The 72,089-nt window shown below is 42.5% G+C and overlaps 2 protein-coding genes across 4 annotated transcripts; one reads left to right on the top strand and one right to left on the bottom strand.

Moving 5' to 3' along the window:
• Nucleotides 1–1,300: 1,300 nt before the first annotated feature.
• Nucleotides 1,301–20,172, top strand: UBXN8 (UBX domain protein 8). 3 transcript variants are annotated; one of them, XM_075283740.1, is made up of 9 exons: nucleotides 1,355–1,417; nucleotides 3,274–3,397; nucleotides 6,506–6,628; nucleotides 8,519–8,589; nucleotides 9,839–9,961; nucleotides 11,803–11,943; nucleotides 14,241–14,282; nucleotides 16,450–16,524; nucleotides 19,633–20,172. In XM_075283740.1, exons 3-9 carry the CDS (start codon nucleotides 6,529–6,531, stop codon nucleotides 19,795–19,797), a joined length of 717 nt encoding a protein of 238 aa, XP_075139841.1. In that variant the 5' UTR covers nucleotides 1,355–1,417; nucleotides 3,274–3,397; nucleotides 6,506–6,528; the 3' UTR covers nucleotides 19,798–20,172. The 3 variants fall into 3 exon arrangements, with proteins under 3 accessions (XP_075139840.1, XP_075139839.1, XP_075139841.1); XM_075283739.1 differs by lacking the exon at nucleotides 3,274–3,397 and having other exon boundaries at nucleotides 1,301–1,417; nucleotides 11,806–11,943; XM_075283738.1 differs by lacking the exon at nucleotides 3,274–3,397 and having other exon boundaries at nucleotides 1,301–1,417.
• Nucleotides 20,173–35,379: 15,207 nt separating this feature from the next.
• Nucleotides 35,380–66,633, bottom strand: PPP2CB (protein phosphatase 2 catalytic subunit beta). The gene is made up of 7 exons (XM_075283737.1): nucleotides 66,218–66,633; nucleotides 45,315–45,524; nucleotides 44,295–44,468; nucleotides 38,756–38,845; nucleotides 38,184–38,345; nucleotides 36,506–36,624; nucleotides 35,380–36,096 (listed from the first exon to the last, which is right to left on the bottom strand). The coding sequence occupies exons 1-7, from the start codon at nucleotides 66,317–66,319 to the stop codon at nucleotides 36,024–36,026; spliced, it is 930 nt and encodes a 309-aa protein (XP_075139838.1). The 5' UTR covers nucleotides 66,320–66,633; the 3' UTR covers nucleotides 35,380–36,023.
• Nucleotides 66,634–72,089: the final 5,456 nt, after the last annotated feature.

Here is a 72,089-nt window from a genome sequence, read left to right as displayed (position 1 = left end):
AAGATTATATGTTGTGAGGAGAGAGAGGAGGAGAACGGGGGAGGCCACAGCCAGTGCCCGAGCCAAAGTGTCATGTCATGGGCTACTGTGTCATCAGCTGCATCGGGGGAGGAGGGGGTAAGAAGTCCAGCACCCTAGGGTACAGGCATACTGTTTTGTGGTTACGATGAGCCTGCTGCAGAATCTCATTTGCTGAATGCTATACAGTGTATAGCATTCTGCAAATGAACGCTGATTCTGCAGCAGGCTCGTCCTTGCTAGGAGCAGGCAAGAGTGCTGTTACCAGCTGCCTTTTTCTCATTGGAATGAATAGTCCGATCTTAGACTCCGCCTCCTCAGACGAGCCCCGGCAGAACCAGCGTTGACTGGCCAATCGCTGGTCTATTCATTCCAATGAGAAAAAGGCAGCTGGTAACAGCACGCTTGCCTGCTCCTAGCAAGGACGAGCCTGCTGCAGAATCAGTGTTCATTTGCCGAATGCTATACACTGTATAGCATTCAGCAAATGAGGTTCTGCAGCAGGCTCGTCGTAACCACGAAACGTCGTACCTCCTAGCTAATGTAAATGATGATCTTGACTGTGTCACCCGGGTCAGAACATGGGTTAATTCACTGAATTCACTTCGGAACCGGAAGTTTTCTTGCCGCCGTTCATTTGCGCATGCGTCACCGGATATTTGCAAAGGGACTCATGTATACTTTTAGCAGCATCATGTCTGTATTTTTTTTTAATTATGCTCACTTGGGCTTGTCTCAGCTATTTGCTTGTTATTGTTCAGTTAGACCTGGCACAATTACATACAAAGAAAGCCTTAGTTATAATGGATTGGAGAGTGGGGCAGACGGCTTCTTATCCCCCATACTCTGGAACTCCTTACCATGACACATAAGACTGACCCCCACAATCACAGGCTTCAAGAAGGCCCTGAAGACTCACCTATTCAGGAAGGCCTACAACCCCCAATAACACTATCACCACAGCTAAAAAACGAAACACTGGGCTCTCTCCTCTTCCATGTATAGACATTCTCAAGTGACTACTGCAGTAACTAGGTAATAAGACAAGTAATAACAGGTGTAGCCCCCACACTTGGTAATGAACGCTATATACACACACTAGGAGACTAGTTATGTCTGCCCTGATCTCCTAAAAGCCACTCTGCTCCCGCAGCAGGCCACTCAGTCACGGTGAGGCAGCCAAGACTAGGACGGGGTGTATTATGGAGCCCACACCTGTACGTACAGCGCCGTCTACACTGCAGTACACGCAGCGTGTTCCGGTCACGTGTGCGCTCCCAAAACACGGACACACAGGCAGACGCTTCCTGCTCCTGGAACATGGCAGCGAGGAGCCCGTTATTATGCCTGCTGCTCGTCTCCTTCTTCATCCTCCTGTGTTTGAGGAGTCACCCGCTAGGTATTCTGCTCGGCTCCTCTCAGGCTCCATCACTGCCGTGTGTCTGTTGCATGCTCTTATAGGTGGTCTGACCATGACTCCATAGGGATGGCTCACAGCTTTAACTCCATGTATGCCGTTGCTTTCCTTCTGTTCTGTTACTTGGCAGGTGAAATGCTACATTACAACTAATGATAGTGAATGTGGCCCTGCAGCTTGCTGTTAACCACTAGGGGCCCCTCAGCTCTCCTGACCCAGCAGGACAGTACTGCGTTATGGGTTTGGTCCTCCTGACCAGGGTGACTCTGCACTCTCACGACTCAGCCAGAAATAGAGATGAATACATTGTGACCAATAGAACCAGAGTTTGCAGACAGCTTAGTGGGATTGGTTTTTTCTTCCTTTTTATTTTTATTTTTTGTAGTATCAAATGGTGTGTGGGCCATAAGGGGGGCATTATATTGAGTGGGGGTCATTATACTGTGTGATGTGGCAATGAGGGACCATTAATGAGGCATCATCACTGTGTAGGAATGGGCATAGTTAGGGGCCTTGTCTGCCTTTGTGCCTGTTTACTTAATAAAAGCTCTGCAGTGGTCGTACAAATGTGTTAAAACGGTTCTGGTTGTGACACATTTGCGGTCAGTAAAAGTCTAAGCCATGTTCAGTATCATTGTTCGTGACTGGCACATGAGATATTTGCTTGTAATGTCGTGTAAACACAAGTCATATATCCCTATCACCTCTCGAGTGGCTCTAATATCTGTCCACAATCATTTCATGTGAGCCAATTGTCTCATTAAAAGTGGATGTCCCATTGGTAATACAGATGACGTATACACAGCTGGACCCCGCACAGATCAGCTGATTTGGCTATTGGAAGTCTATACAAGGTTTTTGGCCAGAAGCTGCTTTGCTCCTATGGTGAATGGGAGCAGGGCTACAGAGCTCTGTTGTCATTGCTGCAGCATACACAGCTGGAAGCTATATGCAGTGTACAGAGATGTATGCTATAGTCGTAGTGGTGCAGTACAGCTCTGCACCTATTCACTTCGATAGGAACATAGCTGCTTCCGACTGTATACAGCTACAAGCAGAATAATCAGTTGATCGGTGCAGGATCAAGGAGTGAGACTCTCACCAATCTGACGCTGATGATCATTACCCATGGGTCTTGGACTACCCCTTTAACACCTTAGCAACGCAGTATGTAATAGTATATCCTGCGTTGCATGGGAATGAATGGAAGGACCCTGTGCCAGCCCAGATTGCTGCTTTTAACCCATTTATAAGTGTCTAAAGTGCATGGGCACCACCATCTTTATTGAAGGCTCCAAGGCTTGTCATTACACTAGATCTATTAAACACTTCCATGGACAGCGTGTGTTAGAAGGCAAGGCATTTTGCTATTCACTGCAATACAGTAGTGAACACATTGCAGTTCTTCCTGCAGCACTTTCAACAGAAAGTTCACAGAGTTTTCCTCTGCAGGCTTTCTGTTATAATTATATCTATAGGAAAACCGCTGGTGTTTCCGTAGATATAATTGACATGCTGCAATTTTTCAAAACCGCTGCGATTTTTTTATTTTTTTTTTCTGCAAAGTGGGCATGGGATTCGCATGAATCCCATCCACTTTGCAAGTACTGTAAAACGGTGTGATTTTTACCGTGGCGTTTCCGACTAGTAGGGCCCCAGCTTAACTGAGTTTTCTTCGCACTTAGTGTTTTCCTGTTTTCAGACTAGCTTTGATCGGAACAAGTTGTCATTATTTTTTTTTCTCTCTTTCGTTTCTTCCCTCCAACCCCGTCCTTTCCCATCCCTGCTCCCTCTCCCTCATTGTCTTTGGGTGTGCGATTCGCTCATACTTTCATTAGTCTGTAGAGCATTGGCTCCTCCTACGGGTGACTGTGGCCGGTGTTGAGTTCCTGCTGGTGGTCGCTGCAGCCATTGACATGTTATTCTCCCATATGGCATAGGTTCTTTCTAGTGGAAATGGCGGTAAGTTCTAGGTCACTTTGCCTTCTGATGTTTGTTCCCTGTAGTGGGGACAGCAGCATATTACTGTATTCTATGGCGTGTGTCCTCTCTAGTGGTGAATGCGGCTGGCATCCAGTTAGGCTCACCCTGGCAGTCACTGTAGCTGGATACACGTTACTGTCTCTTATGGATTAAGCTCACCATACTCCTGACTGCGTCCAGTGGTATGTTTCTATATAACATGGCATAGGCTTCCTCTGGTGGTGACGGAGACATGTTGCTCTATATTATGGCTTAGGTTCCAACTTGGGGTGTTTGAGACTGATGGCCTGGTCCAAGGTGACATGGGAATGGTCCTCTGTGGCCCTGCTTCCACCCTACCTTTTGCTCTTATATTTGCCTCTCATTCTGTATTTGTCTCACACCTTGTCTATTTGTTTGCTATTGACCTTCCCCAGTATAATTTACCATATCCTGTATCTTTGGAGGCAGTTTTGTTTGGTTTTTGCTTCCTGTTTGTTTGTTTTTATTTGGAAATAAAGAATTTACAAAAACAAAACAAGAAATTCATCTGCAGACCTTTAGCATATCCAGCTAACCTTTGGTGAAATGAATGTGATGGTCACACACATAATATTAACAGCAGATGCTACAAAACCATCAATATTGTGAATTTGTGAATGCTAACAGAAGAAGGTACATGTATCCCTATGACGTAGGCCTCATGCACATAATAGGAATGCATACTTGCTGTTACACCGCAAAGTTACACAGCACTTTAGCACTCTAGCACATTGAGCCCAGGCTTTAGAAATTAAAGTGTATGAATTTTTTTTTTTTTTTTTTTTTTTTAAAGGGATTCTACCACTAAAACACTTTTTTTTCTAGTGACCACGTCGGAATAGCCTTTAAAAAGGCTATTCGTCTCTTACCTGTAGAAGTGCTCTCCGCCGCGCCGTTCGTTCAAAATACCGGTTTGTACCTGTATGCTAATGAGTTCTCTCGCAGTGATGGGGGCGTCCCCATCGCAGGAGCAGCGATGGGGGCGTCCCCATTGCAGCTCGAAAACTCACCGCAGCGCCGCCTCTCCGGTCTTCGGTGTCCTCCCCTTGCTTCTTCAGCGTACTGTCGGACGCCTGCGCAGTACGCTCTGTTCGACAAAGATTGCCGAACGTACTGCGCATGCGCGAAATTGCGATCCCAGCTATAGTGCGGGCACCGAACTTTCGCGCATGCGCAGTACGTTCAGCAATCTTCGCCGAACAGAGAGCATACTGCGCAGGCGTCCGACAGACGCTGAAGAGGCAAGGGGAGGACACCGAAGACCGGAGAGGCGGCGCTGCGGTGAGTTTTCGAGCTGCAATGGGGACGCCCCTATCGCTGCTCCTGCGATGGGGACGCCCCCATCGCTGCGAGAGAACTCATTAGCATACCGGTACAAACCGGTATTTTGAACGAACGGCGCGGCGGAGAGCACTTCTACAGGTAAGAGACGAATAGCCTTTTTAAAGGCTATTCCGACGTGGTCACTAGAAAAAAAAAGTGTTTTAGTGGTAGAATCCCTTTAATGAATTCCAACAGGAAAAAAACTTATGACAGGGTCCATTGGATATCATATGTTCAAGTATTCCCACTCTGAAGTCGTACAGGCAACAATGCAAATGGTTTTGTTGTGTTTCTGAAGCCTTACAGTTCTTTTACACCTGACATTGAAATTTGTTGTAAAAATGTAACAAATGTAATATTTTTTGCTGTATTGAATAGTGTCAGCCTACATAATTTCAAATAGAAACGTCTATTTTCTTGTCAGAAAGAGGGTAAACCTATGCTTTCTCATATGGGTGATTGACAAACCTTGGGTGTCTTCGTATGGGGCATCTACCTGCACTCTTTAAGACGTTTTATAGAATTGGTTTAGACAGTAAGTTCCCTTTGACATCTCTCCAGATTAGGGCTGTTGAAACTTTTGTTTAAAAATAAAATCTGTTTTAGGCTTTTTTTGTTGTAGATTTTTTCAGCAGTTTTTTTGAGCCAAAGACAAGAATGGCTACAAAAGGAATAGGACATGTATAGGAAGTTCTTATACTTCTACCTTCTGCTCAGTCCACTCCTGGCATTGGCTAAAAAAAAAGCAACAAAATTTGCAACCAAAAAAGCTGCGTTTCCGCAATGTGGGGCTTCAGCCTCATTCAATCTTATGGACGTTTCTCAATTTCAAGATCTTTATTTTCAAGAGGCAGCTATTTAAAGAGACTACAACAGTTCATTGAGCAGGCAAAGGGGAAAGGAGTCCGATATATTTGATGTGTGTGTGTGTGTGTGTGTGTATATATATATATATATATATATATATATATATATATTATAATTTCTCATTCTCCCTCTACCCCCAACTATTGCCAATAACTTGCAGCAGGCAGAGAAAGCCTGCACAGAAGATATGAGACTCTGGGGCAGGGCAAACATAGAATTCACGATTCTTTGAAGGGGTTAATTAAAAAAGACCTTTCAACAACTCCTACTCTTGACATCATTTGATAGGCTCCATTCAACTGATTCTGTTACAGTTGGAATGTTTCCATTGTCCCCACAGGTCCTGAGCTATTAATAGTGTTCTTTCAACGCCCAATATAGTAATTAGCCTCCCTAAGCCAGATCAAGACCACCCACCTAGCAGTAGGGAGTTCCATTAGCATATCGGGCACTGCTCACTTAGCTGGTGGAGATGGTCCTCCTCATTCCATTAGTTGCACATGCCTAGTCCAGGTCCGCAGAGAAGGATAGCAATAGCAGCAGAGCCACCTCTGTAGTCAGTAATGACAATTCATAAGTCCATACTGACCAGTTTTTTTGAAGTTTTAATACACTCTTTAGAGTTGAAAGTGATAACTGGCCACCATTAATAAATATTGCCGATCAAAGCAAAGACCAGAGATTAAGATCGGAAGTTTTCAGCAAATCCTACAGCAGTAATTACAGGTTTTCTCTAATACCGATTATAATGGTATTGATGGTTCTGTTCTACTTGATGCTAATCGATGAAGCCTGAGCTTCTGTGTTGTTAAAACACTTTGGTGAAAATAGGTTGAAACATTTGTCTTTTTTTTTTTTTTTTTTCTTTTATACCAGGTCTGAAAGAGATTGCTTTTTGGATGGGAAGATTTATCTTGATCCTCGCCCTTGTTACTTTCATTGTTTCTGTGGTGGCTCCTTATTTTAATACAGTTCATCTCTCTGGTAGCTCTCACTCTGGTAAGGACATACATTTTATTTATTATGCTTCTATAGCGCCATCATATTCCGCAGCGCTTTACAGATATTGTCAGTCACTGTCCCATATAGGGCTCACAATCTACATTTTGGTAAAGTACATCATGATATTTAGTAATCTCCACTAACTTTGTTGATTGTGTGTATAGAAACCTGTTTTATTCTAACTCCTTAGCCCCTTTCCGACATCTGCCGTAATACTACGGCGCATGTCGGGTGTGTAACTATGGCAACCCCCGGACCAATCGGAGGCATTAACCCCTCCGGCGCCACGGTCAAAGGCGCCGGAAGCGCCACTTTCTCGGCGGCACATGGGCGCTGCCATTTTGCCGGTGATCGCTGGCTCCTGGAGCATGCTCCAGGGCCGACGTCACGTTGGCATGACAGCCGGGAGCCTTTACAAGGCTCCCAGACTTGTCTGCAAGCTCTTTCTTTTGTAGGCTGGTCTATGCAGCCTGCAAAAGAAAGGATGATTTTTTGCAATGCATTAGCATTGCAATTCATTGCATTAGTGATCAGACCCCCTGGGGTTCAACACCCCTAGGGGGTCTAATAAATGCAAAAAAAAAAGAATTTTTTTTTAAAAAAAGTAAAAAAATATAAAAAGTATTAAAAATTCAAATCACCCCCCCTTTCCCTAGAACACATATAAAAGTAGTTAAAAACTGTGAAACATATACATGTTAGGTATCCCCGTGTCCGAAATCGCCCGCTCTACAAATCTATAAAAATATTTTTCCTGTTCGGTAAACACCGTAGCGGGAAAAATAGTCAAAAGTGCCAAACCGCCGTTTTTTCACTGTTTTGATTCTGATAAAAATTTGAATAAAAAGTGATCAAAGCAATAGCATTTCCCGAAAATGGTAGCACTAAAAAGTACACCCGGGCCCGCAAAAAAAGACGCCCTATACATCCCCGTACACTGAGGTATAAAAAAGTTACAGCTGTCGGAATATGGCGACTTTTAGAAAAAAATTTTTTAACAGTTTTGGATTTTTTTTAAGGGGTCAAAATGTAAATAAAACCATATAAATTTGGTATCCCTGGAACCGTACCGAAACACAGAATACAGGGGACGTGTCATTTTGGCTGCACAGTGAACGCCGTAAAACCAAAGCCCATAAGAAACTCGCAGAAATGCATTTTTTCTTCAAATCCACCCCATTCTGAATTTTTTTACAGCTTCCCAGTACATTATACAGAATAATTAATGGTGGCATCATGAAGAAAAATTTGTCCTGCAAAAATTAAGACCTCAAATGGCTCTGGGAGCGGAGAAATAAAAAAGTTATGGGGTTTAGAAGGAGGGGAGTCAAAAACGAAAATCAAAATATGCCATCAGCGGGAAGGGGTTAATGGTTAGGCTTGAATAAGCGATAAAGAGGTATTTCTATCTCTAGTATCACTCATATTTTTATACTCCCAGTGAAACAAGCGTAAAAGAAAATGCAGGATTTCACAGAAAGGAGACAACAATATTACAAAATTTATTAAAGACACAAATCCTGCCAGGAAATCAAAAGGTGTTAAAAAGTTTGGTTACACTTAGTTTCCTTTAACCCTCTGGACAACCTCTTTCAATATAAAAAGCTCCCAGTTTAAGATCTGTATCAATAAGCCACAGCAAGGAGAGGTTACAAAAATACAATGTGTTATAGAAAAAGTCCAATGATTTTAATAGGAACTGTTTAATGCTTCATGTTGTCGGAGGCAGCACTACCAGAAAAAAAAACACCTGCTGCCAAGTTCCACCAAAGATTACAGCAGGGCAATGTGTCATCAGATTATTTTATTTGCTAACAAAAAGACATTATCCAAAGAGAACAACACTTATTACAGATGTATTTTTTGTTTATTGCCTGCCTTTATTAGTGCCACAAAAAGAAAATGAGCATCATCTAGAGATGGTCAGAAAAGAACAGCAAGAACTTTTGAGCAAAAAGGTAAACTTTATATTCATAGAATAGCATCTTGTCTAGAACCGTAACACCCCTGTTACTATAAGTTCTGTTTCTTTGTTGGACAAGGCGCAGAAAATGTTTAAAGAGGACCTTTTATGTCCTCCTGCACATTTGGTTTTACATACCGGTTATGTGCCCTTGGGCTGGAGATATCAGTGCCTTTAGTTTTGGCTCTGCCCACCATCAGAAGGGCATTCCTGACAGTCTAGCTAGGCTGTTAGGAATACCCCTCCTTGACAGTACTTGGGCATAGCCCTGTACTGTCAGATGGGGCATTCCTTACTGCCCAGCGATGACGCTGAGTTGTGAGGAACGCCTCCACAGGAGGTGCAGGAGGAAATGAAAGGTTCTCTTTAATACAGTTAGAGGGGTTGTCCAGCCCCAAAATTGAATTTTCATACTGATGACCTATTCAGTGCACTATTGACTTCCTAGTGGTATATAAAACCACATATTCTTGAGAAAATGAAAGGTCCTTTTTAAGGTTCCTTGTACAGATGTAGCTGTACTTTTTCAGAAATTTGGATCAGAAGTGAGACCTTATGATTATATTACATGTTGCTTGCATAGAGCCAACAAACGTCACAGCTCTGTACAGAACTTATCACTCGTATCAGTTCCTGTTGCCAGTGTGACTCGCAGGTGGGGTTACCATTTAAAACAGTAATTCCTAAACCTTAATAAATTTCCCAAAATTGGTATAATGGTTTCATCTTTAGAAAGTGTAGGTAGATGATAATTTGCTAACTCCCAACTGAAAGTGAGAATGGGGAACTCATGATTTGCAAATTAATGGAAGCAGCTGATCACACAGGATCTGTACTAGGTTATCTTCAGCACTGTGATAGAGATCAATACTGTGGCAACATGACTGGCCAACCTGCCACTTTGCTTATTTGGAGAACAAACCACCACTAATCAAGTCGTCACTTATAATGTTGGTCAGACCCCTTTTAAAGATTGCTATGTATTCTAAAATATTTTCACAAAACTCCCAAAGTATTGTTGAAATGAGGGACCTGATGTAGAGCTTTTACTACAATTTTGATGTCATATCTTCTACTTCCTATAATCACCCCACTAATGTGGGGTAAAATGGACTTTTTTGGGTAGTGAAGGACACATTGCTTTAATAAAAAGGGGTGTGGATAAGCTTTTCTCTTCATATCTTATGTACTGTGTGTGGTCCCTTATCATAAGTTAATAATGAAGACATTTCTTTTTTTTAAAGGCATGTGAATACAATGAAAATATTTTAATACCTCGCCAAGAGGAAAAACTTAGAAAGCTAGAGGAACGCTTCTATAAGATGACAGGACAAACATGGAAATTATCTGAAGGATATACACTTGGCGTAAGTAGAGATCTTGTACTATTTAAAACAGTGTTATGTTCCTGATGCAGGTCACAAGATTGGGGATCTGTGATGTCAGAGCTGGTGCAGCAGCATGGTTGGTCCCCTCTCTGTACAGCTAATAATTGGGGCACCAGGGGAACATTAGTTATACAGTAAGCATCTTTACACAACACAGTGAATGCTCTGTAACCTCTGTAAGGACATTCACTATGCTCGAAAAAAACAATGAGCTTGATTTTAGTATGTGTCATTACAGACCCTGTTCTCAAACCTCGGTTTACATAATTTTTTTTCTAAAGGTAAAATGATTTGGGGGGGATTTTTTTTTTTTTTTTTTGTGTTTGAACATTTTTAATCGTATTTTTCAATACCAGTATGGGACTAGACTACGCAGTCTTTTAATACCTAAGATAATGCACTGCAATACAAATGCATAGTGATCACAATTTTCCTGTCAGGGGACAGTGATGGCAGACTCGGGGGCTGATGATGGCAATCCCATGGCTGGATGACATGACAAGGCAATAGTCCCCCTCATTTGCTCCTCCACACTGCAATGTTTGTTAGAAACCACTTGCATACTAAGGGGATTGGAATTGTCTCTGATCTTGGACACTGCATCAAAGTGTCAACTGGCACCATCACTATGCCGTACATTTACATTGTGGTGAGGTATTAAGTAAATGTGCAGCATGGTTCAGGAATGGGTTAAAATTTCCTTAACCCACATTGGTGCTGGAAAAATTAGCATACCGTATTTTACGGACTATAAGGCGCACTGGACTATAAACCGCATTGCCCATGAGCGCCTTATAGTCCGTCTCGGTTCATATATAAGGCGCACCGGACTATAAGCCGCAGTCTGGTGCGCATTATATGTTATTGAAAGCGGCGGCAGGCAGACTTTGCCAGCGGCCGCTTAACCCCCCGCGTGCCAGCCGCTTCTATTGGAAGTGCTCGGCAGGCGAGGAGAGGCTCTATCAGCAAAATCATGCTGATAGAGCCCAACCGTAATGTTGTGAAACTTACCGAGCGGTGCAGGGTGGGCGGGTATTCAGGCCTCCTCTTCCTCCGATGTTCCGTCCTCCTCCTCCGCCGCTCGCTGATAATGGCCTGGGCGCATGCGCAGTAGTAGAAGCATTATGATATTGCGCATGCGCTCAGGCCATTAGTTCGCGAGCGCCGGAGGAAGTGGTCAGGACATCGGAGGAAGAGGAGGCCTGAATGCCCGCCTGCCCTGCACCGCTCGGTAAGTTTCACGTTCTGTTTCAGCGTGACAGCAGGGCTGCCGGACACTTCCCATTCATTTCTATGGGAGCCGGCATGCGAGCGCTCCCCATAGAAATGAATGGACTGCTTTTTTCCATTCATTTCTATGGGGAGCGCTCGCATGCCGGCTCCCATAGAAATGAATAGGAAGTGTCCGGCAGCCCTGCTGTAACGCCGGCGTGTACTGCTGTGATACACGCCGGCGTTCCGTAGTGTGAATGCACCCTTACGGTGCCTTTTATGTATGTATGGAAGCGGCACGCAGACTTTGCCGCCGCTTCCATCCATATATAAGGCGCACCGGACTATAAGCCGCACTTACGATTTCTGAGGAAATCGTAGGTTTTTATGTGCGCCTTATAGTCCGGAAAATACGGTAGGTATTATGGAATGTATAAAAGCTGAGTGATAAAGCCTGTGGGTACGTTAATGGGAGCTATACTGGTTACCAACTTTTTTAGAAACCAGTGTAACAAGGGGGTACCCCTTCTATGAAATCCAATAGGGACATAAGTGTGACCGTATTGAGAACACTGCTGTGAAGAAAATTATTCTTGCTTTCTTAAAAGCAGGAGGCAGAAGATCAACAGGATAATTCTGCTGGACCAAACGATCGTGTGGAAACTGCAAATGAAGAAGCTATAAGGAAAAGAAAACTTCCAGAGAATGTCACAAAGCCTTTACCACAGTGCGAGCCAAAGCCCAAAAGGGTATTTGTTCTTGTGTCTTGGTATTAAATGCTCCAGAAACAGTTGTGCAAGGCAAGATATTTTTTCCTGTTAAATATGGCTGTCCGTAGACATTAGATTTGCTGTCAGTGAATTGAAAGATTGAGGTTGAAAAGTTGTTCTGTTAATATCATAGATACATAGTTGTTATAAAAGAGAAATGTAATGCCCTGTACTGAACTTTGCACTCATGTATGTTGGATAGGACAAGAATGTATTTTCAGCCAGTAGATGTAAACAAGGATGTTTCCATCGAGTGACTGCTAGGGTTGAGCCGATCTTGACTTTTCAGGATTTATTTTGAAATCTGATTTCCGATCATTTTTCATTTGAACCCGATCTCGATCCCAATTCCAATCCCAAAGCAAGTCAATGGGATTTTTATACTAATCGGACATCGGATTTAAAAAAAAAATCCTATTCACTATACAGCATGGAATCTAACAATTGAACGCTTTAATTGTTAGAATCCACGCTATGTAATGATTGATTTTTTTTTTTTAATTACTAAGTAGCCAGAGGATTTTTTATTATTCGCCTCGCTGCCCCCTGTCTCCCAGGTTAGGAGAGTGTGGGCGGGTACTGGGAGAGGAGACGTCACGTCTCCCAGCCCTGTACCCGCCCACACTCTCCTAAGCCACAAGCCCCGCCTTCTTCCCAGCTCTTTAACACTAACCAGGGAGGCGGGGGCAGCGAGGCGAAGAAGAACGAAAACACCGGGCACCGGACCAGCTATCTCTGCAGGTAAGTAGCTACTAGAGATGTTAGCTAGTCTCCCATTAGAATGAATGGACGCAGCCGGCGCGCAAGGGGTTAAGGCTGTGTGCCAGCTGCTTCCATTCATTCCCATGGAACCGCAGCAGAGCCTTCACACTGAGTATACAACACTCAATGTGAAGGCTAACATTGTCAGCTTTTCCCACAATGCTTGGCCAGTAGCCAAGCATTGTGGGAAATAATCACCGATCTCGATCCTGCCTAAAAAGATTGTGTTTGGAATTCCAATCGCGATCGTGAAATTTTCTCGATCGCCGATCGGAATCCGATCTTTTCCAAACACGATCGCTCAACCCTAGTGACTGGAAGCATAACTATTGAAAATGTCATTGAAATGCAGTCTATAGTAGAAAAGTTTTTAAGTTTTATTTACAGTGTTAAAACACTTGCATTTTTTACATAAAGTTGGAAAACACCTTTGATGTTGTGTTTACAGAGGGTCTACAAAGGCCGTACCTTTCACTCCTGAGCTTGAACTAATTCAATCTTAGATACATGAGGTTGGAGTTAGAAGATAGACCAGTCCTTCTGAATGTTTTTGGTAGCTCTTCTCAATGCATCTGTAAGAAAGCAGCATGTTAGGGCCCCTTCGCACGTAGTATACACTGGCTGATTCTGAACGTGTAAACGTTCCGATTCAGCGGCATTTAAAACAGATCCCATTGCTTTCAATGGGAGCCGGCATACGTGCGCTCCCCATAGAAATGAATGGAAAAAAACAGCCCATAGAAAGCAATAGGATCTGTTTTAAACGCCGCTGATTCGGAACGTTCACACGTTCAGAATCAGCCAGCGTATACTCCGTGTGAAAGGGCCCTTACAACAATCACACGACTAGGAAGTACTTCAACTCAAGTCATTTGAAACAATGTTGTTCCAACTCCTGTAGGAGTACAACAGGTAGCAGTTGAATCATGTGATTTGGATCAATGGATCTTGCCCAGGCTAGTGTCAAAATTTTTTAAATGAATAAAACTTTGTGATGCTTATTTTAAAATAATGCTTGAGGCTGAAACCCCATGTAGCATATATGCAAAAACCACAGTGTTTTATAGTTCCTGCAAAGTGGATGGGGTCCTAGCGAATCCCATCGACACACTGCAGAAAAATATCCTGTAGTTCAACTCAGTGGGAGCTATTTGCTATTCGCTGGGAGCTTTTTATTTCTAATCCTGTTTTGTGTATAGGATGGCTCTGGGGGCTGTCAACCCACCACTCATTAGGTATTTGATACATCCTTAGGATAGGCCATAAAAATCCTTAAAGGGGTTATCCAAGCAAAAATGAACAACCCTTTTAACATATAAATCAGCTGGAGGCAGTGAAAAAAAATGCATACTCATCTGTCCTGTTGCTCCAGTGTCCTCCAGCATGTTCCAGTTCTTCTGCTCCGGCAGTGTCTTCCTGAGTTCCACTGAAGCCACTGTGTAGCCTCAGCAGTCATGTGACCATGCAAAAATATTAACTTTGGACAACACTGCAGTAACTTTCTGTTTTGATAGGTGATCACTCTACCTGAAGAGCCTAGTGAAACAGAGGAAGGTGTAAGTATTTGATTGGTCCACTTGAGACTTTTTTTTTTGTTGTCGTTGTAATAAAGTAAATGTTTTATGTATTCCTTCGTCTAAAGGTCTCTAATCTGGGAGTTAAATATTGATGACCTGTCCTGAGGATAAGCCATCACTATCTGATCGAGTCCAATTCCCAGCATACCCACCAATCAGATGCGGTGTTTGGTTAATGGACATTTTATTGTATACCAGGCACAGTTGTTGTGTCTGATATTGCAACTGAGTTCCATTCACTTGACACAGAAAGGTTAAGTGACCTATGATCGTGATGTCAAAGACTGGAAGAGAAGGCCACAGTGTCCAAACGCTGTGGCTCCTTCAAAAAGCTGGTTGGCAGATGTATTGTGATCTTATGCTGGATCCCAATAATCTAATATTGATTATAATATAAGTGTATATAAGTGTACTATATTAAGTATAAGTATCGCTAGTTAATAACACAGTCGGGAATGTGATTTTTATGTGAACTGCTGCTTTATAAAGTTAAACTTCCCAACTGTGTTTTTAACTAGTTGTATTTCAGATTCTTTTATATCTATTACTGGTATTTCAATGTTGGTTTTCTTTTGCTACTAGAATGTTACAGCCTGTTTTATAATAATCAGAAGAAAGTTAGATAGGATAATAAAGTATATTACATATATGGTCACAAATCACCCCCATTCCCCCCACCTGACACAATAGCAAAAATAAATAAAATTGGCGTTCGACTTTAAAATGCCCAAATGCTGTTTTGATAATGGGATGAATTATGGAGGGTTTCCAATATATAGGTCTTTAAAATCCCTTTCAAAACTGAAGTGGTCCCAATAAATGGGTTTGGGAAGTTGTCTTCTTAATTTGGAAAATTACTGTTAGACTTGTAAGCCTTCTTAAAATCATTAAAACTCAATTTTTTTCTCACTAAAACGTCGGAATAGCCTTAAGAAAGGCTATTCTTCTCCTACCTTTAGATGTCTTCTTCGCGCTGCCGTTCAGTAGAAATCCCAGTTTTCGTCGGTATGCAAATGAGTTCTCTCGCAGCACTGGGGGCGGGCCCCAGTGCTCAAACAGCACTGGGAGCTTCCCCAATGCTACGAGAGAACTCTCCAGTGCCCCCTCCATCTTCTTCAAGAATGTCCTCTTCATGTGTCTTCTTCTGGCGCAGGCTTCAAACTTCTAGGCCTCGGGCTAGGGTAAAGCTGACTGCACATGCCCGCCGGCCACAAGAAAATGGCTGCTTACAATACTGTCACAAAAAGTCACAAAATCACTAGGGTGAGTTATAACGTTCCAGGGTTATTGCCGTAATAGGGGTCTTTCAGAATGTTGAAAAGTGGCTATGACAGGAAGAGGATAATATTCAGTTTTACTGAAAATATGATAACTTCTGACCAGCACATTTTATAGATCTTTTTTTGTTTAGCTATAATGCAGGAAATTGTGATGTCTGAGGTGCCAGTGAGCAGCGCAGATTCAGTAAAACAGACTTCAATAGAGGACATAACATAATTACACCCATATTCTCTGTACTAAAGAGCTGTGAATATTTTTTTATTTTATTTTTTTTATTTCTGTACTGTTAACATATTCCACAGCATTTCACAAATCAGAGGGTCCATGAACTGACAATATTAGACATTACAATGTGACAAAATAATTTACATATCAAACAATAGGGGTGAGGACCTAATGTAACGTGAGGAAATTGAAGTGGAGAAATAAAACTTCAATTTCTTGTCAAGGGAACCCTGTTTTCCCACTTGCACTTTTCTAGATCAGGACAAGTTTCCTTTTCATAGCTGCTGTTGTCCTAGCTATTTATACAAAAAAAGCTGTGAGGAAAATGTAAAATAGTTGAGGTGTGTTAATCTGCATTGGAGATGAACCTCCACTGCAGAGCTGGCCAAAAATAGCAGAGTTTCGGATAGTAAAATTAGGCTGCTTAGATCCAATACTTTTGCTATTTTTTGGAAATAATAGCACAGATGTTAACATACACTTTTATGTGGGCAAGTCAATTGTAAGTAGAGTAGGAGAGGAATTATATACTGCCATAGTGATCTAATGGTTATTTTAGATACCTTCTCTGCATAGAATTTGCTGTCATTTAATGATCAAGCAAGTATACAATGTGAAAATGTTGTCTCTTTTTCTTAAGGTTGTCATCATAGCTTTACGGTGTCCCAGTGGTCGTGTTTATAGAAGGCGATTTTACAAGTCCTGCAGTTCTCTTGTAAGTGCTTATAGGTAAACCGAGAAATGGGGAATTTTGTTCCTAACGTTGGGTTGGATGCTTCTATGTTTATTATTATAATATATATGTGTGTGTGTGTGTGTGTGTGTGTGTATATATATATATATATATATATATATATATATATATATTATATGTATACACTCACCGGCCACTTTATTATAATAAATTATTATTTATTTATTATGCTAGTAACGGGTTGGACCCCCTTTTGCCTTCAGAACTGCCTCAATTCTTCGTGGCATAGATTCAACAAGGTGCTGGAAGCATTCCTCAGAGATTTTGGTCCATATTGACATGATGGCATCACACAGTTGCCGCAGATTTGTCGGCTGCACATCCATGATGCGAATCTCCCGTTCCACCACATCCCAAAGATGCTCTATTGGATTGAGATCTGGTGACTGTGGAGGCCATTGGAGTACAGTGAACTCATTGTCATGTTCAAGAAACCAGTCTGAGATGATTCCAGCTTTATGACATGGCGCATTATCCTGCTGAAAGTAGCCATCAGATGTTGGGTACATTGTGGTCATAAAGGGATGGACATGGTCAGCAACAATACTCAGGTAGGCTTTGGCGTTGCAACGATGCTCAATTGGTACCAAGGGGCCCAAAGAGTGCCAAGAAAATATTCCCCACACCATGACACCACCACCACCAGCCTGAACCGTTGATACAAGGCAGGATGGATCCATGCTTTCATGTTGTTGACGCCAAATTCTGACCCTACCATCCGAATGTCGCAGCAGAAATCGAGACTCATCCGACCAGGCAACGTTTTTCCAATCTTCAATTGTCCAATTTCGATGAGCTTGTGCAAATTGTAGCCTCAGTTTCCTGTTCTTAGCTGAAAGGAGTGGCACCCGGTGTGGTCTTCTGCTGCTGTAGCCCATCTGCCTCAAAGTTCGACGTACTGTGCGTTCAGAGATGCTCTTCTGGCTACCTTGGTTGTAACGGGTGGCTATTTGAGTCACTGTTGCCTTTCTATCAGCTCGAACCAGTCTGGCCATTCTCCTCTGACCTCTGGCATCAACAACGCATTTCCACCCACAGAACTGCCACTCACTGGATGTTTTTTCTTTTTCGGACCATTCTCTGTAAACCCTAGAGATGGTTGTGCGTGAAAATCCCAGTAGATCAGCAGTTTCTGAAATACTCAGACCAGCCCTTCTGGCACCAACAACCATGCCACGTTCAAAGGCACTCAAATCACCTTTCTTCCCCATACTGATGCTCGGTTTGAACTGCAGGAGATTGTCTTGACCATGTCTACATGCCTAAATGCACTGAGTTGCCGCCATGTGATTGGCTGATTAGAAATTAAGTGTTAACGAGCAGTTGGACAGGTGTACCTAATAAAGTAGCCGGTGTGTGTGTGTATGTGTATATATATAATATATATATATATATATATATATATATATATGTGTATATAAAGTACAGACCAAAAGTTTGGACACACCTTCTCATTCAAACAGTTTTTTATATCTTCATGACTATGAAAATTGTATATTCACACTGAAGGCATCAAAACTATGAATTAACACATGTGGAATTATATACTTAACAAAAAAGTGTGACACAACGGAAAATATGTCTTATATTCTAGGTTCTTCAAAGTAGCCACCCTTTGCTTTGATTACTGCTTTGCACACTCTTCGCATTCTCTTGATGAGCTTCAAGAGGTAGTCACCTGAAATGGTCTTCCAACAGTCTTGAAGGAGTTCCCAGAGATGCTTAGCACTTGTTGGCCCTTTTGCCTTCACTCTGCGGTCCAGCTCACCCCAAATCATCTTGATTGGGTTCAGGTCTGGTGATTGTGGAGGCCAGGTCATCTGGCGTAACACCCCATCACTCTCCTTCTTGGTCAAATAACCCTTACACAGCCTGGAGGTGTGTTTGGGGTCATTGTCCTGTTGAATGAGAAGGTGTGTATAAACTTTGTCTGTACTGTGTGAATTTAAAAAAAAAAAAAAAAAAAAAGGTTTGTTAGTGTTATTAAAGGGTTAATAAGTGCACCCATATAACTGTAGCAGTGTTTTGAGTGATTTCTGGGTTTCTCTGGGAGTGCCTAGCATCTTCTGCATTTGTTTAATTGGTGTGTAGTTTCCTGCTGCAATGCATTCTGGTAGTTGTAGGCTCTCACATGCGCAGTACGCTTCTGTTCTCCATAGAACTACAGGAGCGTACTGCGCATGCGTGCGTAAGCAGCTGACCAAAAAATGGCCGCCGGCCAGCCTGTGCACTCTGCTCTGTCGGGTTCCCGATGGCGCACAAGTCTGACCCCAGCTGAAAGAAGAAGATGAAGGGGCGGTTGCTGCAGAAGATGGGGATTTCGCTGGAGAGAGTTCTCTCGCAGCATTGGGGACGCCCCCAGTGCTGTTTGAGCACTGGGGCCCGCCCCCAGTGCTGCGAGAGAACTAATTTGCATACCAACAAAAACTGGATTTTTCACTGAACGTCGGGCTGGAGACAACTTATAAAGATAGGAGACGAATAGCCTTTCTTAAGGCTATTCTGACGTGTCAACTAGAAAAAAAAAAGTGTTTAAATGATAGAATCCCTTTAATAAGAAGACTCATGGCTGTACTAGCTCAAAAGGGTGCAAATACTCAATACGGAGCAAACGGTCTGAGCAAAATAACTACATTTGTTTTTTTTTTTCTGTCAAGATGGGGTGCCGAGTGTACGTTAATGAGAAATAAAATTAACTTTTTTTTGCTTTTAGCAAATGGCTGCAATGAAAGAGTGAAAAATTTAAAGGAGTCTGAATACTTTCTGTACCCACTGTAGCTGGAAGCAGACAGCTCCAGTCACTGTGTAGTGACTACTGTAGCTCAGCTTCTATTAATTTGAATGGGAGTTGAGCTGCTGTAATCAATAACTGCCACTACACAGTGAATAGAGCTGTCTGCTTCAGCCTCTGGGCACTATTGTACCAGTGTTACTTATATTAGCCAATTGGTAGCGAAGCTGGGTGTCAGTGCCACTATTGATGACTTATCCAAACTAAAGGTAATCAAAAATAATTGCCTGGCAAATTCCTTTATTTCAGTAATGTCTTTGTCTTGATTTCTTTTCTAGGTATTACTTGATTGGATGATGAAAATTGGATATCACCCAGTATTTTATTCAGTTTGCACACCCTTACCAAGATGTCATCTAGAACTTAAAGAAAATGTAACACTGGAGAATATTGGCCTCACAAGGCACACAGCCTTAAACATCGAAGAAAAAGATCCATTGTAATTGTATAGCCATATCTTGCTTTATGGTTTTTTTTTTATTCCTTGTCATTATTATACCAAACTATGGCTACTCCTCTAATTTCTCATTCCACTTTTGGTGCCAGTTAGGCCTGTTTCGATCTACTTTTATTGTTCCTTTTTTGAAATACAAATATATATTGTTTCACACTTACCTTTTTGTTATATACAGTTGTGTAGGATGCTGCTATATATCTCCATAAAAAAAAAAAAAGTACTACATTACGTTTTGGGGGGGGGGGGTTTATCTGTAATTTTTATTAAAGATTTTATAAATTTTTACAAACCGCAACAGGAGGAAAAATCAAACTATAGTAAGGCAAGAAAAAAAAAAACAGGAAAAAAAAAAAAAAGAAAACATTCAGTAAATACCACAATCTAAGAATAAGGGAGGAGGGAGAGGAGGGGCAAAGGGAAGGGAGAGGAAGGAGTCACAAACTGCGCAGAGCACAGTAGGCATCCCAGGACGACTATACGGCCTGGAAGGCATCCAAAGCATTATTCATGGAGGCAGTGACGTGTTGACGTGTTATGTCCATCAATCGAACTATAAGATCTGGGCCTGTAGTGGGGGAGGAACATCTCAAATGGAGAGCTATAAGCGTCTTAGCAGCCGTGCACACATAGAGGAACCATTTTGAAGTCTGTTTAGCCAGTCGATTTGACGGAAGGTTAGATAGATATACAAGTGGATCAAGCGCGACTCCCTGAATAAAGAGAGCATCCGAAAGAGACTTAACCTCCAGCCAAAAGGAGCAAATGAGGGAACAGTTCCAGAAAATGTAGTAGAGCGAGCCCCACTTCAATTTGACAGTACCAGCACTGGGAAGGTATACTAGGATTGAGTGAGTGAGTGAAGTAACACAGGGGTATGATACCAGTGAATGAGTAACTTGTACTGGGTTAAGTCCCTGCGACTAGAAGGAAATGTATAATCTGTGCGAGCATTTTCAGGGGACACCCCATATTTAGAGCTTATGAGAGAGAATACACCAGTGCTGATCCCCCAAAATGTCCCTCTTCCCCATCCGTGTCATAGGAGCTAGTGGGAAAATAGAATGGGATTTGGTGTACCCAATTTACTCCGCACAGCTTACATATTCACTTCGGGGTTACTAATGCTCACTACATCACTTAATAAATTCTTTGAGGGGTGCTGTTTTCAAAATGGGGTCACTTTCTAGAGGTTTCCACTGTTTTGACACCTCAAGGTCTTTGTAAATGCGACATGGTTCCTGAAACTGATCACAGCCAGATCTGCCCTCTAAAAGCTCTTTGGCGCGCCTTCCCTCCTGCGTCTCGCTGTGCGTCCATATATTAGTTTACACCCATAAGTGGGGTACTATGGTAGTCGGGAGAACTTGCATAACAAATTGTGGGATGCGTTTTCTCCTTTAACCCCTTGTGAATGTGCAAATTCTAGGGCTAAACGAAAATATTAGTAAAATAAAATCAAATTTGAAAATTTCACCTCCATTTTGTCTTAATTCCCGTTAAGCACTTATAAGGTTAAAATACTGGGTATATGTTGTTTTGGCTTATTTAAGGGGTGCAGTTTTGAAAATGGGGTGATTTATGGGGGGGTTTTAATACAAGGGTCTTTCAAAACCCCTTCATAACTGGATTAGTCCCTTAAAAAATGGGTTTTGGAAATTTCTTGAAAATTTTGAATATTGTTGTTTCACTTGTAAACCTTCTAATGTCCGTAAAAATAAAAGGGTGACTCAAGTTTGATGCCGACATAAAGCAGAGATCTGGGACATGAGATTTACGATATAATTTTGGCGGTCTGACTATCTGTATGCAATGCACATCATTTCAAACTTTATAAAATGCAGATTTTTCAAAATTTCCTCCAAATTTCCTATTTTTTCATAATTAAACACAAAACATATCAACCAAAATTTACCACTAACATGAAGTACAATGTGTTACGAAAAAACAATCTCAAAATCACTTTGGTAAGCGTTCCAAAGTTATTGCCACATAAAGTGACACATCAGTTTTAAAAAATCGAGCTTGGTCAGGAAGTCAAAAAGTGCCATCGGTGGGAAGGGGTTAATTATTTAAAGGGTATCAATGCTACATGAATTGAGAATAGAAATGGGAATTATGTGCTAATTCTCATTTCTATTCCAGATGTGAACTTAGCTTTAAAAAAAACAAAACCCACCAATAACTCAGTTTAACTATTTCTCCAATATTTATAAATTAGCACATATTACTTTAGCTATTGCTTTCTATCTGAAAATCAATAGGACCTTTCTATTCAGATGAGTCATTTGCTCTCATGTGTTTGTGTTTTGTCAAGGGGACCACAAGGGGGGGGGGGTATGAATTCTTACCACTAGTTACTGCTGAAAAGACAGGCCTTGTCACACAGTTCTAATGAGGGACACCTCAGCTCAGCCGTTGACTGTATTTCTATGGTCTAAAATTTTTGATCAGTGAGGATCTGACAGATCAGCTGTTTGAAGACACCGCTGCTTCTGGTAATGTCTACATGCTAGAAGCCATGCTGCTCACTTGCCATACAATGTGTAACAGCAAGTTTAGGTAATGTCCCTCTCTATTGGCCATTGGGATCTAAATCAGCTGTTACACATTGTACAGCGAGTTTTCTGGCTTAAGATATTGTAAATGTGATGAAGAATGGCATTCCCATCCCACGAACTATCTAAAAAATAGTCTCAATTGGAAGCAGAGATGCGCAAACTTTCCAGGAGTATCTACATTAGTGAATGCAGGCCAAAGTATTTTTGCCAGAGTTCTTTTTTTTAACCACTTAAAGACGCAGCCTACTTTTGCCTTCAGGACCTGGCATACGTTTTGCTTCCCCTCCCCCTCATTATTGTCTATCAAGAGCCATAAATTTTTTTGTGATGTACTGATGGCTTAATTTTGCCGAAACAAGCTGTAAAGCGATATTTTTAAATGAAACCATGTTGGAGTACATATAATGCACTTAAAAGCTTTTTTGTTATTATGTCACTCACCACATGGTATAAATGACGTGCAAACTTTACTCTGTGGGTTTGTACACTTACAGCAATGGCTAATTTCTAAAGTATTTTTTTTTTCCATTTTTCACAATGCAAACACTTAGAATATGGTGGTGCAAAAAGAAAATATTCATAAGAGCCATACATTTTTAATTTTTCAATTGATTGGTCTGTGTAGGGGCATATTTATTGTGGGATGAGCAGTTGTTTTCTTCTGTACTCTTGGGATGCATTTCACTTTTTGTATCACTTATTATTCCATTTTTGGGAGACAAGAATAATAAATAAATTTTTGTGTTTTCATTCCCTTATTGTTTGGGTGTCTACAGGGTAAATAATACATTAATACACTAGCTGTTTAGAGTGGTTTGCTTTGGAAGTGGCAATGCCAATTGATATGATGTTAAAATATATATTTTTCAACTCTCTATCTATATAAAAATTAACTCCCAAGGGGAATTGAATCTTTGATCACTTGTAGGATACACTGAATACTTCTGTATTGCAGTGTGTTATTTCATTGTAATACTGGCATTTAGTCTGAAGAGGGCTGGAAAAAGGGGAACCTTCGCTTATTAACCCTGGCATGTAAAAGTTATACTGATAAAGATTTGAGTTATCCATCCCCTGCAGTTGTGGCAGGGAATCGGCTGAATGTCTCACATGGACTTCTTCCAACGAGCAAACGATCACCATGACTAATAGTCAGAGCGGCAAAAGGTCAGTGTGGCTTGTGTTTTTTTATTTTTAAATAAATTCTGTATTTATAATAAGAATAAAAAACAAACCATACAAAAAATGGGCGCCATACAGAAAGGAGCCAATGAACTATGCAAAATATAGAAGTAAATGGCATGTCAGAGAGGGAGGTAGCATGATAGCTATGCTCACAGAGAAGTGTATGTAATAACTAAGGAGGGAGTGGAAGAGGGGGGAACCACAGGAGAAAAGGGAAAGGAAGGGGAGGAGAAAGGAGATGGAGAAAATAGAATTAGTACTTACTGGTAATTTGGTTTCTGGTGAGTCCTCCTTGACAGCACCATAGGAGTTGTATCTCCACCCACTATTAGGGACAGGAAAAAGCACACAAGATGTAAAATAGCCCCTCCCTCTTCAGTGTATTCCAGATTACCACTATTAGCATACCCAAAACCAAATATAATCTAGTCAATGGGAGGGAAATCAGGGTTCTGTCATGGAGGGGTTACCAGAAACTGAACTACTGGTAAGTACTAATTCTATTTTCTCAAATGCCCTTCATGACAGCACCATAGGAGGAATGCCAAATAACTACCCTGAGGGGGAAACTATTTTACCACAAAAAACTGGGAAAACTTATTGACTCGAGTATAAGCCTAGGGGGGAAATGCAGCAGCTGCTGGAAAATTTAAAAAATTAAAATGGCCGAGTTCTTGGGTGCAGTAGATACTGGGGAAGGGGAGGGGGTGTTTTGGTTGTCTGTTTGCCCCTTCCCTGAGCTTGAGGACTGGGTTTTTTACCCCCAGTTGGAATTCAGCCTGGCTGAATATAGCGTATCTGCAGTGCTCCTATTAACCCCTTCCCGACGGAATAGGAGCACTGCAGATACCCTATATTCAGTAGACCGGGCACTTTCAGACACAGGGATATCTAATGTGTATGTGTGTCACAGTCATTTTCTACTTTGAGGGCAGGTTCACACTAGCGCCCAATCTCCGTTATGCATAACGGTTTCGCCATGGGCAGCAGAAGACGCTCACCAACAGACACTGAATGTCGGTTTCTGTCCTCTCCCGACAGAAAACGGAAACCTGCATAACTGAGATCAGGTGCTGGTGTGAACCCGCCTTTATATGAATTATAGGGAAAGGAGTGATTTAGAACTTTTATTTATTTAATTTTTTATTATATATATTTTTTTTAAACTTTTTTTTTTTTTTTTACAATTTTTTAGCCCCCCCTGGGGGATTTGAACCTGCAGTCATTTGATTGCAAGTCCCATAGACGGCAATACAAGTGTATTGCCGTCTATGGGAGATTCTCTACATTACTATTACGGCTGATCATAGACCAGCCGTAATAGTAATATAGCGATGACAGGCCTGGGAGCCTTCATTAGGCTCCCAGCTGTCGTCAGAACAGGTCGGCTCCTGTGAGCTCGTCATGCAGGAGCTGGCCTGCAACTTTAAAAGTATGGGGCAGGCCTAAGGGGGGAGGACATCTCCGGAGGGGGGAGGACATCTCCGGAGGGCACCTCCGCTGTAACGCTTACAGCGGAGATTCCAAAGCTTATGCCTACAATCAGAGATCGCAGGCATACGCTTCAGCATCTCTATTGTAAGCATTACAGCGGAGGTGCCGGTTTCTATGGCGACCGCTCTGCAGAGCGGCGCCATTACACTTACATACCCGGCATCCGGACCCGGCATCCAGACGGGGCAGGTGCCGGGGCCCAAAGCATCGCCGCGCTCCTGCTAGGAGCGCGGCGATGCTGTACATTAAGAACTGCAGAAGTACTTACGTTACTTCTGCTAGCAGGCCAGGAAGCAGCCACACGCCGGGTGCGGGCCTGAGCTTACGTGGCCACGTCACCCGGCGTGTGATGGAGTGGTGGGGGGGCGGGGTCTGCTATCCTGGCCTGCTAGCAGAAAATTACCGTAATGACCCGAATATAAGCCGAGGAGCACTTTTTCAGCACAAAAACTGTGCTGAAAAACTCGGCTTATACTCGAGTATATACGGTAAGTTCTTTCACCGATTTTGGACAGCTGCTGCACCCCTTAGTTTGGCAATCCAACTCATCCTGGGTCTGGGATCCGGGCAGACCAGTCCAGTTGGTTAACCCGATTGTCACTGTACCAAGCCATAGTAGACCTCGCTACATGACAGTTGGTGTTGTCATCCTGGAAGCAACATTGGTCCGACCCATAGAACCGCCATAATGTAGGAAGCACATTGTTATCTAAAATAGTGCTATAGGCGTCGGCATTTAGTTTACCATGCACTGGGACCAAGGATCTCAGTCCATACCAGGACAATACAAAAGAAGGTGTACGAGCAACCCACTTAAATCGCCTTTGATGATCGGTCAGAGGTGATGGTCAGTCCAAGATATTTGTATATGCCAGCAGTAGAAACACCCAACACCCCAATGGGGTGGAACAATGTGGAGAAAGACCAGAAGATGGAAGGAACACTGCGCTACTCCGTAAGTCTTCAAACAAACAGGCACTTTATTTACAATTTCAAACACACTTTGTTTGAAATCCTAAATAAAGTGCGTGTTTGTTTGAAGACTTACGGAGTAGCGCAGTGTTCCTTCCATCTTCTGGTCTTTCTCCACATTAGTCCATTTCAGGAGAAACACCCCCAGGCCATAACTCCACCTTTACTGGGTGTCCAAATATTTATTGGTAGACATTGTATCATGAACACTACTGCCACACCAGGAAAGGAATTTCTTCCAAACCTTACTGTAAATAGCATGGGTAACTCTTTTCCTTCCTGCCTGGAAGTTTTGAATAGTATTTTGACGATTGGCAAATTTGGCCAGGTATTTTGACCTGGCATAGTATATGAGTTTGGATAAAGACATTAGTCCATCAAGTCCAACCTACAACCCTACAATCCCTACAGTGTTGATCCAGGGGAAGGCAAAAAACCCCATGAAGCTTATGCCAATTGCCCCATTTCAGGGGAAAAAAAAAATTCCTTCCCGACTCCAATCTGGCAGTTAGTATAAAAACCCTGGATCAACGTGTCCTTAAAATCTAGAATCCATAACCTGTAATATTTTTCTTGTTTAATGAATCCACCATCACCACTTCCTGGGGCAGAGAGTTCCAGAGCCTCGCAGTTCTTACTGTAAAGAATCCCCGTCTATGTTTCTGGTGAAACCTTCTCTCTCCTCCAGACGTAGAGGATGTCCTCTTGTCACTGTCACCAGCCTAGGAGTAAAAATATCCTTAGAAAGTTCTTTGCATTGTCCCTTCATGTATTTGTACATTGTTATTAGATCTCCCCGTAGACGTCTTTTCTCTAAACTGAATAAACCCAAGTTTATTAATCTATCGTTGTACTCCAGTCCACCCATTCCCCTAATCATTTTGGTTGCCCTTCTTTGCACTTTTTCAAGTTCACTTATGTCTTTCTTGTATATTGGGGCCCAAAATTCACAATATTCTAAGTGTGGCTGTACCAGTGATTTGTATTGAGGCATAACTATGTCCTTGTCATGAGAATCTAGACCTCTTTTGATGCATCCCTTAGTTTTATTTGCCTTGGCAGCAGCTGCCTGGCACTGGTCCCTAAGATAAGCTTACTGTCCACCAAAATCCCTAAGTCTTTTTCATTGTTAGTCTTACCCAGTAATTTACTATTTAGTACATAATCATACATTTTATTACGTCAACCAAAGTGCATTACTTTACATTTGTCAACATTAAACTTCATTTGCCAAGTCTCCGCCCATGCTTCCAGTTTCCTTAGATCCCCTTGTAATATTCTACTATCCTCCTCATTTTTGATTACCTTACAAAGTTTAGTATCATCTGCAAATATGGACACCCTTCTTTGTAAACCCTACACCAGGTCATTAACAAAGATATTAACAAGTCAATACTGACCCCTATGGCACCCCACTGGTGATTGTGACCCAGTCTGAATATTTACTATTAACAAGTGCCCTCTGTTTCCTATCAGTGAGCCAATTGCTAACCCAAACCAAACCTGCTGGAAAATCTCTAAATATAGACTCCACTCCCCAGGATTTAGATGTTTCCTGCTCAGAAAATCCGCTTGACACTTTGAAGAGCCTTTCAGATGGAGAGCAGAAATGGACTTTAGGTGTGTTTCTGCCCAGGCGAATATCTGAGTTGAGAGAGCCTGCAGGTTCCGCCAATAAGTACCTCCCTGGTGGGGAAGAAATGCTACTGTCATGTTGTCTGATAGTATTCTGACATGTGAGTTTGTTATCAATGGTCTGTCCGCTTTCAGTGCTTCCCAAATTGCTTTTAGCTCCAGAAAGTTTAAGAAATGGCTGTGGAGAGCCGCAAGCCATACCCCCCTGGAATGACCTCTGAGAAAGGACCGCTATCCAACGCAATCTGCTTTCATCTGTAGTCATCTGAATCATCGAACATGGGTTCCAAGGAATTCCTCGCTGTAAATTTGGGCTGTTCTTCCACCTTTGATAGGAGGCTTTCACACTGTGGGACACATAGATTATTTTGTCTAATGACAACTGAGTCTTGTCCCAATTTGATAAGATCATGGCTCTTGTATGGGCCTGAGCCCAGGATACTGCCTGGATACAAGAGGTCATTGACCCTAATACAAACATTGCCTCTCTCAAAAGATACCCAGTGATCTTGGACTTTAAAGCCTCTATCTTGTCTGAGGGGAGAAAAGACATCTGCAAAAATCCTTGCGATACCTGGGAAACTATATTGGACTTTTCCTAATTTATGACTCATCCTATCTTTTGAAAAGTCTGACACACTATTTGAACCTGATGTTGAAGAAGCGAAAAAGACTGAGCTGCGACCAAGAGGTCATCTAGAAAAATTTTTGGTAAAGAGGATGAATAAGGATGTGATAATAAACATCCTGGAGATCGATGGTGGCCATGAAATAGTCCTGCCCTACCAGGGAAATTGTGGATTTTACTGACTTCAACTTGAAACAATGATAAAATATATATTTGTTTAATGGTTTCAAGTCTTATAATTATTCTGTACGCCCCACTTAGCTTTTCTACCATAAACAGGAGGGAATAATGACCTTTTCTCTTTCTGAGGGGGCATTCACACATAGTAACGCGGCACTGATTCTGGCAGGATAACTCATGTAAGAATCAGCGCTGCAAAACAGAATCCCATTGACTTCAATCAGTTCTGTTTAACGCTCGTAATACATTGAAATCAATGTGTTAAAAAGCCTCCCTTTGATTTCAATGTGTTACGCACATTAAACGGAACCCATTGAAGTCAATGGGATTCTGTTTTGCAGCGCTGATTCTTATGCGAGTTATCGTGCCAGAATCAGCACCGCGTTACAACGTGTGAATGCCCCCTAAGGGGGGAAACGGGACAAACTACTTCCATGTCCAGAACTTTCTGGACATCTTCCATCAAAGCCAGGTGGAGATGGAATGTATGTAGTCACTACTCTCCTGGGGGGATAGGTTGAAAACTCTCATTTTTGAAGCTGTTTGCTATGGAATCTAGAATGGATTGGATTGGTTGGATGTTACTTCCCTCCAGGTTACAGCATACCTGTACAACCTGCCCCCCCCCCCCCCAACCTCCTGGCATCATTGTTTGTCCCGGGACTGTTTATTGGGATTGAAGAGGATATTTTTCCCCCTTTAGAGTAACTGCATCTTCCCATTTTACTCTTGGATTTGTATTCAGGATTGTATCCTTGAAAGGGACGTATCGGCTGTTTCTTTTTTGAAAGCTTCGGTTCTGGAAGTGACTTCTTTTTATTTGATGTTTTCTCAAGCAACAAATCTATATTAGAGCCAAACACATACTCTCTCTGGAAGGGAATAGCACAGCTTCTGCTTGGGAATTGAGTCACCAGCTCACATTTTCAGCCATAATGCACGGCGAGATGTATTTGAGAGGACCCCAGATCTAGAGCCAATCCTGAAGCGTTTGCTAAAAAGCCTGTGGACTTCTGTAGCAGCGAGATGGAGGACAAGATATTTTCCCTAGAGGTGCCTTCTCTAAGATGGATCTCTAGTTGGTCTAGCCATCTATACACGTACCTTGCCACACATGTTGTCCCAATGTTAACTTGTAACATGGCTGCAGAGCACTCCCAGCTTTTCTATCTAGCGGAACTTGAAGCTCCGACAAGTCTTCAAAGCGTCATCTTTTTTTCCCTCTTGAGCTACTTGAATATCAATTTTCGGAACTTCCACCCAACCTTTGATTTTAGTTTCATCAAAAGGAAATCTCTCTTTAATTTCCTGAGATACAAACAGCCTCTTTTCTGGATGTAGCCATTCATCCTCAATAAGGCTCTCTAAATTTTCCTGAATGGGGAAAACTAATTTTTTCTTTGGCCTAAGCCCTGCAAACATCTCATCATGAACAGTTTTTCCTGAACATCTTGTTAGGGACATCAAGGGGTCCCAATGATAGAGTATGTTGCAGAGTTCCAAATTAAATATCAGGCCTGCAGTAATCACACCCATTATCAGACCTGGAGAAGTCTCTCATACACACACAGCTGATGGTGTATCAAGTGAGTTCTAATTTAATGGTGCAAAAAGGTAGTTTAAATACAATACAGACAAAAGAAGGTTGGATTATTCTAATAACATAACAAGAAAATGTAGTACGGACATGCGCAGTCGGCTCTGCCCAGGCCCGATGCCTGGCAGAGTGAATTCAGAGCCGGAAGACACTGCGGGGAAGCTGCACGGAGAAGACTTCTAAAGGTAGGAGAAGAACCAGCGTTGATTGGCCGACTGTATAGCATTTGGCCAATCAATGCTGGTTCTGCATAGAACTTTTCCATTCGAACAGCGAGTGGTACTCGATCGAGAACAAGTATTTCGAATACCGTAATATTCGATCGAATACCTACTCGATCGAATACTACACGCTCATCTCTAATAAGGATTCATAGCTTATTCATTAACATTCCACACTCCTTATCACCCAGAGGGCCTTTTATACTGTAAACAGACATACTTATATCCTATTAATATTATAAATGTGAAAGTTTGTGAGTTTGGATGTTTGTGGGTTTGTGTGTTCGGATGTTTGTTAGTCAATCACGCAAAACCCGCTCAACCGATTTGGCTGAAATTTTCCACAAACATAGTTAATACACCCCATTGCGCAATAGGCTACTTTTCGTCACAATAGCGCACATACGTTTTTCCCAGGACCCCCACAAACCCCAAACTCATATCACCACATCTGCAATCTCACACACTTTGGACCATAGCAAGCCACAAAATTCATATTGCCCTCTGCAGCCTCGCCCCTAACCCCACACAATCACATATACTTTACCACTTTGCCCCTCACCTTAACGATACTCCAGGAGACTCTCTTTAATGCTCCGGAGCAGCCATGTTTGCTGACCCCCACCGCTCTGACAATCCGCGACACCGCCCACCCATGTCAATACCCCTAGGCGGTCTAATAAATGCAAAAAAAATTTTTTTTAAAAAAAAGTAAAAAAAATATTAAAAAAAAAAAAAAAAGGATTAAAAATTCAAATCACCCCCCTTTCCCTAGAACACATATAAAAGTAGTTAAAAACTGTGAAACACATACATGTTAGGTATCCCCGTGTCCGAAATCGCCCGCTCTACAAAGCTATACAAATATTTTTCCTGTTCGGTAAACGCCGTAGCGGGAAAAATGGTCAAAAGTGCCAAACTGCCGTTTTTTCACTGTTTTGATTCTGATAAAAATTTGAATAAAAAGTGATCAAAGCAATAACATTTCCTGAAGATGGTAGAATTACAAAGTACACCCAGTCCCGCAAAAAAAGACGCCATATACATCCCCGTACATGCACGTATAAAAAAGTTACGGCTGTTGGAATATGGCGACTTTTCAAAAAAAAATTTTTTTAACAGTTTTGGATTTGTTTTTAAGGGGTCAAAATGTAACTAAAACCATATAAATTAGGTATCCCCGGAATCGTAACGAAACACAGAATACAGGGGACATGTCATTTTGGTTGCACAGTGAACGCCATAAAACCAAAGCCCGTAAGAATGTCGCAGAACTGCATTTTTTCTTGAAATCCACACCATTTTGAATTTTTTCCCTGCTTCCCAGTACATTATATAGAATAATTAATGGTGGCATCATGAAGAAAAATTTGTCCTGCAAAAATTAAGACCTCATATGGCTCTGGGAGCGGAGAAATAAAAAAGTTATGGGGTTTAGAAGGAGGGGAGTCAAAAAGGAAAATCAGAAAATGCCATCGGCGGGAAAGGGTTAACTTCAAATACTTCTGTCCCAAAGTCACTATGTAAACTTTCTCACAACACCGTATAGCAGCTCAAATACAAATTACCTTCAACACAAAAGTCTCACGTATTCTCTGAATTACAGCAAAAACAAGATACAAACTTACATTTCATATCCCATACCTTATACACACTACGAAAACCTTACCCACACCTGTATATACCCACTTCTACAATCACCGCAGACGAAGTCGCGGGTACCAGCTAGTAGTTTATATGTGAAAGGTTAAAAGATGGATGACAAAACACAGAGATGGAGGATTTTGTCTCTAACCATCTCCTATGTTCATGATACTTCTAACTGCAGAAAGAAGCTTCTGAGTAAATGTGGATGAGAATTAATATATTCTATCCTCCATATCTGAATGCCCAGGTAACTCCCCTTCCTCCATGAAATCTTCAGACACAGATGTGACAGACATCACTACAATCCGAATCTGGCTCTATAATTAACTTCCTCTTTCTGGCCACAGGGTGTGCCTTAGCAGAGGCAAAGGTATGGAAAAAAATAAAAAATAAAAGCTAGGGAGGACTGGATCTCATGCTGAACCATCCCTTTAATTTCCTCTATTAATGACTGCTACTAGTAGATAGTCCTACTTGAGACGACAGCCTCTCGGTCTGGGAAGCTTTTAACTAGCCACCGATGAACAGCGTATTCCATTCCCACCAATAGCAATGCTTCTGGTCCAGCTTCACTGCTCAGAAACAGCTGCACTGGACGCCACTCTACTTTCTAAGTAAGAAGAACCCCTTCAGCTGCCACTAATAGGGACAGAAAAAAAAAAAAAAAAACCACTGAAGGAGGAGCTATTTAACCTCGTGTGCTTTTTGCGCCAGCCCCCACTCCTACCTCTGGGCCCCCTCCCATGGAACCCCCCACCCCCTCAGCGTCCCCCGCCCCCCTCTCCAATGGCCCCCCTTTCTACCCCCACTTCCCCAACCTCCTGTCCCCAGGAGCCTCCTGCACCCATCTCCCCCAGCGCCTCTCTTGCGTCTACCACTCCAACCTTTCCCCCTCCTAGCACGGCATCCCCTCCCGGCCTCCCTTTCACCCTGTTTTCTCAGCCCCCCCCCCCCCCTTCCTACCCCTTTCTCCTCAGCACCCCCCTCCCACGGAACCCCCACGGCCCAAGCTCGGCTGAACATAGCAGTGTCCCAGCCTACTGACCGAAAAGCCATGGCCGATACACATGGGCGCACGGCTGGAAACTGGCTGTATGTGCGGTCCTCTCCCGAGTGAGCACCACCATCTTCTTTAGCTTGCAGCCCGGCCAATAGATCCGCTCACACTGCAGCGCGCACCAATTCAGTTACTTCTCAAGGGCCTGGGATGCCGTCATCTCAGGTCCTCAAGCGGATACTGGAGCGAACGTTGGCGTAGTTTACCGTGAAGTCCGGCAGGGTAGGGCTCTAAAAAGTAGGCTATGTTTCAATCCGGGACCCAAGGCAAGTATATGCAAAATTTCACGCAAATCCATTCAGTAGTTTAGGCGTGATTAGGGAACAAACATCCAAACCCACAAACTTTTTATAATATTAGTAGGATAGGATAAGACCACCATATAGGTGTGTGGAGACTTGTTAAGCCTTTAGCACTCCACTTTGCAAGGAACTATGGGAAGAATATGCAAATCTGCCTTCCATGATGTAATTAGGAAGACAGTTGCTGCCTCATTGTTGCAAACCAATAGAGGGCGCTCACTGGAATGTGCAAGCCTGTCTTAAGACAGGATTCCAGTGAAATAACCCAATAATGGCTGCTCCCTTTAGCCTCATGCCCGACCTTCTAAGAGGCCTTTGTTTAGCAATGACGCTGGGATTAATACCAGGTATAGTCTCTCAATCGAGGACAGCTGTTTCCACATTCCAGTGAGCGCCCTCTATTGGTTTGCAACAATGAGGCAGCAACTGTCTTCCTAATTACATCATGGAAGGCAGATTTGCATATTCTTCCCATAGTTCCTTGCAAAGTGGAGTGCTAAAGGCTTAACAAGTCTCCACACACCTATATGGTGGTCTCTCCCTAAGGAGTAACAATATCCCCCGAACCCTGTCTAAGCCTCTCACCTCTACCAGGTTATAGTCCTCTCTACATCGGGCTGATGAGATCCAACCAGATCGAAACAGCTGTCCTCGATTGAGAGACTATTGCTGATGTGTGAGGATGCCTACAGCTGACTGGTATTTCTTTCTTTTACTGTGGACATGTGGGACTCTGTTACAGCCTGGGAACCTACCATCACCCACCTACCCCATCAGTTTACGGAAGCTTGGCAAGAGAGCAGCACCATGTATACCTGGATGGTCTCTGACTTCTTTGGGCAGTAGAACACAGTGGTAAGAAGAAAGGAGGAGGGCTTGTGATGAAGGATATTTGGGGCATTTTTTGTGGTTAATGGACAATAGTGGTGATGCAAGATACCGAACTATCAGCTGTGAGCAGGAGATCTCACTACCTACCAAAGGAACTGCCACATGTTATCATGATAGCTGCATATGTCACCACCTCTGCAAAAACGTCTCTGCCTGTTATATCTACATGCTGTGCCCCCTCCTCGTGTCCTCCAACCACATTCGGCTGTATTATTAACATCACTCCACACAGAGAACTAAATGATCCTGCAGTGTGTCTGTGTTTCTTTCTTTTTAGTTGCTATGATTCCTAGGATTTCTCTATTTGCCATGAGCTTGTATGCGTTTTCTCTCGTTATATACTATTGTACCATCTATGAAACTGTATCACTGAAATTTCCCCATTGTGGGACTATTAAAGGATTATCTTATCTTATCACCCCCAGTAAACTAGACCCCTCAATTAATTCACCAAGGGGTATAAGGAGTACTTTTACCTTTCATGTGTTTCACAGAACTGGCCTGTGAAAAGGCAAAGCGACATTTTTTTTCTTTAAAATGTTGCTTTAACCCCATTTTCTGCATTTCCATAAGAGGTTAGAGGAGAAAATACACTCAATGTGTTAATCATTTTCTCCTGGCTACAGAAATGAGGAGAAGAAAGGCAGATTGTATGGAGGCGGATTTTGAGGCGAAATCCGCTGTCAAAATCCGCCTCCTTGCCCCCGTGTGAACTAGCCCTTAGGATTTTGGAAGGCAGATTTTGCTGGAATTTCTTTCAGGCACAATGTTGCATTTACAGAGCTCATGAAGTACCAAAACTAGTGTGAACCTAGCGCAAGCACAGACAGATCTTACTAGAGATACAGTCCTGTGATGGGAAAACCACAGTTTACAAAGACAGGACAAGGGAAAGAGATTCAGAAATGCCATTGACTGTGTGCACAGAGCTGTATGGTGTCACAAAAAGCTGTGTGCACATGCTGAGAATTAGAATGCGATTTGGAAATAAGGGTTGCTGAATGAATAAGAAGAAATGCTCAATGCAAAAACAGATGTGTGGTTTTTTTCCTACCCCTGGAACTGTATAATTGTTTTGTGGGGTTTTTTTATGGGTTTTTTTTTTTTTGTTTGTTTTTTTTTTTTTTTTTGGGGGGGGGGGGGGGGGGTGGTTCATGCACCAAAATGTCCATAGCCTTCAAGAAGTACTCGCAACACATGCTGGAGATCTACAATTGAAAGTTTATTTGTTCAAATACACCAAAGGAGCGGCAAGCACTTTCTTGACAAATATACAGAAAAACGTACATAAATGTTATGGCAAACACTCAAGTCAAATCTGTCCAATATATCTGTACTTTTTAAAAACAAAAAATAAACAGTGGATGGTTAGCTTGTGCATTTTCTAAAAATAACTCCAAATGGTATCTGTCATGCCAGCTGATCACTACAACTAAAATTTACAAAGTAGGTGCAAAGGGGGTAAAGGCCTTGCAACTTCCCCTGTACCAACTGCTTTAACAGTTCAGTAGGATACATAACTTATACAAATACGGCAGGCAAACTGACTAATGGACTGGCTATGCGTTATATTCTTATCCGCAGTCTCAAATTGTGCTAAATGCTTCATCAACAGTATGGCACATTTTGGTCCGTGATGGTGGTGTTTTAGCTTGTTTGGGAATATAAACTGGGGAAATAAAGTGTACTTCAGGGACAGTAAGGACAGGGTGATGTAAAAGCAGATTCTCAACGTTTAAATTATTTTGGTTTTATTTGTTGGTTTGCATGTCTATATACAGACACATGTATGTTGTTTAAATGCCAAGTATAATTGCACGGATGAAGGCAATGTGTAGAGATTGCTTATAGGAAATAGTCAGGAGTGCGTCGAGTAACATGCGGCTCTCCACGCCGAGGAGCAGGATCAAACTGAAGACTGAAAGGAAAAAAAAATATATATATATATAAGCAAGGTAAAGTGACAGCAACAAGGCATAGAGACAACTTTTTTTTTTTTTTTAAGAGAAAACTTTATAAATGTTATGTCATTCTCAGATAGATCGTCAGGATTACATTGAATAGGTAACACCTACATTATATCAATTACACAGGATCACAATAGATGAGGGTCACAGTTCACCACAGTGCACAATGACCTTTGCACGGGTCACAGAGCATGCGAGTAGCAGCAGAGGCCAGGTCACCCCCAGAAGATAATCATGTGCAAAAGATAGTATGAAAATTAGAAGATTAGAATAATGAATATTTATAAGGATCTGCATTTAATGTTGAAACATTTCCTTGAAGGGGTTGAATAGCAAGGTAAGTTAAATAAAGCTACTTACAAGGAGTATTTTAGGGTGTCATCCAGTTCCATTATAGCTGCCTGATTTCCACAACGATAACAATAGTTAGGTGCACTGAAAATGGTAACCACATTCCTGTCATGACACCAGTTGTATCCCTGTAACAGAACGGACTGTGTTAATACTAGAAAAGAAAACTATTTCAGAAGAGTAACTTGAAAGTCTTCTGAATGTCACAGATGTTTCTGCAAGAGACATGGATTCATGTAGCAAATGCGTGATGAGGATTCATTTAGAATTGGAATAAGCTTAGCCGCTTCTGTTCCAGGACATCTCCCCTCATCAGTTTCGGGGACAGAAAGCTGCTAGATAGCATCAAATAAAAGCCATATTTCCCATGTGCTCCCCTTCTCTACAGTTGGCCATACACACAACTGTTTGATCAATGGTAGAATCGATGAGAAGACCAATCCCACCATCAACAATAATACATATGCCATCTGATCCGGTTTAGTTTAGTAAAAGGAAAAATAATGCAGTCTGTGCAAATTGTCTAATGAAAAGCCCATTGTGCCAAACATTTTTAGCAAAATCAAAGTTTTTCTTAGAAGTTCCTCTGTCAGATTTGAACACTTTGTTTGCCCGGCAGCCAGATTTATCGCCTATCAACCATTCATCGGACCAGCTAGGATGCCAGTTTTGACAACCTAGAAGTATGCAGAATCTACAGGCACAAATGCCCAACCATATCTCATCTTGCTAGCGGTAACATAAGAGTTCTACAGCTTCCTCTCAATTGTACAGTTTTCCCCAATAGAACCTTTGCATATATCTTCATTAGATTTACACACGGTGCGTTGTTTTTCATCCAATGAGTGTATAATGCAATATAACATACACAATACTAAATTATAACAATACTTGAAAGTAATATATTAAAGGGGCTCTATCACTGGGAAAAGTCATTTTTAACTATTCACATCCTTGCACAGCCTTTAGAAAGCCTATTCCACACTTACCTTTAGTATATAGATTGCCTCAGTGGTTTCTGAATAAGTCCGTTTTTATTCATATGCTAATTAGACTGTTGCACGATACATTGTGCACTCCTCTCCTGTTGTTTTCTATGGGAGACTGCTACTGATGACTCGCTTCCTGTTTGCCTCACACACATAGGAGATAATAGAAGAGAGGAGGCTGCTGGGAACTTCCTGAGCTGCCTGGAAGCTCATTAGCATGTGAATAAAAACGAACTTATTCAGAGACCTCTGAGGCAATTTACATACTAAAGGTAGGTGTGAAGTAGCATTTCTAGAGCTTATGCAAGCATGTGATTAGATAAAAATGACTTTTGCCAATGATAGAGCCCCTTTAAATGTTTTAAAGTATGCAGGCAAGTACAGGTAAAAATCAGTACCTGTCCTCTCCACACTCACTGGGATATATTTAGATGACGGCAGGGATGTGTACATGTATATGGACACCTTCACATTTCAGCTGTCAACCACTGATATCAGCGGCCTCTTGTCATATATTGCCAAGGCCAGGTAAATATGCACAACTCCCAGATGCAGCAATGCATACATGAAGGACCAAAGAACAGCACTGAAGTGGCAACAGGTAGGACAGGCAAGTATAGTTTGGTTTGCAATGGTTCCTTGCAGCTAGCCTCGTGTTTAACTTGCACAACCTTTAAACATAACACCTTTACACATACCTCCATTACAAGCTGATGGGCACGTGACACCAAAGTGAGTCCATTGGCATGGTTAAAAGTTTCAGAAATATCCTGCCCAAACGTATATCCAGCACCTCGAGGGGAAATGCCCCAACCACCACGATCATCTGGATCAGACCACAAAAGGTCACACATTGGCCCCTAAAGGAATGATACAATAGAATTTAATATCTGAAAAGAAGAAAAAACAGCAATACAATACAATAAACACATTTTTATTCTACCACCATTATTCTTTGTGACTATGTGCAAGGAATTACATAAGGGAGGATTACAAAAATACAATATACAAATACAATGAGAAACAGACATAGATGTGACACACTAGAAGAGAGCCTTGCCAGACTAGATTAGCAAGGTTCATATGGTGTTAAATATTTGAAGGTACTGCAATAAATATATTCACAAGAAGAGTAAGACTACCAACTCGCCTACACTCATGCTACAGGCGCCTAACTGGGGGCTGCTTAATTGTTAACTACTATAGAGGTGCAGAACTTTGATAGACAAGTTGGCTGCTAGAGTGAACTAGCAGAATCCTAGATTTATACCTCATGTGGAACTTCTTGTAAGCGATCCAAAGCACGAATATGATCCAGCGTATCGATAGATGGAGAAAGACCTCCATGAAGACAAAAGATCTGAGAAGGAAAAAAAATTAGTGATACATTTTATTATTCAACACAAATCCAACCCAGCAACTAGTTACTACTGTACTCCAAAAGCAATTTATGGGGCATGAAAAGCAGAATGAACTGAACCTTTTCATGGTTTAACCACATGAGGACCGCCGTACGTAAATTTACGGCCTCATGTGCTGGTACCTAAAGACCGGACTATTGCCGAAATACGTCCGGCCTTTAGGTACCTTTCTGGCGGGGGGAGGGGTGCGGGGGGGACAGGGGTTAGGTGTTACTAACACCTAACCCCTTCCTCCATAACGTCCAGTCGGAACTCAGTCCGACTGGACGTGTTAACCCTTTCGATCGCGCCGTGAAACATCACGGCGCGATCGAAAGGGATCCGCCGATAATTTAAAGTGATCGGCACCCCCCGCGGCGAGATCGAGGGGTGCCGATGTCAGTAACAGGTAGTCTGGGGTCTGGCCAGTGACCCCAGACTACCGGAGCCCCCACATACCTGGTGATCCTGCCAGGCGGTGGAGGAAGTGAGCGATGCAGCTCACTTCCTCTGCAGCTTACAGGACACGAGCAGGTTCATGTCCTGCTCGTGTCCTGTCTGCTACTGTGTAGAATCAGTTGATGCTTTCATCAAAGCATCAACTGATTCAAGTGTCCTAAAGGGACACATGAAAAAGTAAAAAAAAAAGTTAAAAAAAAAATAATAAAGTGTATGAAAAAAGTAATAAAGTTCTAAAGTCCAAAAATCCCTTTTTTTCTATACAAAATGAATTATATAAAAAAAAGCACTAAAAATTAAAAAAAGCAATGCATATTTGGTATCGCCGCGTCCGTAACAACCTGTACAATAAAACTGAAATAATATTTAATGTACACGGTGAACGTCGGAAAAAAAAACGGAAAAAACTCGCCGGAAATAATGATTTTTTGCCATCTCATCCTACAAAATATGCTATAAAAAGTGATCAAAAAGTCATATTCACCCCACAACAGTGCCAATAAAAAGCGCACATTTTCCCGCAAAAAATAAGCCCTCAACCAACACTGTCAACCGAAAAATAAAAATGTTACGTCTCAGAAGATGGCGATGCAAAAAACATTGATTTATGTCCCCATATGTGTTTTTGTTCTGCAGACTTAGTATCGCATAAAAAAATAACATAAATGAGGTATCGCCGTAACCGTACCGACCCGCAGAATAAAGGACACATGTTACTTATGCTGTACGCTGCATGGCGAAAAATTTAAAATGTAAAACTCAATGCAGGATTGATTTTTTTTTTTTTTAATCCAGCAAGAAAGAGTTAATAAAATGTAATCAGTAAGTTGTAGGCACCCAAAGATGGTGTCATTACAAAATGCATCTCATCCTGCAAACAACAAGCCCTTATATGGCCACGTCACCAGAAAAATAAAGAAAATATAGCATCTAGCAATGTCAAGGCAAAACCCCCCAAAAATCGCCAAATTATTAGAACACAACTGGCTGCGGCAGATAGGGAATATATAAGCTGTGCGAGCGAATATCAGGGGACACCCCAGATTTACAGCTTATGAGCGAAAAAACACCAGAAGTGACCCCCAAAGTGACCCCCAGAGTGACTCCCCCAATCATAGGAGCTACTGGGACATAGTAGGGAATTTGGTGTCTGCAATGTTCTCCGCACAGCTTATACATTCCCTCTTCGCCATCCGCTGTGCAGTCACGTCTGGGATACTAATACTCACTACACCCCCTGAGAAATTCTTTGAGGGGTGCAGTTTTCAAAATGGGGTCACTCCTTTGGGGAATCCACTTTTCTGGTACCTTACAGGCTCTACAAACATGACATGGCGTCCAGATACCAAACATCAAAATCTGTACTCCAAAAGCCGCATCGCGCTCCATCGCTTCTGCGCCCTGCTGTGTGCCCAAACTGCAGTTTATGACACATGTATGACACTGGTGTACCCAGGATAACGGACGTAATGTCATATGTGGGTATAAACTGATATTAGGGCACAGCTGGACGCAAAAGGGAAGAAGGGTTATTGGGTTTTTGGAGCACAGACGGTTTGGTTTTTGGATGCCATGACACTTTTGTAGATCTGAAACGCCAGTAAAGTGGAATCCCCTGATATGTGACCTTATTTTGGAAACTACACCCCTGAAGGATTTCTCCAGGGGTACAGAGAGCATTTTTAACCCCCAAGTGTTGCTATAACTTATTATCCATAAATGAATACGAAGCTGATTGTGAGAGGTGAAAATGACAATTTTTCCAGGAATACGTCATTTCAGTGCGTAATATGTTGTGCCCGCCTTGTATCAGAGATGAACGCTCTAAAAGCTGTTGTGCCCGGGATACCCGCTTACCAGTTTTTGGAGTGTCTCTGCTGACATAAGTTGGGCACAACATATCGGGCACTAAAATGGCGAATCTCTGGAAATTTTTCATTTTTAACTTCTCATTATCAGCTGTGATTTCATTTCTGGAAACTAAATAAATGCAACACTCAAGGGTTAAAAACGCTCGTTACAACACTTCATAAATCCCATCAGTGGGCTAGTGTCCAAAATGGGGTGACATGTCTGCGGATTCCACTTTATTGGCAATTCAGGGGCTTTGCAAAAGTGGCATGGTGTCCTAAAACCAAACTGTGCTCCAAAAACCAAAATAGCGCTCCTTCCCTTCTGTGCCCGGCTGTGCCCAAACAGCCATTTATACCCACATATGGCATTAAGTCCGTTATCCGGGGTACACCAGTGTCATACATGTGGGCATACACCGCTATTTGGGTACACAGCAGGGCGCAGATGTGAAGGAGCGATATGTGCTTTTGGAGTGCAGATTTAGATTCTTTGTTTTTGGACACCACGTCACATTTGCAGAGGCCCTAAAATTGTCCCTACAAAATGGGGTCACTTCTTGGTGAATTCCAGTTTACTGTCACCTGTGTAGTTTCTAAAATGGGGTCACAATGGGGGGTTTCCATTGTATTGATACTTTAGGGGCTCAGCTAATGCGACATGACACCTGAGAACTATTCCAGCCACTTCTGCTTTCTAAAAGCCAAATAGCGCTCTTTCCATTCTGAGCCCCACCGTATACCCATACAGCAGATTATGGCCACATATGGGGTATTGCCGTGTTAAGAAGAAATTGTGTAACAAACTCTGGGGGGCTTTTAATTCTTCAGCTACTTGCAAAATTAAAAATATGGCGCTAAATGGACGATTAATTGGAAAAAAAAAGTAATTTTTCATTTTTACGTCCCATTGTTAATAAAATCTGTGAATCAGCTGTGAGGCCAAAATGCTCACCAAACCCCTAGATAAATTCTATGAGGGGTGTAGTTTCCAAAATGGGGTCACTTTTAGGGGGTTTCCACTTTATTGGTACACTAGGGGCTCTGCAAATTCGACATGGCACCTGAAAAATATTCCAGCAAAATCTGCCCTTCAAAAGCCAAATAGCGCTCTTTCCATTCTGAGCCCCACCATGTTCCCATACAGTAGATTATGACCACATATGGGGCATTTCTGTGTTCAGGAGAAATTGTGTAACGAACTTTAGGGAGCTTTTTTTCCTTTATCCTCTTGTGAAAATGAAAAATTTGGGGCTAAATTGACAGTTTGTTGGAAAAAAAGTAAATTTTCATTTTCATGTCCCAATGTTAATAAAATCTGTGAAACAGCTGTAGGGTCAAAATGCTCACTCTACCCTTTGATATGTTTTGTGGGGGGTGTAGTTTCCAAAATGGGGTCACTTTTAGGGGGTTTCCACTGTATTGGTTCTCTAGGGGCTCTGCAAATCAGACATGGCACCTAAAATTATTCCAGCAAAATCTGCCATCCAAAAGCCAAATAGCGCTCCTTCCATTCTGAGCCCCGCCATGTTCCCATACAGCAGAATATGGCCACATATGGGGTATTGCCGTGTTCAGGATAAATTGTTTAACAAACTTTGGGGGGCTTTTACTCCTTTAACCCCTTGTGAAAATGAAAACTTTGGGGATAAAGTGACATTTTAGTAATTTTTCTTTTACACATTCCAATGTTAGTAAAATCTGTGGAACAACTGTAGGGTCAAAATGCTGACTATACCCCTTGATGAATTCTGTGAGGGGTGTAGATTCTAAAATGGGGTCACTTTTGGGGGGTTTCCATTGTTTTGGTACGCTAAGGGCTCTGCAAATGTGACATGGTGCCTGAAAATTATTCCAGCAAAATATGCTGTTCAAACACCCAGTGTCACTCCTTCCCTTTCGTGCACTGCCGTGTGCCCAAAAATCAGTTTACACCCACATGTGGGGTATTTCTGTGCACGGGAGAAATTGTATAACAAAATGTGAGATGCATTTTCTCCTTTAACCCTTTGTGAATGTGTTAATTTTAGGTCTAAATGAATGTATTAGTGAAAAAAAATGAAATGTCTAAATTTGACCTCCATATTATTTTTATTCTTATGAAATGCTTAAAGGGTTAACAAACATCCCAAATGCTGTTTTGAATAATTTGAGGGGTGTAGTTTTGAAAATGGGGTGATTTATGGGGGTTTCTATTATATAGGCCTTTATAATTCCTTTCAGAACTGAAGTGTTCCCTAAAAAATTAGTTTGAGGAATTTTCTTGTAAATCTGGAAAATCGCTGTTACACTTGTAAGCCTTGTAACGTCCAAAATGAATTAAAAGACGATCAAAAGATGATGCCGATATAAAGCAGAGATATGGGAGATAATATTTATTCATGTATTTGGATGGTATGACTATCTGCCTGAAAAGCAGAGAATTTCACATTTTGAAAATTGCAATTTTTTCCAAATTTCCATCAAATTTGCTAGTTTTTTTATAAATAAATACAAAAATATTGATTAGTGTTTACCACTAACGTGAAGTATAATGTGTTACGAAAAAACAATTTCAAAATCACTTGTGTAAGTTAAAGCGTCTCAAAGTTATTGCCATTTAAAGTGACACATGTCAGTTTTGAAAAAAGAGGCCCGGTCCTTAATGTACTTCTGGGCCTGGTCCTTAACCGGTTAAATTTTGCACCATTCACCATGTGGTTTAAATAACCTCATTTATTTACTATTATTTATTAATAAAGTCTACATGTGATGGCAAATTACCCATGGATGCCAGATTTCATGATATGCTAACCCACAATGATACTGAAATTATTGGAACACCACATTCTTTACAAAAGAAAATTAAAGTCAGATGTTTTTTGATGGATGGGGACTGGGTGCGGAGATATCCACAGATTCCTTATTTCTTCTGAGACTACCCCACGTGATGGACAGATTTAAGAAACAAACACACACAACTATTCAAGGGTACAGCGGAAATTAAATGAGGTGTAGACTTGCATTTTGCACTGTGTGACAAGCCCTTTTTCAGGCATGTTCTTCTTTCAAAGGGAATGTGACAAATATTCTCTTTCTTAGCAAGAAACATGATACATACCTGGCCATCAACTAAAGCTGTTAATGGTAAGTAGTCAAAGAGATCTGTGAAATACTTCCATACATTTGCATTCCCATACTTCCGTAGACACTCATCATAAAAACCATAGACTTGAGTGATCTGTCGAGATTCATGGTTCCCTCTCAATATTGTGATGCGTTCTGGGTAACGGACCTAGTTAGGAGAAAAAAAAACAAAAAAACTAAATCTAATGCCTATACATATACTTCAACATGAAAATCTTAATTTTTACAGCAAAAGAATGTTAAAAGTGATTTTCAACATTACAACTGATGTAAAATTATTATTATTACTTTTTTTTAAAATATGGGGAACACTGGTACTTCCACTTTCAAGGAACCAACTTAAAAGGCTCCTTTCTTTTATTGATGGCCTATCCTTAGAGCACAACTCTCATTAGTGTTTACAAAGTGTAGTAGCGGGTTGAGGTACTGCAGTGCTTTCCCATAGACTTCAATGGGACAGCGCTTCCGGTGCCTATACTCACCGCTACAAATCATACAGCGAGCAATTAGTGCGGCTTCCGGCACTACTGCTCTGGAATAACTGACATACAAACTCCTTGCAGATGTTGTCCTTCGCAGGTGCTGCAAAGCTGCAGTGCTAACCACTGAGCTACTTGTGACCTAAAGGGGTTTTTCTAGGGCTCGGAGATTGATGACTTACCATTACACATCCATTGATCACAAGGCACTGCTGCAGATCAAACCTATAAAGGATCTATACAGAAACACACAGCAGGTATATTTGTTCCAGCTTAGCAACCAATGCACCAGATGACTTTACCATGCCAAAAGGAAAACCAAGGGACGCTGTGTATTTATAATGCCTTAAATGTGCCAGTTAAACTGCATGATTGAATCAAGTTTCTTATGACAAATGGTAACCATTTACACAGTGCACAGTACAAATAAAGACCCAAGGTTATGTTCACGCAGTCTTCAACTGTGGCTGACAATTCAGCTATGACGTCATAGAAAAATGTATTTGTTTTATTACCTTTAATGCTACAAGAAGAGTTACTGTCTCCACAGAGTAATAGCCTCTATCCACATAGTCTCCCATAAATAGGTAGTTGGTGTCTGGGGATTTTCCTCCAATTCTGAAGAGCTCCATGAGGTCATGAAATTGGCCATGGACATCTCCACATACGGTGACAGGGCAGCGTACATCCTGCACATTGGACTCTTTAGTAAGGATTTCTTTTGCCTACATGAAATACAAACAATGTACATATTAAAAACAAGGCAATATGGAAGCAATATGTTGTACAAGGAGGAAAATGGTCAGGCCTAATACTAGTAACACTACAAAGGAGGGGGGAAAATACAAAAACGTTGCCTGGTCCTAAGTCCATTCATTGCCATGGCTAACCTGCTTTGAATTACAAAGGGACTGTTCCTTGTGTGGATTCGCTGGTCAAGCCATGGCACAAATGCAAAATGCGCAACGCTCTGTTAAAAAGACCCTTTTGTTGCATAATACAATATTTGTAAAATTGCTATTATATAAAACAAAAGAAGCCACAAGATGGCAGCAATGCAACACATTTACAGATCGTTCAATCCACTTTTATAGGTCGTTCAGTGGGGCCTGAGCCTCACAATGTTCTGTGCAATGCCCGATTCTTCACACTATCAAAATCAGCTGCTCTTCGTTCTCTGCCCTCAAACACCTCTGGATTGGGGGAGGGACAGGGGGACGACACATAGTACATAGGAAGTAATTCAGATACTCTCAAGAACAATGAAAGTTATACAAAATCTCTTTACGCGAAAATACGGAGGAGCTTCACCAGGAGGTTACAGAAGGATTTCAGTATCAGTCCTTCTTCCTCCCACAAGCCCCATAGCAGTTGTGTGTTCTACCTATATGGTAGGTACATCACTGGCTTCAGGACTATTTAGTGCTGCATCCTAAGCGTTTCTAAAACTGCTGGACAAAGCTTGGACGGGATCCCGAAATTCAGTGCACATATAACTTACTAGTCACTAAATTTTTTTGATAATACACATTAGTACAAAATAAGCTGATTCAAAGTGGTGAAATTTTCTCCTAAACTCCAATATTTTATCCATAAAAATACAGTTAGGGTACGAACAAAGTGCGCTTTGGAAGCCTCATTCACCTGAGGTAACCAATGCTGGAGATAACGCCTCAGTTTAATCTTTAATATTGTGCAGCCAAAGGCTACCCCAAATGTGGCGGGGGTGGGGATCGCTGACATGCAGCGGTTGCACACATTCAGGTATTTCAGACAGACATGCAATCTACATAGACAATGGCAGTAGTAGGGGTCATACTGAAGCACTCAGGATGGTGAGATGCCACCATTGGCATTTCCTTGGCACAACCAGGAGAGGCCTTACCCTAAATTCACACTAGCAAATTTCACTTGCCAAACTTGATCGGTGTGTTCGCCGAATTTACCTGTCTATACATACATTCCAGGAGAGGGACTCCTAACATTACAGGAGTCCTTGTGCCTCAGTAACATACTGCTCCTGTACTGTATGGGGCAGGTAATCCCGCAAACACATGGCCGCGAATCTAGGGTTAGGAAGCACATTTTGCTTAACTCGCGCAAGAAGACACCACAATAACAGCAACTTGTGTGTCTTTTCCTGCAGTCTCTTCCTCCCCCTGCCCTCTCCATAGACTATTGTAAATAAATAAAATTTCTTGGTCTTTAACCCCTTAACACAAAATGATGTACCTGTACGTCATGAGAGTTTGTGCCTAATGGCAAAACGTGCAGGCACATCATTTTAATCACCCTTACTCAGAAGCTGAGTGTGTGACAGACAGTGAGGGTCAGCTATAAGCAACAGCTGACACCTGTTTGTAACACCTATGGCCGGAGCTGGGCTCTGATCGCTGGTATTAACCCTTAGATATCACGGTCAAAATGACCACAGGATCCAAGAGGTTGCAATATAATAATGACGACTCCCATCTCCCCCCCCCCCCACACACACACAGTGAGATCGTGAGCTGCCGATTTGCATTTTTGGCAGCCTGGGGTCTGGCTAGTGACCCCAAAGTACCTGGTTGATCCTGCCAGGACAGCGGGAAGTCAGCCTATGTGTTTGCATAGGCTGACTTCCTCTATAGCAGGGGTCCTCAAACTGCGGCCCGCCAAGCACTTCTGTCTGGCCCCGCCGACAACGCTGGCAGGCGTGCATTTATAATGAAGTTCCTGGGGAGCTTGGGCTAGGCCATGGAGCACACTTCACTTTACCTATTGGAGGGCACCGCTCCCGATGTCTGTGCGATTTGCTCTGCCTCCGGCCCACTATTTAAAAAGTTTGAGGACCCCTGGTCTATAGACTGCAATACACATGTATGCTGTGAATTGCAGTTTATAGTACTGAACCAGCATTCAGAGCATCACTGGTTCTGGTGTCCTTATAGGACGTGTTTAAAAAGAAAAAGAAAAAAAAAAAGTTATTAAGCCCCGAAAATTACCTTTTCCTATATATAATGAATTATACTAAAAAAAAAAAATAAAAAAAAATTAATAAAATTAAAACATATTTGGTATTGCCGCATCTAACAACCTGTACAATAAAACACACAATATTTAACCTACACGGTGTATGTTTTTTTCAACCACTAGAAGTACCGTATATACTCACCTGTACAATAAAACTGAAACAATATTTAACCCCACCCCCCACCGATCCATCAAACGCCGGGTGATGTGGCCACGTGAGCTCAGGCCCGCACCCGGCGTGTCTGCTTCCTGGCCTGCTAGCAGAAGTACCGTAAGTACTTCTGCAGATTTTAATGTACAGCATTGCCGCACTCCTGCCAGGGCTAAAAAAAAAAATAGTAAAAAAAAAATAAAAAAAATAAAATATTTTTTTAAAATATGAAAAATAAAATAAATAAAAGTTCTAAATCACTCCTTCCGTAGAATACATATAAAGCGGGTTTCACAACACCTGATCTCAGTTATGCAGGTTTCCGTTTTCTGTCAGCAGAAGACAGAAACCGACATTCAGTGTCTGTGGGTGAGCCATCTTCTGCTGCCCATGGCGAAACCGTTTTTTTTTTTTTTTTACCGGACACAAAGTCCTGCATGTCCGACTAAAAAACCCCAAAAAAACGGTTTCAATGCGGAGAGCAGAAGACGCTCACCGGCAGACACTTTTCAAACCCATGAATGTTTCTCGGGCAGGAAATGGAAACCTGCATAACGGAGATTGGGCGCTGGTGTGAACCTGCCCTCAAAGTAGAAAATGACTGTGAAACACATACGCATTAGGTATCCCTGTGTCTGAAAGTGCCCGGTCTACAGAATATAGGGTACCTGCTTCTATCCCGTCGGTAAGGGGTTAATAGGAGCACTGCAGATACCCTATATTCAGCCAGGCTGAATTCCAAGTGGGGGTAAAAAACCCCAGTCCTCAAGCTCAGGGAAGGGGCAGACAGACAACCAAAACACCCCCTCCCCTTTCCCAGCACTTACTGCACCCAAGAACTCGGCCATTTTAATTTTTGAAATTTTCCAGTAGCTACTGCATTTCCCCCCTAGGCTTATACTCGAGTCAATAAGTTTTCCCAGTTTTTTGTGGTAAAATTAGGGGGGGGGGGGGTCGGCTTATATCCGGGTCGGCTTATACTCGAGTATATACGGTAATGATTTTTCAACATCTTACTTTACAAAATATGCTATAAAAATCGATCAAAAAGTCATATGTACCCCAAAACAGCATCAATAAAAAGCACAGATGGTCCCACAAAAAAAATGAGAAATTCCTTGATGGGTGTAGTTTCTAAAATGGGGTCACTTTGGAGGGTTTCCACTGTATTGGTACTTTAGGGGCTCTGCAAATGCGACATCGCACCTGAAAACTATTCCAGCAAAATCTGCCATCCAATAGCCAGATAACGCTCTGTCCATTCTGAGCCCCACCATGTACCTGTACAGCAGATTACGACCACATATGAGGTATTGCCGTATTCAGGAAAAATTGTGTAACAAATTGTGGGGTTTTTTGTTTTTTTTTCTTTAAATGTAGATTATGAGCCCGCATAGAACTCACAATGTACATGTTTTCCCTATCAGTATGTCTTTGGAGTATGGGACGAAATCCATGCAAACACGGGGAGAACATACAAACTCCTTGCAGATGTTTTGTCCTTGGCAGGATTTGAACCCAGGACTCCAACGCTGCAAAGCTGCAGTGCTAACTGCTGAGCCACCATGTTGCCCCTGCTTTTTCTTCTTTAACCCCCTGTAAGAATGAAAAATTTGGGACTAAAGGGACAGTTTATAGGAAAACAATTTTTCTTTTTTTGGTCCCAATGCTAATAAAATCTGTGAAACAGCTGAGAGGTCAACATGCTAACTATATCCCTTGATAAATTCTATGAGGGGTGTAGTTTCCAAAATGGGGTCACTATTTAGGGGTTTCCATTGTACTGGTACTTTATGGGCTCTGCGAATATGACACAGCACACAGCCCTGGAAAACTATTCCAGCAAGATCTGCCCTCCAAAAGTCAAATAACAGTCTTTCCATTCTGAGCCTCACCATGTACCCACACAGCAGTTTGCAACCACATAAGGGGTATTCACATGTTCAGGAGTAGTTGTTTAACAAACTGTTCTGTGTTTTTTCTTCATTATCCCCTTGTAAAAATGAAAAATTAAGCCAATATAACGCAGAGATATGGTACATAACAGTTATTAATGTATTTGGGTGGTATGACTATCTGTATAATAAGCAGAGCATTTTACATTTCAAAAATAGCGATTTTTTTTAAAATCAAATTTCCTATATTTTTTTTATAAATAAATACAAAAATATTGATCAATGTTTACCATTAACATGAAGTAAAATGTGTCATGAAAAACCTCTCTCAAAATCACTTGTGTAGGATAAAGCATCTCAAAGTTATTGCCATATACAGTGACATGTCATTTGAAAAATGAGGCCTTGCATAGGCTTTAGAAAGGCTATTCCACACCTACCTTTTGTATGTAAATTGCCTCAGTAGATTTTGAATAAGTTTGTTTTTATTCATATGCTAATTAGCCTTCTCCGTGCACTGTATTCTGTATATACAACACAGGCTGCGGCAGTCTCCTCCTCCCTGCTCTCACACACAGCACAGAGAGGATGTAGCTAATTACTACTAATGCCGATATCTCAGCACTGGATGCGGCTATCTTAATGGTTTAGCATTCAAAATGATACCAAGAACTTCATGATATCAATCAGTTATGGGGAGATTCACTGTTGAAAACGCTATTTGGCATTGAAGACCTCAATGCCCGACAGCGTTTTTAACAGCAATTCACTCCATAACTGTAAGTGCTATTATAAAGATCTTGGTAATTTAAAGATGAGATTCTCATCTTTAAAATGAATCTTAAACCACTATGATAGGCCCATTCAATCCTGAGATACAGGACTCTAAAGTGCCCCCCCCCCCTCCTGTCTCGGGAAGCATATTGTGAACTGTAGTAGAAGGGGAGGAGGAGCCCTGCAAGCTGCACAGAGGTGAGGAATCATTGTCATCTCTGTGCGTAACCTGTATGTGACCCCAGGGGGGAGGTAACTTCTGTCCCTGTTATCCCCTCTCTTATCAATCAGAGAGCATACTATACTTTTTCACTCCGATTGTCACATAGAGGGATCATGTAATTCCCCCCCTCCCTGAGCCTTACTAGAGGGGTATTCTTATGTAATACCCTCTGAACAACCAGGAAGTTTTTTGGCATTGTCACATAGACGTTTCCCATTGTCCAGGTCGCAGCTCCAATCAAAAAAAAAAAAAAAATGAGATTATCACTAGAGATGAACGTATAGATTGCTAAAATTTTTATGGGGGGGAATAGAAAATAATATTTTTATGTGAAGTATTGTAAGCGGCCATTTTCTTGTGGCCACCAGACATGCACAGTCGGCTGCCCGAGGCCTAGAAGTTCCATCAGCAGTAACCTGCTTTCTAGAAGTTTGCAGCTGTGAGTTCTCTGTTAAGACTGACTTAAAACACTGTCCAGTGAACACATGAACAAGAATTTGAATGAACATTTTTCAGTTTGATTTATAACCCAGATCATTTCATAAATCTTCTTGAAATAAGAAGTTACCTTCGCAACAGGTGGTGCTAGAGGAACAATTTTCTTTTTCAATAGAAGAAATCTTTTATACCTATTCTTTATTCTGCCAATGTGAGTGGGAGAGGGAGTCATAAATCAATCAGTTCCTGCTTTGAACTAGCTCAGTGTCTCAGAGTTACATGTGCACTGTACTATTACAAACACACAGCACTTAAGGTTGTATATGAAGGTGTAGTCTTCATAAAACAATTGTTTGTAGCTTTCATAGTCCACAACGTAGTAGTTGTAGCCCACACAGGCAAAAAGTAAGACTCCTGGGTAGCTGCAGTAGCCAAGCTATTGCCGTCAGTGTGAGAGGGCTGAAACTAAATGACTTCACTGGGACATGCAGCAGGACAGCACATGAAACCTGGAATGGTCTGACTGAAGGATGCATTGCTTTCATTGCATGTGGTCGGATGCACTTCTGGAAAACTTATATGGGGACACAGTGCTGCTGACCCTTCATTTTCAGCAATGCTGGGGGTCCAAGAGCTTGGTCCCTCAATAAATTTAAAGTGGTAACATATCCAAGCAATAAGTTAGCACTGTTGAAAACCATGAAAACACCTTTATAGTGCAAAATAAAAAAAAGATGCTTTCGTTTGTAACTTTTAAGAAAGGAGAGAGCTCATAGAAAGCATAAGCATAGATATAAGCTGACAATACATACACTGTACCATAAGTGTCAATTATGGAAAAAAAAACGGAATAAAAAATAGTATCCTGGACAATCCCTTTCCCGTTCAAATTCTCAACTGTGTTTTTAACTAGTGAGGGCTCAGGTTCTGTTACAGCTAGTACTTCAATCTTGGCATCATATTAAAGCTGAGAACCTTATTTTCTAGGTGGTATAAAACCGAAGATACAGCCATTTGAAGTGACCATCCCCCTTTGGTAAATGCTTAAGCTGTCCATACACACAACACAAATATACTCAGGCTGTCCCATATAACAGTTCAGATAGAGGGCTGCTAAGGAAAATGTTACAGCCTGTTTTATAATAAAGTTAGATATGATAAAATATAAAACGCCCCGCTTAGACCATAGCAATGCTAGGCTCACACTAGCGTTCGGACCTGCATGGTAAAGACATAGACCCTGTCTGCTGAAAAAGCAATTACCCACGGGCCCCATACTCTATAATGGGGACTGCCCTGTGTTTTCCGGTTTTATAATGAAACTGGCGGAGAGAAAAGTCCTCTTTGCAGATGTGAATCTAGCCTTATACTTTAATCTCTTACTTCTAAGGTGAGAAAAGGATGTAGTGATTTTCTTTTTTGTTAGCATTTCAGAAGCATAACCATTTTTAGCAATCCATCAATGCATCCCTTCAAGTATTTGCTTTTTGTGGAACATATAGCAAACTGCATGACAACCCATTGGCACCATGTTATTACATTGCATGGGGTGCTGATGGGGTGTTTAAATGGCGGGGAAAAGAAATAAAGGTGTGTTCTGGCTCATTTATACCAACAGACAAAATAGAAAAAATTATCGTCCGGCAATCAAATACTTAAAATGTAACTTTTACTTCATTGATATAAAAAACATAAACATGTTTCAGGAGCAAGAAAAAAAAGAGGAACAGCTTACGCGTTTCAGGACATGGTGTTGAGTCCCTTAGTCATAGCATACTAAATAAACCTTCAGACCATTCTTATATAGTGTGTATGAAGCCACACCTTTTTACCATTAACCCCATGATTACCGTCAGGTATAATTCACACAGACATGAATCTCTAGAATTTTCAATAATGACAGTTCCAAATTATGAATACATCAACCAATACTGCAAAATACTGCAGTATTGGTTGATGTATTCATAATTTGGAACTGTCATTATTGAAAATTCTAGAGATTCATGTCTGTGTGAATTATACCTGACGGTAATCATGGGGTTAATGGTAAAAAGGTGTGGCTTCATACACACTATATAAGAATGGTCTGAAGGTTTATTTAGTATGCTATGACTAAGGGACTCAACACCATGTCCTGAAACGCGTAAGCTGTTCCTCTTTTTTTTCTTGCTCCTGAAACATGTTTATGTTTTTTATATCAATGAAGTAAAAGTTACATTTTAAGTATTTGATTGCCGGACGATAATTTTTTCTATTTTGTCTGTTGTTGGCCCTTACAGTCTGGGGTTGTCCGTTGCAGTCATTGCATATATACATGCAGTCAGATGTAGCGGTTTTTCCTTTTGATTTTTCATTTATACCAATATTAAGAAATGCTTTGGATAGGGCCAGTATCTCTCCTTGGCCCTCCATTTCCAGAGGCAGCAGTTCCAGTCTTCTGTTTACAGGCCTTTGGGCTGAGGTCACCAGTGATGTCCCATTTGTGCCAGGTGACTTCTGCAACCTATCACAGGCCTCTTCACAAACTGCACAGGACTTCCAGTGCAGTTTATAACAACCGAAGGCAGGCTTAGTCTAGATTAGATTAATGTTACATAGGAATGGGACACAGCTGGTTTTCCCAACCCAGTTGTTGAAATTACAGCCGATTCTCAGAATCGGGGAGAAGCAGTACATTGACCCAGTTCTAGATTTTAAAAAAATCAAACTTTAGCATTCATGAGAAGCAGTGATGCTAGTCATAAAAGCTCCATTTAAATTACTGCCATATCCACTTCCAAGTCAAAAGAGGAAACTGATCACTGCTCTCTCCTCTACCTGTCCTCCTCAAGTGTCACTATACTGCTGTTCCGTGGTGTACTGGGAGTACTGTGCCGTACCAAGTGAGTATAAGGAACATTTTACAGTGTTGCTGTCTCCTCTGCCCTCTACTCATGTGATTATGGGCTCCACAATACTGACACAACATCTGCCAGTACTGCTCTTTTACATTGTTATCAATGGCTCAACTATCATTTTGTGCCCTTTTGGCTGGAAGATTAAATAGGACCTTTCATCAGATTGGGCACAGGCAGTTCTATATACTCAAAAAAAAACTTTGTATAAAATAACTTTTACTTCAAAAATTTAAAAACATAGTACAGACATGGATCCAGGCACGTACAAAAAACAGATAAGCTTACGCGTTTCGGGAACAAGGATGGGGTCCCTTATTCATAGCTTGAATAGGATGGGGTTTCTTTGTGCAGCCCATTTGCTCGTTCAATAGATCCAGTGAAAACATATACAGGTCATTCCACAGTGGTCAGAGCTGCATATATTCTGCTTTATGCAAGTTCTATATACTGCTGGAAAGCTGACAGTGCGCTAAATTCAGCGCACTGTCGGCTTTCCCGAGCTGTGCCCTGGGTAAAGCGCTATCGGTCCCGGTACCGTAGCGCTTTACAGTCAGAAGGGCGTTTCTGACAGTCAGTCAGGGACGCCCTTCTGCCCAGCAGTGCTTATCGCGCTGTAGAGTGTGAGCAGGGAGGAACGCCCCCTCCCTCTGCTCACAGTGCTCTTCCATAGACGAGTATTATCAGGAGCGGGAGGGGGGAGTTCCTCCCCGCTCATACAGAACAGCACAATAGGCGCTGCTGGGCAGAAGGGCATCCCTGGCTAACTGTCAAACGCCCTTCTGACTGTAAAGCACTACGATACCGGGACCGATAGCGCTTTACCCGGGGCACAGATCGGGAAAGCCGACAGTGCGCTGAATTTAGCGCACTGTCAGCTTTCCAGCAGTATATAGAACTGCCTGTGCCCCGGACCATGAAAGGTCCTCTTTAACTTATGTGGTGTGCTGCCAGCCAATAGGAATGTAATAACCTTAATATGCTTATAGGCGACTGGCCGCCAGCAAAGTGTACGTGCCAGATGCTTCCATTCATTTCTATGGGAGCGTGCTGTTCGGATCAGCTGATCCGAACAGTGTTCGCTCATCTCTAATAGTGATTGCCTAATAGGTCACTTGAAGAGTTTGTCCATGATAAATGTATTTAGGCCGTGGGAAAAAAAAAATATATATATATATATATATATATATATATATATATATATATATATAGTAAAAATAAAATTATACATACACACACACACATTATATATATATATATATATATATATATATATATATACATACATATACACACACATACACACTGGAGCACCAGGGACAGGGGAGTATATTTTGGGGGGGGGGGGTTTAAGCACCTCTCCTGCCCTAGACAAAGTATAATTTTATCCTGGACAATCGTTTGAAACTGGAGGCTGGGCTTCTCTTCTACTGGCAGGTGAGCTGAAAACGGGACTCTCTTCAGTGTTTGCGCCATTCCTCCAACACAATATTCTCTCTGTGTTGCCCCCTGTGGCTACCCTAAAAAGTCATCTTATTATGTGTTCTTATTCCACTCTCCCTTGCTGGAGGACTCCTTGTCTGATGTTCATGACCTTAATCTATCCATCATACTCCTAGGGATACATGTTCGTGTAAACTTTAGACTTACATTCTCTTTTCCCTACATAATGACACAGGCTCTACACACCAAATTGGTTTACTATATTGCAAGGATTTGGAAACAGTGCCATGAACCTATACTCATAATTCTGTCTGCAAATAGCAAGTCAAAGAGATTGTTTTTTTTTGCTGCAGCATTTTCAATGAGTTTTTACTGCATTTTTCTCTGCTGTGTTTTTGAAGAAGCTGCTTTTTCACAGCGATTTTGCTCCTCAATGTGTGGATGAGATCAAAAGCTCATTCACTATGCTGCTTCCGTAAAACACTTCCAAAAATGTTGCATTGCCGCAATATAGGAATTTCCACAGGACATAGCACACACTTTGTAATGATAACATTTAATACAATCTGCCAATTTAGAAACTACAAATCTAGTTGGCTTAAATCCTTTAGTTTAGTGTCCAGGTAAGTTTGGTTGTGTAAAGCTGTCTGAAAGTAGTAATCCGATCTGGAGTAACCGCTACTTATTAACTACACAATTTCATACATTACAAACAGATAACAGTCTGTAGAAAAACAATGCTCTGATATGAGGATCAAAGATGCCCATTCAAGACTATGGGTGTGTGAAAATAATGGACAGTAAATAGATAGCACACAATCTTTTAGGGTTTTATCTTTGTGTACTTACTGTCTAAAATCATCACGGCCAGCATGCATAAATGGTTTGTGATATCACCAGGACACACAGACTAAGAATAGGTAACCAAGTAATACATGGCCAGGGACAGTAGCCTGTAAAGAAGTTTTAGAGGAAGAGACCCACATGTAAAATATCCATGGAATATCATTTATAATCTCCAGTATCAATCCTACAATCTGAATAATCCTGGACTGTTTTTCCATTCTAAACCAACATAACATTTAGTAGCTATTGGCGGAACACTCACTTGGCCATCAGCTATACCTGCTATACATTAGAGAATAAACTGCTGCCAGACACCTTTGCCAGTGACTTATCTTAGAACAAAGGACATGTGGAGATCATACATCTGCCTTAAAGGGATTCCACCAGTCAAACTATTTTTTTTTTGTGCATAAGACGTCGGAATAGCCTTTATAAAGGCTATTCGTCTCTTACCTTTAGACGTGGTCTCCGCCGCGTTCCTCAGAAATACTGGTTTTTACCGGTATGCAAATGAGTTCTTTCGCAGCAATGGGGAAGGGGGGGCAGCACTCAAACACCGATGGGGGCGTCCCCACCGCTGCTAGAGAAGTGTCTCCAAGCGCCGCCTCCTTCTTCGTCCACCGCGTCATGTTCAATGTCTTCTTCTGGCGCAGGCTCGTAATCTAGCAGAGCAGAGTAGACTGCGTAGGTGCACAGGCCACGGGAAAATGGCCGTTAACAATACTGTGCAAGCGGCCATTTTCCCGTGACCTGTGCGCCTGCTCAGTCTGCTCTGCTCGAAGTTACGAGCCTGTGCCGGAAGACATTGATCATGACGCGGCGGACGAAGAAGGAGGCGGCGCTTGGAGACACTTCTCTGGCAGCGGTGGGGATGCCCTCATCACTGCGGGAGAACTAATTTGCATACCGGTACTTCTAAGGAACGGCGCGGCGGAGACCACGTCTAAAGGTAAGAAACGAATAGCCTTTTTCAAGGCTATTCTGACATCTTATGCACACAAACAAAAAATGCTTTAATGGTAGAATCCCTTTAAGGGTAGAGTCAGCACCCCCACCCCCACACAGGACAGTTTCAATAAGATTACAGAGTTTGCTCTTAGATGTATTGGCTACCATTAATTTATGGCCAGTCAAAAATCCTATGAATAAGTGTAAGGGGTACAAAACCAAGACGTGAAAACTGAGGACAGTGTTTTCACCCACTCCTAGAGGACACTGAGCGACTATCTCTATGAGAAAGACAGAAAATAGTATCAGTAGAGCCGTCTATGCTCAGTGAGCGCACATGCATCTGGCATATGGGTTGTCATGGAGCTCACTGAACTGCCTAAATCTATAAATACTTCTGAGACAACACAATATCACATTTATTCTAAGTAAGGAGAGCTTCAAGTCAGGAACAAGCACGTATTATCTGACTGTTCAAGAGGGAGCACGACTAGATCTCTCTTCTGTCTATGGTTAGAAATTTCAAGGCAAGACAAACCCAGACAGGAGAGGAAAGAGATTCTTCAGTTACCTATTGGAGAGGAAAGAGATTCTTCCATATCCAGCAGAAGACCAAGTCCATTGCTGTTCAACCTCTAGAAAAGCCCTCCGCACCTTCTCCTCCACATTTCCATCAGGATATCCAAATGACAATTCTAAGCTGTAACATAAGGATATGGCAGAGCTTGGCCACAAGCCCCCTATGAAAGTATGGAGCCTTTTCTTTACCTTTGTCCTTAGTGTCCCTGGGATGCCCTGCATAGTTGGTAGGACAAACCACCAACTCCAATCCTTCATAAATACCTGATGGCCATAGTCAGCCAGAAGCAGTAAAAAACACTTGAATTCATTAAAAGCAAGCCAGTCATTGAAATCCTAAGGCCTGGTTCACAGGTGTATTCGGTATTCCGTTCGAGAGTCCGCTTGGGGACCCCCTGAACACATTGACAAGCAGTGAGTTTATGAAAGCACACGGACCCTATAGACCAGGGGCAGGGAACGTACGGCTCTCCAGCTGTTGCAAAACTACAACTCCCAGCATGCATACTGGCTCTGCTGTTCTGGGAACTCCCATGGAAGTGAATGGAGCATGCTGGGAGTTGTAGTTTCACAGCAGCTGGAGAGCCGAAGGTTCCCTACCCCTGCTATAGACCATAATGGGGATCCATGTGTTTTCCGTGCACTGTCCGCACAAGTCATGTGGAGTGAAAAGTACTTCATGAACTACTTTTCTCTCTGCATCATTCATGCGGACACCACGCGGAAAACACACGAACCCCAGTATAGTCTATGGAGTCCGTGTGCTTTCATTGCTCACCACTTGTCAATACATTCGGTATTCTGTTTGGGGGGTCCCCAACCGGACTCCCTGAACGGAATACCGAACGCAGATGTGAACCAGGTCTTAGAAAGTAAATATGCCACAAACTATGCATCTAATTATAAAATAATTGCATAATATTATTGTAAATTGTTTTATCATCAGACCAGAGCTGAAACCTTTTTTCCCCTCCCGGCGCCACTCTACAGCCCTGAGGGACAGCTTACAGTGGTTTAAGAGGTTGTCCAGGATGTGACGTACCGAATCCCTTTCCTTAGGCCACTGATAGTCCAATCAGTGGCCTAAGTATAGAACACAGGACATCACAGATAGTGATGCTATAGCTACTCATTGACCTCAGCTGTCACGTGGGGCAAGGGATTCTGCGGGAAGAAACTACCAGAGCAGCAGGACAAGTACTCATTTTGCCCAAAGACCCAAACAGAGTTATTTCCAGTTATACCTAAATCTAAGAATGATCTATTAGCCAATAAGAATTACCGCCCTATATCCCCTTTAACCTTGACCTCAAGCTTTTGACGACTATATTAGCCCAGAGGATTAACCAATGTTTGCCAGACTTTGTCCACAGAGACCAAGTTGGTTTCATTCTGACTCCACAAGTTCCAGCTAATAAGCAAAGAACACCGATCCCACCCAGATATTAGAGGCTTTGAGAAGGGTTCCCACTCCTATAAGATTAGCTTATTTGCAGATTATATCCTATTGACAATCCCACCACACACACAGACTACTTTTCACAATTTATTTAGTTTACTACACAATTTTGAACTTATTTCAGGCCTTAGGGTAAATGCTGACAAATCAGAAGCATTATTTCTTAATATCCCAGGAACAGAATTTTTTCAGAGATGTGATTGCTACCTGAACTACCTGGGAAATAACTCGACTCATCATAGATCCCGCCTACTTTCTAAATAACATAACTTATCAAAAATATATAGTTACTAGAGATGAGCGAGTACTGTTCGGATCAGCCGATCCAAACAGCACGCTCGCATAGAAATGAATGGACGTAGCCGGCACGCGGGGGGATAAGCGGCCGGCCGCCATCAAAGTGGAAGTACCAGGTGCATTCATTCAATTCTATGGAGCGTGCTGTTCGGATCGGCTGATCGGAACAGTACTCGCTCATCTCTAATAGTTACCCATATCCCTGGGGCGGTCACCCCATCTACTCTATCATACTTACCCATCTTCTTCCTTCAAGGCTTCTTCCTGCAGGATGGCTCCTCCCTGTTTTCTGCCATTGCACATTATAAACCCAGCACTGCACTGTAGCCGATAATCCAAAGATCATCAAGGTGGATCATCAGCTGTACAGTACAGAGCAGAGCTGGAACAATAGTGCACCGGCAGAATCAGAAAAGAAGGATGGGCCGTCCCGCAGGAGAAAGACTGGAAGGAGGAGTGATAAGTATATAATGGGTTCGGGGGTTTGGGCTGAGTAGATAAGGGAAGGGCTAGTAATGGGTGGGATAGCTAGAGAGACAGGGAGGGGGTGTATGGGATGCAGGGAGAGAGAGAGGAAGGAGGGGGGAATGAGGTGAGAAGGAGGTGGTGTGGCAGATCCTGTAAACAAATGCAGAAGATATCTGGTGTTTATATTTTAAAATGTTGGAGATCTGTTATAAGTACCACTATACCCCCCACCCATTCAATCTCATCTTTCTTGCATTAGTCTAAATTCAAATTAGCACTCACTATACATTTGGGGTTTCCATTTCTGAACCCGCTTAAAAAAATGCGGAAAAAAAGTCCTAAAATCAGGACTTTTTTTCTCTGCATTTTTCAGGTGGAAACCTAGGGGACACCATTATAGTCTATGGGGTCCACGAGTTTCCATGGGTAATCGCTTTTTAAGCAGGTTAGCCTTCCTATTTTTGAGTCCGCAAGTGAACCCAAAGAGCAGAAAGCCGAACGCTAGCTTGAGCCTAGTGTTACAAAAGAAGCTGATTGATGCTCTTAACTGGCTTCAAAGCAAGCAGAATTGGGGGTTACCCATTTATACAGTCCACAACAATATACCCATTATAATGTTTCACAACTTACTGAGGGATGGAGACAGAACCCAGAGTACAGTGGTCACTGAAAGAAAGCATTACCCCACCATTGTACAACTCAATCAACCCCTAATGAGAGCCATTACTTCCAAATGAAGATTTGGAATCACTGTTAGTGTTCCCAATAGTGGTTGCCCTGCCAGAATAACTTCACAAGGACACAGCTACAAATCATCCAGGAAGTCCCAGATATTCTCAACGAAAAATTTCACGTAGTGTGTAACGTAACAAAGAGCGCTATAAATAGATCCAGAAGCTTCTGCTAGATGAACAGCCAACAGGATTTGTCATTGGAAGACAGGTCCAGTTACCTACGTTGGACCAAGGAATTCTAAACAAGCATGCCTGTGATGGTTTACCATGGCATTGGCCATGCATAGTAATCTACCACTAAGATAAGTAGCTGCAAAATTCCCCACACTGCCAAAACTTCAATGACACCCAGAATAGATATTCAAGTCTTCTCAGAAGGAGAACTCTAAGGATAAACCCTTGGATTCCTGCTGCATATTTGCCATTTCCATTGCCAAGGATCTGCATAAGGATTAGCCCCGCTGATATTTAAAGGGGTTAAGTTTTTGTGCCCAAAACGACCAACAGGGCACATTATTTTTCCAATATATTAACAGAGCTCATGAAACTACATTCACATGCACGGGATGTACACTGCACACAGAACAAACCCATAGGAAGATTTTGGGAGCTGACTAATGTGCCGTGTCATTACGATGTACACTCACCGGCCACTTTATTAGGTACACCTGTCCAACTGCTCGTTAACACTTAATTTCTAATCAGCCAATCACATGGCGGCAACTCAGTGCATTTAGGCATGTAGACATGGTCAAGACAATCTCCTGCAGTTCAAACCGAGCATCAGTATGGGGAAGAAAGGTGATTTGAGTGCCTTTGAACGTGGCATGGTTGTTGGTGCCAGAAGGGCTGGTCTGAGTATTTCAGAAACTGCTGATCTACTGGGATTTTCACGCACAACCATCTCTAGGGTTTACAGAGAATGGTCCGAAAAAGAAAAAACATCCAGTGAGCGGCAGTTCTGTGGGCGGAAATGCGTTGTTGATGCCAGAGGTCAGAGGAGAATGGCCAGACTGGTTCGAGCTGATAGAAAGGCAACAGTGACTCAAATAGCCACCCGTTACAACCAAGGTAGCCAGAAGAGCATCTCTGAACGCACAGTACGTCGAACTTTGAGGCAGATGGGCTACAGCAGCAGAAGACCACACCGGGTGCCACTCCTTTCAGCTAAGAACAGGAAACTGAGGCTACAATTTGCACAAGCTCATCGAAATTGGACAATTGAAGATTGGAAAAACGTTGCCTGGTCTGATGAGTCTCGATTTCTGCTGTGACATTCGGATGGTAGGGTCAGAATTTGGCGTCAACAACATGAAAACATGGATCCATCCTGCCTTGTATCAACGGTTCAGGCTGGTGGTGGTGGTGTCATGGTGTGGGGAATATTTTCTTGGCACTCTTTGGGCCCCTTGGTACCAATTGAGCATTGTTGCAACGCCAAAGCCTACCTGAGTATTGTTGCTGACCATGTCCATCCCTTTATGACCACAATGTACCCAACATCTAATGGCTACTTTCAGTAGGATAATGCGCCATGTCATAAAGCTGGAATCATCTCAGACTGGTTTCTTGAACATGACAATGAGTTCACTGTACTCCAATGGCCTCCACAGTCACCAGATCTCAATCCAATAGAGCATCTTTGGGATGTGGTGGAACGGGAGATTCGCATCATGGATGTGCAGCCGACAAATCTGCGGCAACTGTGTGATGCCATCATGTCAATATGGACCAAAATCTCTGAGGAATGCTTCCAGCACCTTGTTGTATCTATGCCACGAAGAATTGAGGCAGTTCTGAAGGCAAAAGGGGGTCCAACCCGTTACTAGCATGGTGTACCTAATAAAGTGGCCGGTGAGTGTATACTAACAGCAGCTAAGCCATAGTTCACAATAGCATTCGTGCAAACAGGACTTTTCTCTCTGCCGATTTCAGTACAAAGTCAGCAGAAACCAGGCAGAATCCATATATCCCCATATGGACCCAAAGGGCAGAAACTGAGCACTAGGGTGAACCTAGCCTTACAAGTAAGGAACCCCCTACAATTAGCAAGTGTACACACACTGCAAAGTGGATGTAACATTTCAGAGAATTTTATACACATACAGCTGAAGGCCAGTGCATGGCTAAAGTCACAAAAGTTTTTGCAATAAGAACTCCTGCGCAAAAAAAAAAAAAAAAAAAAAAAAGAAGATTTCACAATATAAGTTGCAAAGCATGTAACCTGAAGAATGAATCTTGCATAGTATGTGGAGTTTTCCTTATTATACCTTGTAGAAGACACTAATACTTCTAAAATCATGCCACTAGGACTTACAAGACATTTCCCTATGACAACTTTCTGTTTAAGGAACATTCCATAACCTGCTGCTCTCCTAGCTTTGTAATTCTCTTTTGAGACTGTCAACACAATTGTCAACAAGGTTTTATGATTTTTTTTTTCCCTAGGCAACACTTTTTTTAAAAAAAACAAAAATCACATTGTAAAGAAACTAAAAACCAAATGATACTATAATAATTCTAATGCAATATTTGATACTTCTGCGTCAAAAAAACAAGTGTTGCAGGTATGATATCTTTATTGGCTAACAAGAAAAATGACATTGGCAAGCTTACGGAGCACAAAGGCTTCTTCAGGAAAATGAAAGTTTTGAACCCCTACAACAAATCGTTCTCAGGATAGGGGCCTCATTTAGCAGAAAAATAGAAGAAAAAAAAATTACCTGAAGAAGGAGCCTGTGCGCTTTGGAAGCGTGCAAATGTAATTTTTCTGGTTAGAAAATAAAGGTATCACACAAACAGCACTTGTTTTTTCGACACAAAAGTATCAAATCTTGCAAGTTGTGTTTTTTTTTTGTGGCTAACATGGTACTTCACTATTTTTCTCAATACTGCATAATAATAATACGTAATATTGAGTGTAATGCTCAGTCCATTGTTAACAGATCGTTTCTACGGCCCAGACACCAATCAGTAAACTATAGGTGTGTATGGGACCACAGAAATGAACGAGGCTGCTTTCTATCTGCAACTTCAGTGTTGGAGAACCCCTTTAAAATAGTTCTGGGCACTTTTCAGCATGGTGACATTCCTCAAAAAGTTGAAGAATTTGGTAATCACCTTCTCAATGGGGCAGTGTTCTTCTTTAAGGCTAAGTTCACACGTGAATTACACGTGGTGTAATTTGGTCCGAAAAAAAACGCTTCCTAATTAGGAAGCGGCTTTTGGACCTTGAGGCGTTTTTTGGAGCAGTTTTTGGTAAAAACCGCTTCAGAAAATGCCAGGTGGTTTTCCCCTCCCAGACAGAGAATGGACCGTAAAAAACCTTGACGTGGTTTCCACCTCCCATTCACTTCTATTGACTCCCTAAGGCGGAATCCACCTCAAGAAAAGGTCATGAAGCTTCTTTTTTCCACTAGCAGAAAAAAGAATGCTAGCGGTCTCCATAGACTACCATTGTGAGGGGGCAGATTATGACATGAATTCCGCACCATAATCCACCCCCTCTGTGACCGTGTGAACGGGCCCTAAATCTTCATGTGCTCAAAATTCTTCAGTAGGATGGTTTGTTGATAATTTCCTCTATAAATCAAAATATTACCTACAAAACATCTACTCAAAGTTTGTTTTTTTTTGGTTATATGTTTATTGGAAAAGTGTATGACGAGCACCATGGCTACCCTTGTGCTTAAAGGGGGTACTAAAAAAAAATTCACACTCACCTGTCCCCGATGCTCTGGTGTCCTCCCATGCCTTCTGGTTCTTCTGCTCCGGCAGCTTCTCTAAGGTCTCTTTTCGGAGTTCTACTGAGGCCAATCAGGAAAGAGCCTGTGATGTCACTCCCTGTGACATCACGGGTCCTCTTCCTGAGGTCTGCTGAGGCGGAGCAGAAGAACATTGGATCAGCAGGAACAGACGATATATGATTTTTTTTTTCGATACCTCCAGTTGATTTAAAAGTTAAAAGGTTTGTTGATTTTTTTTTTACCTGGAAAGCCCCTTTAACTCAGGACTATCCCCAATATTTTCAACACATGGCTTAGCAACATAGGTCACAGGTCACACAGCTAGTTATCCATACTCTTCTGAAGAGCTCAGTGTGTCAACAGCATTAACAGGATCATCACATCTAATTCAGGTGCAGAGTGTATGAGATGCTACTATGTTGGGAGCAAGCCTTTTTTTTCTCACTACTATCATTCGGAGAGGATGAGTGGGCTCACCTAGGCATATTGGGGCAGATCAATTATGCCATGAATGCCAATTTTCTCATGTACAACTCACTAACTTTTTTCACAAAAATATGCAGCTTTTTCTGTTTTGCACTACCCATGCCACTAGGAATGGGGCATGGCGTGGCAGTAGATTTATCATAATTTATGCCAGTTTACTGAATGTACACCAGATACAATCTGGCATAGATTTCAGTGAACGTGTTTAGCTTCGTGGAGGGTGCACGTGATTTATGAAAAGTTGTGTGCCTCTTCATAAAGTGCACCACCACCACCAGTGCAGGGGATATGAAAACTGACACTGAATACGCGTGTCTTCATAAATATCCCCTATGAAGTCTCCTGGCTGTGGCTTGTCCAGATATACTCCCCTGCCCAAACTGACATAGAGCACAGAGGGGCGGTCGTATTATCAAAGCAACCATCCAGGGTCTAGAGTATTGCGCGGGAGTCCCATTTAAAGGGTTGTACAATATTCACAGAACCTGGAAGCCAGGTGTGGCTCTCTGTAAAGAAGTCAGACATGTTTTACTACACCCCTTTAATTAGATAAGATCAGCCAAGAGGGTATGCCTGTTCAACTCCTCTAAAACGTGTTGGGTTGATACTGCTGGGTTCCCAACCAATCCTAAAAATAAGTGTGCATGGGGCAACACTTGAAGACATGGCACACACTACAGTTTTATGCTAAGAGGTTTCCATGGAGTGTGATGAGGCAAATGGCCAGCTGTCAGCAGGGAATGGGGTAATGCTCCACCTACCATACATGTAGGAATATGGTAAAAGCCATCAATGATCATCAGTTGTACTATAAAGTTATCCCTCTGCCATGGTGCCGACATCTTGAGGACCTGGTATGTACATGCATGTAACTTTCTCCGACTACACTGTAGTGTTGTCAGGACTCTCACACCGTGTGCTGCCCTGCACAGGACATCCTGCAGCCACTGCCATACACCCCATTACTGAACCACTAGCCATGCCATGTGAATGACTGTGCGGCTCCAGTGTGACAGGCCGCTCACCTTCTCGCACAGGGTGCGCACTTGGCTCTCGTTCAGTTGCTTGCAGTCGTTGAGCTGCTCGATCCACTGGTCCAGCTCCTTGGTGAACGTCTTGTCCTCCATCTCCAGCAGTTCCCCGAGCACCCCCGGGATACACACAATACGACTCACTCCCCCCGCCTTCTGTCACATACACACACGCTGTCACACCCTCCGGGCCGCCAGCGGGCACTGCGTCTGGCACAGCTATGGCTGTAGTATCAGAAGAGGAGGCCTCCGCCGCACCGCTGCGTCGTTGTTTCCTTCCACCGTCTCATTCAATCTCGCCTTCACCCCCACGGCCGGGAGCGAGCACCGGGGAGGGGGCTATCAGCGGTCCCGCGCGCGGAGACGGCAGAACGGAACAAGGGGAGGGATGAGGGCGGCGTGCGCGTTCACGTGGACTAGATGGTAAACATCAGAAAAGACGTACGAGTGGCGGGAGTGCGCGCGCAACATTCATGGCAGCAAAGGAACCGCTTTACGGTCCGCGTTGACTGGGCGCATGCGTACTGGGGAGTAGTAGTGAAGAAGTAGAGAGGCAGGTTATACTGGAGTGCTGCTTATAGACAGGGGGAGATTATTAGCTACAGACAATTGTCCTCGGTCTATGATGTCATGTACATGCCGTGGTCGAAAGCTGCAGTTCTGGCTGACGTCATTAGTGGATACGACAAGAAGTAGAAGTTTCAGTCCTTTATATTATATATTACACTGTATGTGCCATAAAGCAAGTCCATCAGGATTTGTCTGTGTGCATCCAGTCTATTATCAGATTCAGTTCACATTCTCATCAGCTTTGCCAAGTCCAGCTCATTGTATTATGTAATAGGTGATTATGGTGCAGTCCCCACAGTTCCTGAGCAATAAGTGTGGTTATTGGTACCTTATAGGCTGAGTAACCTCTCCTGTCAGGAGGGCAGTGTCAGGCAGGAGCAGGAAAAGGCTGTGATTCTGAGTAACACCCCTGTTCCTGCTCCCCCTGACAGTAGAGCGCTGAAAGAGCTTGTCCTGGCTCAATTTTTTCTTTTATAATTAGGCTGGGGGGAAATGAAAAAGAGACATACTTTCCTGTCCCCAGCACTTCGGTGTCCTCTCAGTGAAGTCCAGTCCTGCTGCTCGGCTGTCTTCTTTTGTCAGAAGTCCTCACTGGCTGTGACATGCCATGTCCCTTCCACTGAGGCCACTGATTTAGCAGCAGCTCAAGGAAGGGACCCGGGGGCGTCATGGGTAGTGATGCCCGTGTCCTTCACTGAGGCTGCTGATTGGCCTTGGTGGACATGAGCGGCAGAGAATTCTGCCAGAAGATAACATCAGAGCTGCAGGACCGGTCTCTGCTGGGAGACATCAAGGACAGGTGAGGGCGGGTACACTTCTGCGCCCGATCTCCGCTTCGTGGGTTTCTGTCTTCTGCCGACAGGAGACGGAAACCCGGCATTCAGTTTCCGCCAGTAAGCACCCGTGAGCGTCTTCTCTCTGCGGCGAAACCGTTTTTTTTTTTTTTAACCGGACACAAAGTCCTGCATGTCCGACTTTGTGTCCGATGGAAGGCAGGTGGACACTTTGCAAACCCATTCAAATGAATGGGTTTGAAAACTGACTGACGGTTTCCTTCTCCTGTCCAGTTTCTTGGGCAGAAGACGGAAACCTGAAAGTGGAGACCGGGCACAGGTGTAAACCCGCTCCGAGTGTGTTTTTTTTTTTTCATCCTCCCTGACCTAATTTTTAAAAAAATTGAGTCTGGACAAACCCATTAAAGAGGACCTTTCATCAGATTGGGCACAGGCAGTTCTATATACTGCTGGAAAGCTGAATTCAGCGCACTGTCGGCTTTCCCGATATGTGCCCCGGGTAAAGCACTATCGGTCCCGGTACTGTAGCACTTTACAGTCAGAAGGGCGTTTCACACAATAGTCCATAGACAAGTATTATCAGGAGAGGGAGGGGGGAGTTCCTCCCCACTCCACAGTACAGCGCGATAGGCGCTGCTGGGCAGAAGGGCATCCCTGGCTAACTGTCAGAAACGCCCTTCTGACTGTAAAGCCCCGATAGTACTTTACACGGTGCACAGATCTGGAAAGCCGACAGTGCGTTGAATTCAGCGCACTGTCAGCTTTACAGCAGTGTATAGAACTGCCTGTGCCTCGGATCATGAAAGGTCCTCTTTAAAGGCATCCTATCATTTAGAAGGTATTTTTTATCCCTAACACGTCGGAATAGCCTTAAGAAGGGCTATTCGTTTCCTACCTTTAGAGGACTTCTCTGGGCCGCCGTTGGGTAGAAATACCGGTTTTTACTGGTATGCAATTGAGTTCTCTTGCAGCACTGGGGGCGGGCCCCAGTGCTCAAACAGCACTGGGGGCGTTCCCAATGCTGCCAGAGAACTCTCTCCAGCGCCGCCTCCATCTTCGTCAGGAACATCCTCTTCTTGTGTCTTCTTCCGACATAGGCGGTGAAACTTGGCAGTGGCGACTGCGCATGCCCGCGGCCACAAGAAAAATGGCCACTTACACAGTAAGTAAGCGGCCATTTTCTTGTGGCCTGTGGACATGTGCAGTCGGCTCTGCCCAGGCCCGAGGCCTACAAGCCTACAAGTTTCACCGCCTACGCCGGAAGAAGACACAACAAGAGGATGCTCCTGAAGAAGATGGAGGCGGCGCTAGAGCATTCTCTGGCAGCATTGGGGATGCCCCCAGTGCTGTTTGAGTGCTAGGGCCCGCCCCCAGTGCTGCGAGAGAACTCAATTGCATACCGGTAAAAAATGGTATTTCTACGGCGGCCTGGAGAAGACATCTAAAGGTAGGAGACGAATAGCCTTTCTTAAGGCTATTCCGACGTGTTAGGGAAGTACAAGGCTATATTAGAGTACAGTCAGGGGGGCATTCTTCCCAGCCCAATAAGGACATTAGGCTGTTAGGTCAACATTTCTGACAGTGGGGAGATATTGGTTCCAAAATTAACAGCACCCATTGATGTGCTCATCTCCGACTGGGGGTAATGGAGTGGGGGCTAGCTGTCAGTTGCAACTATCACCTGCTTCTGATGTCAACACAGGAGGTACTATTACATTTAGTCCCATGTGTTCAGAGCATAATAGTACATCCTGTGTCATTAAGTGGTTAACCTTTTCGCTGCCAAGGGTCTCTGGAAATTTTGCACCTCCAGTAGCCAGAGCAATTTTCACAGTTTTGACATGGACAAATCAAACCTAAATTGCAACATTAAAAAAGCATCCAACCCCCCCATACCTATATATTTTCTTAAAGTAGACACCTGCAGCATTGTCAGAATGCCACTTGGTACTGGCTACTGGAGGTGCAAAATTTCCAGTGACCCTTGGCAGCGAAAAGGTTAAGGCTAGGTTCACACCTGTGTTGGGCTCTTTGTCATTGGTAAAACAGCTACTAACCGCGAACACCTCCAGACCCCATAAACTATAATGGGGTCCATCGGGTTTCTGCTGCGGTGGACTCTGACGCAGATGTGAAACTAGCTTTAGTAGCACATAAGGCACCAAAAGTAACTACCCTGATTGCTCAATAATGGTCGGTCCATTCACACGGAGGAAAATGGCGCTTTATTTGGCGCTGAATTTTCCACGCTGAAAAAAAAAGCCTCCCATTGACTTCAATGGATTCCGCTAGCTTTTTTTCCACTAGCAAATTCCGCTAGTGGAAAAAAAAGCTACCAGAACCCATTGAAATCAATGGGAGGCTTTTTTCAGCGCCAAATAAAGCGCCATTTTCCTCCGTGTGAATGGACCCGAACAGTGGCAGCTGCAAAGAATTCAGAATGGGATGGAATTAGAGAAAAAAATAATTTGTGCCAAAGAGGCAGGCGCAGATGTAAACTTAGTCTTACCTGTATTCCGTGGCTTACTCTTTGCATGCACTTTTATTTGGTACCATTTTGGGTTACATATAGTATTTTGATTAGCTTTTATCAACATTTTTGTGGGGTCTGTTTGAAAAAAAAAATCACAACTCTATCATTATTTTTTCCATTTTGTTCCTTCGTCATCCAATCTACCTTAAAAAATTACCTAGCAACTTTGTCCAGTGCTTCCGATTATGGTGATCCACATTTATATTGGTTTATATTTTACTATGTTTACTAATAAATTGGCAGTTTTGCAGATGAACGATTTTCTTGGGGTCCATGAAAACGCTGTACTATTACTATGCAACATAATAGTAAAGTGCAATGGGGAAGGGGATAAAGACCTGACATCCACCATAACAGTACAGCAGATTGTGACGTCCTGTGCTGAGGCCTCTGATTGGTTTTAGCAGTCATATGGGGACTTCTACAAGAAGAAAACATTGGAGCAGAAGGACCAGATTGCGCTGGAAGACACCGGAACACTGGGTACAGATGAGTATGGGTTTTTTTTTTTTTACATTTTTTTCACCTTCCCCGGCATCATATTAAAGAAAAGAAAAAAAAAAAGGTAGTCATGGACAACACTCACTTTTAATCTTTTTTTGTTTTACTGTTTTTTTCACAATAAATATATATATACATCTGCTACAGTGGCGTAACTATCGTAGAGGCAGCGGAGGCGGCTGCCACATGGCCCGGGCTATTAGGGGGCCCCGTGACAGCCGCGTTTTTTTTTTTTTTTTTTATTTTTTTTAATAGGCTGTTACGAGCCCTACAGGCGACAGAATTTGGAGAAGGGGAAGGGGTCACTACTGCAGGTTGTAGGGCGAGATGAAGAAAGTAGCTGAGAGACTTCCTCTTCTGTAACAGGTTCAAAAGATGAGAAAAGACAGTCTTAAGTGCAGTTGGTGAGGGAATCAGTACTATGGTAGGTGTGGGAATTAATGTCACTGGGGGATTGGGCAGTAATTTCCATGATAAAATTGATAAGATCCATCAGGAAATAAGTGACCGGGTCATCCTCACTAAGGTCTGTGAATGGCATCTGCACCTTGGCTGTGAGTAAGGAGTGAAAACTTTCAAAAGGCCTTTTAGGGTTGCTGGAGAGAGAAGAGAGAAGTGTGGTGAAATAAGATAAGATAATCCTTTAATAGTCCCACAGTGGGGAAATTTCAGTATGTTACAGCAGGACAGTAATACAGATACAGGATAATACACAGTAATATATTACAGAAGTAGACACAAATAAGCTGAGAAGACAAGATATACTAGGAGTCCATAGTAGCTAAGGAACAGAAGAAGAAAGAAGGAAGACTTCCTAATTATAAGGGCTAGTTCACACGTGAACTGCCCGCGCAGGTTTTGACAGAGAGAGAGACGCGGGGAGCCACGTCTCTCTCTTGTCAAAACCCGCCCGCCGCGACCATCGCTGTCGCGGCTTAACCCTCTGCTGTCGGCTCAAATGAATGAGCCGACATAGGAGGGAGCTGCCGGGGGCGGAAGCCGCGCGGCTGAGCCTGCGCGGCTTCCGCCTGAAGAAAGGACATGTCCTTTCTTTTCGCCGCTAGCAGCAGCTCGCTGCTAGCGGAGAACAGAAGTCCGGCGGTCTCCATAGACCACCATTATAAGGGGAGGTTTTGGACGCGAAATCCGCTGTCAAAAACCTCCCCTTATACTCACGTGTGAACTAGCCCTAAGTTTTCTGTGCGGAGTGATCTTCGCTAGGTCTGATGTAGATTATTCAGCCTGATCGCGGTTGGAAGGAAACACGATAGCGCTCCTTCTCACACTTGGGGTGAAGCAGACGGTCACTTACAGTGCTGCTAAGTGCCATCAAGGTCTCATAAATAGGCTTGTTTGGCAAGGTGAAGGGAAGATCTATATGTTTAAAGCATAAATTTGAAGTGGAGGAAATCTGCAGGTGAACGTGATTTCCTCCGTAGACGTTCAGCACACCTAGAACACCGCTGAA

This window comes from Leptodactylus fuscus, chromosome 1, assembly GCF_031893055.1.
Source record: "Leptodactylus fuscus isolate aLepFus1 chromosome 1, aLepFus1.hap2, whole genome shotgun sequence".
NCBI classification, from domain to species: Eukaryota; Metazoa; Chordata; class Amphibia; order Anura; family Leptodactylidae; genus Leptodactylus; species Leptodactylus fuscus.
This window is presented reverse-complemented; position numbering and strand designations above follow the sequence as displayed.

Bases quoted from the DNA above. Each gene is read 5' to 3' on its own strand.
- PPP2CB (XM_075283737.1), bottom strand. From the start codon at position 66,319: ATGGAGGACAAGACGTTCACCAAGGAGCTGGACCAGTGGATCGAGCAG. The intron at 38,846-44,294 runs GTATGTATCATG...TTTCCTTCTCAG, and splicing joins CAGCTTTAGTTGATGGCCAG to ATCTTTTGTCTTCATGGAGG. The intron at 38,346-38,755 runs GTATAAATCTAG...TCATTCCTTTAG, and splicing joins TACAAGAAGTTCCACATGAG to GGGCCAATGTGTGACCTTTT.
- UBXN8 (XM_075283738.1), top strand. From the start codon at position 1,339: ATGGCAGCGAGGAGCCCGTTATTATGCCTGCTGCTCGTCTCCTTCTTC. The intron at 11,944-14,240 runs GTATTTGTTCTT...CTGTTTTGATAG, and splicing joins GCGAGCCAAAGCCCAAAAGG to GTGATCACTCTACCTGAAGA. The intron at 16,525-19,632 runs GTAAGTGCTTAT...TTTCTTTTCTAG, and splicing joins ACAAGTCCTGCAGTTCTCTT to GTATTACTTGATTGGATGAT.